The sequence below is a fragment of the Chenopodium album genome, chromosome 4 (genome assembly GCF_948465745.1).
Source record: "Chenopodium album chromosome 4, dcCheAlbu1.1, whole genome shotgun sequence".
Taxonomy (NCBI): Eukaryota; Viridiplantae; Streptophyta; class Magnoliopsida; order Caryophyllales; family Amaranthaceae; genus Chenopodium; species Chenopodium album.
Window position 1 is genome coordinate 43,732,132 of NC_137837.1, and position 72,089 is coordinate 43,804,220.

The following is a 72,089-nucleotide window of genomic DNA, read 5'->3' on the forward strand; positions in this document are numbered from 1 at the left end:
AATTAAATTAGGATTCAAAAGAACCTTCTAAAAGAATCTAGAAGACTATAATAAATTCAAATTGCATTAGGAATGATAAATCAATATTAGGCCCTCCTCTAGATCATTGGGCCGCATATAAAGATCAAATCGGGCCTAGTTTAGTAATTTGGCCATAACTTCCTCATTATTAATCTGAATTGGGCTTATAATATATCGTTGGAAAGCTCTTTTCGAACCCAACCCAACTACACTATTATTGGACCCTTGACATGGATCAAACCAAAATGGATTGTCTATTTTCTTAAAATAGGTTTTCAAAAATAGAGAGAAAGAAATGAAATAAAAACTAACCGCAATACTAGACATTCCACACTTTCACTTCATTCGATTATGATTCTTCGTGAAAGGTACTCATGATTGGGTTTATTTTTTAGGAGACACAAATGGGTTTCTAAAATAATCATATAAGAAAAGGCTTACAACTATACTACAACTTTCAATGCAAGCATAGAAGTGACTACAAGAGCAATAAGTGGCCATCCAAATACACATGCAATTAACCAATTCTTAAACAATGAATCATTAACACAAAATGAACATGCAAGCACAAACATCAATCAACCCATGGCTTTGTTGGGTCTTCACTAACCTCTAGCTAATTAACTACTCACTAATCATGGTGAAGAATATCATACTACGAATTCTAATTTTAACATTAATCTAACATGTTGAGTAAAGTAATAATAACACGGTAGATTGAACATGCAACAACAATTAAACAAGATTAAGGGAGAAATTAGCAACTCAAAGTAAATAAAAAGAGAAAATAAAGAACAAGAGATAGAGGAAAGAGATTACTACTGAAGCTTTAAAGTTGAGGAAAATGTTGAAATCAAGAGAACAAACTTCAATTAATCTACTGCAATGATTGAGTTGAGAGGATCTAAACTAATTAATGAGAGTTCTAAGAGATTAAGGGCCTAGGAAGACTAAAAGGGAAGAAGGTCTAGAAAAATGAAGTCAATGGTTGTAATTTAACACCCTAAAAATTACATTGCAAAATCCATAAAAAATCGAGCTTCAGAATAAGAGGAGCACCCGCTCCATCTATTAGGAGCGCTCGCTCGTTGCCTTTCTTATGCGCCCGCTCCTAACTGTAGGGGATGGCAGAATGTTGGAATTAAGGGAGGAGCGCCCGCTCCTCCTTAGGTGCATGCCCGCTCCTTGTAATGTTGGGGGTAGGCAGTTTATGGACTAGAATTAGGAGCGGCCGCTCCTATCAAGGAGCACGCCCGCTCCTGTTTGGTATGTAAATGCTCCCTCAAGAAGGTCTTCATGTTCATGCTACTTAACCAGCTTCTCATTGAATCTACAAACACGAGAAAACACATAAAAGGAAACGAGAAAGACAAAAGATGTAAAATAGCATAAAAAGAGTTAAAAAAAGGGATTAAAGTATGGGAAACAGTACAAAATCTTGTTTAAAATGACATGATAAGTGGAGAAATAAAACACTTATCCAATTCCCCCAAGCTAGCCAATTGCTTGTCCCTAAGCAATTCACTTGGCGCATAAGAAACCAATAGATTAGTCCGCTCAAAGATAAGCATAAACAAAGATAAAAGAATCCTTAAGCAATAAAACTCGAGCATGAGATATATGCCTAAGATCACCCACGGTCATGACTAGCCAAGGCCTAGCTAACCTTCCCGAATGTACTCAACTTTGATCCATTCAACTTATCTTACCGCGTCCCCGACACAATGTTCAAATTCATTCTCCTCAATGGTAGTGTCTCATGACTCTTCGAAGGAGCCGAAAGAAAAATAGAGAAAAGAAGGCTTTAGAACACTCAACATCTCAATGATAAGTGCCCTCTCCATATGCTTGTGAACAACCTCCCGCCACCGATAATGGCTTCAACTTCTCTACTAACATTATAAGACTCAAGGATTACTGCACAAAGCTAAGTCATAGAGAAAACTAAAAGTGTGTTGTAATTAAAGCCAAGATAAGATGTATATACTAAGAGAAAATCCACATAGGTTTCAAACTTTTACTCTAATTACAAACCATGAATAAACTTGAGACAAAACCGCACCCCCAAGATTATTAAATTGCTAGGGTGGTGGCTATTCATCACTTATTTTTTTTTTCTCTGTTTTTCTTTTCATTTTATTTTAAACTTGGATATTTACATCACAAACTAATAAATATAATAAATTAAAGATTGAACTAAGAAAACAAAATTGGTATGCCTTAACTTTTTGTGAATAAACAATACATGACAACCTTTATCAATACTAAGAGTAGTTTAGGCCGCGATCTTGGGAGTTGAGACTCAAGTTCTCGATCTAGGTACTAAATCAAAGAGGATCCTTTCCACTCATTCAAAATGTAGTGGGCTTGAAAAATATTTAAAACCTCACTTTTGGGAACAATGTGTGATCAAATACTACCTTTCAGGGTTCAAATTCCTTTGATACGGGCGACACCTTCTTCCCACAATCCTAGACTTTAGGTCTCTTACATTCGGTAAGGTTATTCTCACACTAGCCTAAACTAGTCAATTCTATGTTCAACCAAGGGCATCTAAACGATGCTCGAAATTTTATTACCAAAAGAAAGCAAATATCCATCATATGCTATCCAATATCATCATTGATGACTAGTCTAAAAGCAAAAGTTTTTTTTAGGAGATTATAAACAAGAATATAAGGGAAGGAGTTACCATTGACCTTGATGTAGTATCTTTCATATGTACTAGATTATAAAAGAGTAGTGATTAGTAGCAAAGCCAGTATGGTGAATCATGCATATAAGAGTCAAATAATCATTCCATAACTCATTAATAAACCACTACTTTCGAAACTTAGAAAGTTATATCTCATGCATATATGAATTCATTTTACCATCAAAGACACTAATCGAATCAGCAAGTCAAGTGACTATAAGAAAAAATAATATATACAAAGTCTTATCTAATTTTTTTATTTGTTTATTTGTTTATTTATTTATTTATTTTACTCTAGAAGAAAAGTGGGGGGGGGGGGGAAGGAGTCCTAGCTAAAGAATTTGGATTAAGGGGAAAAGAATTAGATAGATGAGATTAGAAGAGGGTAGGAAGAGGGTGGGGGGGGGGGAACTAACCAAAGAATTTGGATTAAGGGCTTTGGATTTTGGATATTAGAGAAGGATAGAAGGCTCATCAGCAAATATCATCATTAATAGGGAAGCACATAAACCAAATAAGGTTCATTAAAATGCAAACATTCAACCATTAAATAACCAACCATGAAAGGCAGAGCATAATAACATTAAGCAAAAAACTAGCATGATCAAATCCCAACTCTATGTAAGGCCTAAATACTCCTCCAAGCTAGACATTTAGTCACCGTTTCAATGAAACAAAATAGGCAATGAAGTAACCTCCCCCAAGCTTGGGATTGGCACCGTCCTCGTTGTCCCAAAAAGTGAAAGGGGCAATGAAACGGTAACTAGAATGTATAGATCATTTAATCATCTAGATAATATCTACATCACTAGAAGCGGCCGAGGCGTCTACATAAGGAGGTAGATCATAGTTGGGGCAAGTGAGGTAGTGACCATAATCCAGCATACCTTGCTCACCCCAACCACCATCCTAGCCGAGTGGAAACCCATAATGCCCCCTTAGGGGGGATCAAGTACCTCCGAATATGAACTAACACCACTAACCTCGAGAACGTAGTAATAGCTAGAATCTCCCCTATAATCACTTCCCCTGAGTTGTGTGTAATCATAAAGGGGATAGGAGCGAAGCTCCTCAATCGAATTACGCGGGCCTTGCCAAAAAAGGTAGGTGGGTTGGCCAATGTGCCAACCCGGGACCGACCCTTGTTGAACAGGACGGTTGGGATAGTTAAGGTAAGGGAGAAAGTCTCCCCTCTCAACTTAATGTTGGTAGCTTCTCTCCGCTACAAAACATTCGTAGTTTGGTACTCATTTTATTCAAGGAATATATGGTTAGTTAGATATAATTGGTTGAAAGAATTTTTTACATCAAAGAGGGAAGAGGACGAAGAATCATCTACCCTAGATCGGGGAAAGGAGGTTGTACTCACACGACAAGGTATAGGGACATTCTCGTCATCGCCGGCCATACTATGTGGGAGTTGATCACGTGGCACTTGCCACGTGCCCCCCACCGAGTTATTAATTGCCGCATTTGGGAGAGTGCAATAATTCTTCCCATTGACCTTCCAACTATAGCGAATATTTTTGCCCGAAATTTCATTAAGGAAGTTCATATCAATAAGTGCCTTAACATCAAGTAAAATTGAACCACGGACCGGGGTTATTTGGTCTAGAAAAGATCCAAACACTTGCTTCCTCGCATTAATTGAAATGATCCCCCTACATCTAATCTCTCCACTTTCCCTCATTTCCTCATATCTTGTAATGAAAATGTATCCCATGCTCACGTACCCTTCCACATTTCCTTTGAACCTTGAAGCTAGAAAGTGGCATTTCATCTCCTCTTTAGTTAGCTTCCCTAAGTCTTGTTAAGAGAAACAATTAAGCATAGCTCATGATTCTCATGAAGATTTGAAGAAGGGGTGGATAATGTGGCTAACATGGATAGACCGGGTTTTGAAATTGGGATACCCCGTAATGGTATTCCCACCAAACATGCTCCTCATAGCTTGAGAAGTAAGTACCATTGGGGTCATAGATTTGGGTAAGGGCGGGCCATTTGAAAATTTCGTTCAATCTCGTTAAGGTAAGGTTCTCTCGTTATTGAACATTCTAAATTTTATCTCACACTCTAATGGCTCACCCTCTAGGTTTATGTGCTTCATAGAGACTGTTGAGAGGAATTCTAGAGTTAGGGATTTATAAGTTTCCTCCTTATTACCCTCCTAATTCCCCCATTGACCCCTATAAGCCGCATTGACTCGTGATGATAAAATTGGGTTGGGATAGTTTTTCGTTGCGAGAGGTCACCGAAAGGCTTTTTATATCATTATTTAAGTTTTAGTGTTGGAGGCGGGTTAGGGTTTTCTTGTTGTGAACGGGATGAGGATGATTTAATTTAGGTTCACTTGTTTTTCTTTTCTTAATCCCTCCATTGATTTTCTTCATTTTTAGCTTAGGGAAGGTTAGTTAGAAATATCACTTAACAACAAACAACTCCACAAACACCCTTAACTTCAAACCCCCTTAAAAATCCAAGTACCTGTTTCACAATAGCAACTTAACCAAAAATATATCCCAACACACAATCTTTTCAAGCACAATGCACTTCACTAATTTCACACAAATCATAATCACAAATTCACAAAGTTTATGCAATTTTCAACCACAATTTAAACTACTCCAAAAATCATTCACAAAATTTTCTAACAATTCTCCTTAAACAACAATATTTGTTAAATTCACCTAATCATGCAATTAATAACATAATCTAAATAAAATGAACAAGAATTAAGAAATTTTAAAGAAGAAAGTTGAGTAGAGAAGTAGATTATACCAAAGAGAATATGAAAATACTCTAAAATCCTCCACAACTATCCAAATTTTGCTCCTCCTTCTTCAAGGTTTCACCTTTTTCTCTTGTTCTTTAATGGAAAATTTAGGGTTTTTCAAATTTTTGACCAATTTTGTAAATTTTTGTGATTTTCGGAAAGAGAATTAGAATGGGAGTAAGAATTTGTGAAGTTTGAGTAAAAAAAAGTAAAGGATTGATGATGAATTTGAAGAGAGAAGGTAAAGAAAATGAATTTTTAAAGTGAGAAAGAGGTGGGTAAAGATGAGAGATAAGATGAATGAGGTGAAATGAGAGGTGAGAAATGAAAGAGGTGAAAAAGAGATAAGGGGAAATCCCGCTTTTTTACCCAGATTGATGAGGAGCAGGCGTGCTCTTGGATTAGAGCGCTCGCTCCCCCCTTTCAAAATGGGTTATTGTTTTGTTTTTGATGATAGGAGCGGGCGTGCAGGGTTAAAAGAGCGCCGCTTCCACCTTTTCTAACTGGTATTGACCTGCTGCTTAGTGAGGATCGGGCGTGCTGTATATTCGGATCGCCCGCTCCTATTCTTTTTTCGACCTTTTGCTTGCTTTCCAAAATTTCACTTTTTTTTTGGAACTGATGATAGGAGGGGCCATGCTGGGGTGAGGAGCTCCAGCTCCTAAGCTGAGATGAACGTGCTAGGAGCGGGCGTGCACTGCTTTAGGAGCGCCCGCTCCTAAGAGGTCTGAAGGTTCTGCCTCCGTTGAAGGTTCTAAGAGCGGGCGTGCACTCCGTTTGGAGCGCTCACTCTTAATTTGGTTTAGAGAATCTGGTTTCTGCTTCAGGTAGGAGCGGGCGCGCAACACTGTAGGAGCGCCCGCTCTTACCTTTATTTGCCAAATCTATCTCCTTTTCTTCACTCTTAAAAAATTACCTACAACTAAAACACAACACCAAACAAACACTCAAATTTTTAAGTGTTTGTTTGTGCTTCATCATCTCCTCCTTTTTTTTTTTTTTTTTTGGTAAAGGAAAAACTACTCAGGTTGCCTCCCAAGAGTGCTTCTTTAACGTCACTAGCTTGACGCAAATTCGAAAATATATTCTCATGGTGGGATAAAGTTCAAAACCAAATTGTCACCATTGTATCCATTGTTACAACTTTCCATCTTGGGCAAAACCAAATTGTTTTCTTGACTAACACCTACAACAACCTCATTCTCAACTTCTTTTGAATCCTTCTTCTTCCTTTTTCTATTTGATTTTCCCTTCCTCTTCTTGGAAGCTTTGATGTCACCCTCTTCATCCTTGTGAGCACTAGACTCACCTTATTCAAGCATTATCTTGAGGCAAGCAAGCATGACAATCACCTCATAGAACCTATTTAAACCTTGCTTTGACTCATGGTCACCAAAACGAGGATTAGTAGCACAAAGCATTCTCAACTCATGCAAATCATTGTCACTAATAGCATTCAATGTCATGAAATCTTTTATGGGGGAAGAACTTCCTCTCTTGGGATCAATAGTAAAACAAAATTTATCATCACCCACATTAAATATTAGTTTTCCTTACCTAACTTCTATAATTGACCACCCATTTCTAAGAAAGGTAGACATAATATGATAGGGGTGAGGGCATCTTCTGTCATTTCAAGCACAATAAAATCAACCGGAATGATGAAATTACCTACCTTAAGAGGGACATCCATCCTCAACCTTACCCTTAGGTAATTTGGTGGATCAATCGGCAAGTTGAAGAGTGACATTAGTGGGTACCAAACCACCTATGCCAAGCTTCTCATAAACCAAAAAAGGCATCAAACTCACACTTGATCCTAGATCACATAGGGAATTTTCAAAATAAATGTTCTTAATAGAGCAAGGAATAGAGAAACTTCCGGGATCTTTTAGTTTAGTGGGCGAGTGGTTCTTGATAATTGCACTACAATTTTCGGTTAAGCTCATCGTGGTGGACTCACTCATGATAACCATCTCATGCTCACTTGACTTAGACACCTCACATTGTTTTTCTTCTTTGAACTCCTCATTCTCACTCTCTTTTTTCAAGCTCATTGGTGGATTTTCATCTATGCAAGTCCCATATCTAGTCATGATTGCATTACAATGTTCTGTAGGATCTATGGCTTGACTATGCAAAGTGATGCTAGAATTGTTACTTTTAAGATAATTAACTAGCTATGTTATTTGAGTTTCTTGCACCTTATTATGGACTTGCATTTGCTTGATACTTTCCTCTAAGTCATTAGTATTCTTGCTTTGAGCTTTAACAAATTTTTCCATTATTATTTCTAGACTTGACTTTGGAGGGGAAGCTTGAATTTGAAGAGGAGGTTAAGGGATAGGAGCAAGGGTAGGTCTATTTCTTCCATTAAAACGGGGTGAGTTATTATTAGAAGAATATTGACCTTTTTTTGGTATTAATTGTCATTTTTATGGTTCACTTGATTATTAGACACATAGTTACCATTGCCTTAGTTCCTATAATTTCCTTGATTATTGTTTTGAACATTTCTTTGGCCACTATATTGACCTTGACCATTTCCTTGGGTTTGGACCCCTTTTCCAACAAAAGTTTGGGTGGTGTTTCCATCCTTCATTGTAAGTGTTGGAATAAGGGTCATACCTAGGGTAAGTTTCACCATTGTTAATTGCATTTACTTGTTCCATGGAAGGGGATGAATCATTTAGCAAATAACACTCTAAAGTCACATGATCATCACTTCCACAAGTATCACAAAATTTGTATTGACATATTATCATTTAATGAACTAGATGCATGTGAATTTTGATGTGGAGAGTGGATAAGGAAGAGGATTGCAAATGATCAAATTTAGAAGACAAAACATCTAATTTTTAATTAATCATGTTGATAGCATTTACCTCATACTTTCCTCCTTTCTTGGAAATGCTTCTCTCATCGGGGCTCCAATCAGTATATTTTTGAACTACATCCTCTATGATCTATAATGCCTCCGTGGGTGGCTTGTTCATGATAGATCCTCTCGATGGTCCGTCAAACAATATTTGGTCCGCTCTCAAAAGACCTCTATTAAACCCATGGAGCAAGAACCAATCCTCTATGTCATGGTGGGGGAATTTTAGTTGGTTGATGAGTGTCATTTATGGCACTCATTTAATACTCTTTGGGGTGAAATTCATGCTATTTTATAGCTCTTTTATTTAGTTTTCCCTTAGTTTTACTCTTTATTTCTTTAGTTTGTATTTTCTTTGTTGATTTTCTAATTTTTATGCATTTCTTGGTTTATTTCGCTATTTTCTCTTTTATTTGTTTATTTTCGTTCATTTTTCAGGTTGTGATCATAATGCGAGGATTCCCGAGTCTCCTTCCTAAGTTTCACATCATTTGAGATGCCTCTTGCCTACCATTTGAAGTTCAAGTTTGAAGGAATGCAAGGTCCAAGTCTTCTAGCTAGTGCATTCAAGCGATGGGGGCACCATTCTTGGTGTTGAACCCACCATGGGGGCTATTTGAAGACCGCCACCTTCCGTGTTCATTGCCATCATCAAGTGGAGCTCACGAGGAAGAGCAAAATCGAGGGTGAAGGAGGCTGCCCTGCTCCCAAGCGCGGGCATGCGACCATGGCAAGAGATATTGCAATATGGAAATTAAGGAAATTTTGACCGGTAAGAGAGATTGCAATATGGTGGAACCGGTGAATTTGGGAGAATTTTGTAGTGCCCTTATCCGTAATGACTTACCCCAAAAGTTGAAAGACCTAGGGAATTTCTCCATCCCTTGCAATATTAAAGGAAGATTGTTCCAAAATGCTCTTTGTGATCTTGCTGCTAGTGTTAGCATCATGCCTTATTCCGTCTTAAAAAGACTTAAGATAGGTGAGTTCCTTCCAACCAACATGAACCTTCTGTTGGCCGACCGTTCTATTGAGTTTCCTAAAGGTACAGTTGAGAATGTCCCCTTCAAGATAGGAGAATTCACTATCCCCGTCGATTTCATTGTGCTAGAGATTGCGGAAGATGACCATATTCCTATCATTTTAGGGAGACCTTTCTTGGCTACCTCGGGAGCATTGATAGATGTTAAGGGAGGTTGTTTTACTTTAAGAGTTGGTAATAATGAGGAAAGTTTTGAGCTTAAACTGATGCATGAGTCCTTGTCCCTTGTAAAAGGAATCATGAGTGTTAATTCCCTTCGTTCATTTAATAATGTGTGTATGATTAATTCTTCAACTAACGATGTTCTTGAGAATTGTGATGATGTGCTTGTGAGTTTTGATTGCATGAAAGTTAGTGAAGAAAAAAATAGGTGCTTTCAAAGGCTATGGACAAAGAGGTAATTGACATTCCGCATTTGTTTGAGCTTCGCCCTCTAGAGGAGGAGGTTGATTCTAAGGATGTGGATAGTGTGAAACCGTCTACAAGAAGGAACAAGGCCAAGAAGAAGGCAAGAGCTTCTAGGAGGAAGAGAATGAGATTGAAGTTGAAGCATGAGAAGGTTGTTTTTTAAGTTCAAGCAAATGAAGTCTCATCAAGCAAGAATGAGAAGATGCTAAAAATTGAAGAGGAATTTGTACCTTTCTCCACTTCGAATAAGGTGGTGTTCTATAACCCTCCATAATTTGGAGGAAGGGTCGAGCTAAGGACCACAAGCAAGCGCTTCCCAGGTGGCAACCCGGAGATTTTCTAACCATTTTTCTTTTTATTTCTATTTTCTTAATATTCTTTATTTTATTTTCCTTTCTTTCACTTGTTTTTCTTTGGATTTATAGGGCGAATTCATGGAATTGGATTAATTCAAGTGAGCATGAGCAATGGAAAGGTGTTTTGCGGTTTTTGATGTGATTATGTTTGATTTATCGAATTTTAAGGTAAAGGGTAAGAAATTTTAGTGAGGTAAGATAGGGAAAATTGTGCTAAAATTTGAAGAAAGTTTGAACTTGGTGGGTTCATTGTGGTGCTATTATTATTTTGGGATGCTGAATCCACTGTCAAATCGTTTTGAAATTGCCGTATTTGGTGGGTTCAATAGCCTCGGGATGATATTGAATGAAGAGCCCATAGGTGAACGCACTAAGGAAGCAAGAAAAGATGAGTGCCAAGCTACACAGGGGCACAGACACGCCAGATATTAGCGCGGGCGCGCTAGGGTGTAGCGCGGGCGCGCTAGGGTGTAGCGCGGGCGTGCACCCCTATGTCGTGACCCCTTTTCTTCTTCTTTCTTCTTTCTTTTCCTCATATCTCCTTCTTCCCTATCATTATTGGAACGCACCCCTTTCTCATCCACACACAAACAGCACAAACCCTAACCTATACTCATCAAATTTCATCATCTCCTCCTCCAAATTTCATAAAAAAACATCAAAATCTTCCTACAATTTCATCATTTTCAACAAAAATTACACTACTTTCATCCATACCAATCTCCAATCTCTCTCCTCCATTGTTAAAGCAATTAGGGGATTTTTGTTCTTGAGGGAATTGGTGGCCAAAAAAATTGTTCAATCTCGCTCCTTGTATGGTATAATCATCTTCTTTTACTCTTAATTTCATTATTATATCATATATTTGCAAGTATTAGATTGTTGATAGTTGTGAATAGTAGTAGTATGAATTTTTGTGATTTTGATGATTGATTTTGAATTTTTAATGATTATTTGTGTTTTTTGTTGATTGATAATAGCTTACATTGTGTTTTTTTGATGTTTTTATAGTATATTTGAGCATATTTATTGTGAATTGGTGAAGTTGGTTTTTGGTAGTTTGGTTGTGATTGAATTTGGTAGGTTGAACCAAGGTGTGATTGGTGGTTTGGATTGTTTAAGAAGTTAAATTTGTGATTTGGTTGTGATTGTTTGGTGAATCATCATGTCCAAATACTTGAAAGTCATCACGTCCAAAACCAAGAAAAGAAAAATAAATTTTTCCATAGAAGAACCATCATCCTCAAACACATCTTCCCTTCAATCACAATACCTTTAACCCCTTCCCATTCCTAAAACTGGTTTCGTTGACAAAGCCAACAAGCCTACTTGGCAAAGCTTCCAAAAGAGAACCTATTGGCCTTCACGGCATTACCATCAATTTAGCATGATAAAGTTGGGGATCGATTATGATTTATAGGTTCTATTTAATAATCTTGGCTTTTGAACGCATGCTACTCAGAGTTACCGGGCTTACCTTGAGCATACTTGGGAGTTCCTGGCACCTTTGAGTGTGACTCTTAATGATGATAAAGAATATGAGATCACCTTTTTGCTTTTCAATGATTTTCATGTCATGTCCTTGGACGAATTCAATGTGGCCTTGGATTTCAATCCGAATGCGGATCTCTTCTTCTCCGAATGCGAACACGACCATTTAGCTGGTTTCTCTCCAAATTCCTTTTGGCATACCATATCTGGTTTTCACCAGTTTGGTGCTCACTTTTCTTTTGCTAGCGACATTTATCAATTGTGTATGAGAGTGCTCCATAGGCTATCGGGGTACTCGGTGTTCCTTAAACAAGATTTGGGAAAGTTGTTGCTCCCCGCGTTGCGAGCTTTGTGGATAGCAACTACGGAAGAGTATAGGGGTTGCGAGATTTGTGCCCTCTAGTAACCGCATCCCCGAGGAGGATGAAGATATGGAAGATATTATCAATAAGAAAAGGCAAGTCCAAGATCATCAACAACAACATTAATAACAACAACAATAACATCAAGAACAACAACACCAATATGCAAGCTTCGACTTGGATGCCCTAAGTGCTCAAATGAAGGGTATGCAAATCCGGTTGAAGGGTATGTATGATCATGATTTTGAGGCCCTCTACAATCAAATGAGAGGTATTTTGGGGATGCAACAAGGTATGTTTCTTAAACAACAACAATTGTATGATGCGGGTGTTAACTGGGAAGATATAACTCCCCCAGTTAACTACCCATACTTTCCACCCCAACATGGTTCTATACCATCTTATGGGGGTGATGGGGTACCTACGTACTCATATTGGCAAGGACCCCCGGGGTCCAACACCGAGACTCGCTCATTCCCTGATGAGCACGATACCTTTGATTACCGTGTTCCTGGTGAGAGCGACTATGGGTGTAATCCTAACTACCCTTACGTGCACCCCTAGCACCCATTACCGCTCGCTTTTCCCAAGCAATTTTCTCCCCTTTCCCCTTGGCAACAAGATAGCTTCAAGGGGCACTACGGTTGGCCACCCGGTTACACCGGGGGATGGGATCCTTATGGTCCCTCATCCGGGTTTTCCTATGATAAGGATGATCAATATGGCGCCAGACCGAGTGGTAGTGGTATCTAGTTCACTCGTTTTTGTGTCGTTTGCCTCCATATGTGTGCTTGCTTTGTATTGATGGGATGTTGAGATGTATTCATGTTTAGCTTGGGGGAGCTTCATTTTTCTTAGGGGTTTGTCTCGGTGGCTAATATTGTTGTTAAGCTTGCCTTGTTTTTCTTTGCCTCTTTGTTTGATAGTCTTATATCTTGATCTCTTTTTGATGGTGTTTGTTTGTTACTTTTATGAGATTTACATGCCTATTCTATCTATCTTATTCTTATTGTTGTTGTGATGATTCTTCTTTGATGATGATGCATGTGTTGCTCCCTCAAATCCAAAGCCCTAATTTCCAAATCCAATTGAATCCAAATTTTGTAGTTTAGTGTTAGTTGTTAGATTAGTGTGTAGTTCCTTTATTTTATTTGCTTTGTGTTTTACTTCTTGATAGTTTATTCTTTCTTATTTCTTGTTAGTTTAGTTTAGCTTGATTTTGCTTTCTTTTATTTTGTTTTGAAGTTACGAACCGTTTTCTTTGCCTATAGTTCCTTTTTTCTACTTTTCTTCTTACATGGCTTTGATGATGATGCTGTTTTCTTTGGAGCTCAATGAATTAAGGTGGTTGATTTTACCGCTTATTTCTTTTAGCATTGCTTGGACGTCGGTGAGATCTTTCTTATTTTCTTTTATCTCTTCCCTTTTCTTGGATGCATAGATAAGGATTATTTTTAGGGGAAGTTGAATGGTTCGTGGATGGATGTATGTAACACCTAGAATGTTTTGGATCATTCCCGATGTTGTCGATTGATCACTTGTTTGTCGATTCGGAATTATGTGTTTTACTTGCATCCTTGTTCCTTTCTTTCTTTTCCTATTCTTCCTTTACCTATGGTTTTCCTTTTCTCTCTTCTTTTCTTTTATTTTCTTTCTTTTTGATTTTGGTTTGTGCATGTTTTGAGGCTTTATTTTTCAATTTTTTTCCTTTCTTGTGAATTGGACTATCTACGACCGTTTTTTGCTTTTAAATGAACATTTTCCTAAGTGGTAATGGTATGCACGGTTTGAGAGTATGCTTGGTTGAATCTAGGATAGGTTTATTCTAAGGTAGCTTTTCTAAGAACTAGGGGGGATCATAAAACCGGATTCTACTTGTTTGTGGCATGTTGGTAGTTGCTTCCTATAGTTGATTTGACACCAAGAGTGAGTTTTATCTACATCCATGTGAAGTTCATTCCTTTTTAATCCTTCAACATACATTTGCATGAGCGGCATAGATCCTTGCCTATTGCAAACCTAATCTTGAATCTTGACTCATAATTCTCAAACACGAGACCGAACCATTTAGGGAGGTCAAAGGCAACTTTTCAGGGTGACATTTTTCTTATTTTGGTTTAATCTTCTTTATTTCTAGTATTAGGTTCACAATTTCCTACTTGCTGACCATTTGAGCCTTTTCCCTTCTTTTCAAGCCGCATCTTTAGAACTTTGAGCCTTTTGTTTCTTTTTGTTCTATGATTGGTTTTTATGAAGCAAATGATCATGTTCTTGGATTTTGTGGTATATGAGTTTGGATATTGGTTCTTTTTGAAAGCAAGCTTGTTTTTTGTGTATCTTTTGTGAATAATGGCATGTAAATGAATGAAAAAGCCGTCCAAAGTTAAAAAAGGCAAGGACATTCATTTGCAAAGTTGTAAAAGTCGTCCATAGTTAGAGGAGGCAAGGACAACGAATAAAGTAAAAAATGAAAAAAGTTCAAAAAAAAATTGAGAAAGAGCAAGGCTAATTCAAAAGGCTTTGGCAAAAAAAAAAGTGAAAAATGAAAAGTTTAGAAACATTTTGATGTAAATATTTCTCCCTATTTAAAGCATTGAGGACAATGCTTTGTTAAAGTTTGGGGGAAGCATTAAGCTTTTTGTATATATGATTGTGGTTATAGCTTCGAATAAGCTTGGGGGTGTAAGTTTGTTTTTGTTTGGTGATTACTTGATTGTGATTCTAAGAAAGACGCCTCTTTGCTTCACTATTTGGGATACCACCAAAAGCCTACCCTCACCCTTTTTTCCCTTACGTTACAACCATTGGGAAAAACCTTTTGACCTAGAGGTTGAGTCACATATCAAGGGAGGGCATTATGAGTTAAAGCGTAAATAGAGGGGATGCAAAGTCAAGACATCGAGTAGCCTAAAATATGTTCTTTTCCGGCTCCTTCGAGGAGCTATCGAGATTCTAACTAGAAGGAGATTTGAGACTATAGGGAGAACGCGGTAAGATCTAATGGGATGAAGGTGAATTGTGATAACTAGTTCTCTACGCTTAGCATATTCTATGTTTAAATCAACCTCGGATATCTTGGAACGTGCATTCCTTTACTCGCTTAAGGAAGTTGTTTATTCATTTGAAGTGTAGTCATTTTGTAATGTCCAATTTGTGAAGGTTTTTATTTTTTTTTTCTTTCTTTTTCTTTTACTTTTTGTGGTTTGCCTCATCTATGTTGGTGGAGAGTTATAGGTTAAGCTCTTAGGAAACCTTTACAAGACCTCATTCGTCCTCATAGGCGACTTTGGGGTTTAAAGGGCTTGTTGTAGCTCAAAACAACCGTGATTCCTACGTTAGTGAGTCTTAGTGTATATTCCCATCTTGTGTCTTTCCTTTTTCTTTTTGAATAAGTCTTTAATCCTTATTATTTCTTGCTTTGTTTTGCTAGAGGACGAGCAAAACTTTAGCTTGGGGGAACTTGGTGAGTGTCATTTGTGGCACTCATTTGATCCTCTTTAGGGTGAAATTCATGCTATTTAATAGCTCTTTTCTTTAGTTTCCCCTTAGTTTTAATCTTTATTTATTTAGTTTGCATTTTCTTGGTGGATTTAATATCTTTATGCATTTCTTGGTTTATTTTTATATTTCTCTTTTATTTGTTTGTTATCATTCATTATTCATGTTATGATCATAATCTGAGGATTCCCGAGTCTCCTTCCCAAGCTTCACATCGTTTTTTATGCCTCTTGCCTACCATTTGAAGTTAAAGTTTAAAGGAATTCAAGGTCCAAGTCTTCTAGCTAGTGCATTCAAGCAGTGGGGGCACCATTCTTGGTGTTGAACCCACTGTTGAGGCTATTTGAAGAATGCCACCATCCGTGTTCATCAACATCTTTAAGTGGAGCGCACGAGGAAGAGCAAAGCCGAGGGTGAAAAAGGCTTCCCTGCTACCAGGCGCGACTGTGCCTCTCTGGGTCTCTGGTCCGTACCCTTTTATGAGCGGCCGTGCGTCATCCTTGGAGAGGGTCGCGCCTTTATGGGTCTTTTTTTATGATCAAACTAATTTTCCCTTAATTAGTTTTACATGATATAGATTTTCCTTCTATTTTTAGAGAGAGAATTGAATGATCATTGATTAGAGAATTGAATTACAGAATTCAATTAGAGAAAATTAGAGATAGTTTTAGGGAGAGAAACTCTAGGTTGTAGAGAGAGAAGTTCATGGTTACTGATTGATGATTCTAAGTACAATTTCTATTGATTTCACAAAAGTTTGTAAGGATTTATTTTACTTTAATGTAATCTTTAGCTTTTGATTTAAATTGTTTTGTTGATTGTTTAAGTTTGATTGATTTATGATTGATTTAGTTTGATTAATGATGATGATGAATTTATTGTTTAGCTTAGTTTTGATCTTCATTTCTATGGATTGTAAGTAGTTTTCTTTCTAGGGGAATGGTGAAGCATATATATGAGTAATGGATTGATGCTAATTGGGGGAAATTGATGGAGTTGATGTTGTGATTAAATTGGTTAATTAATTTTGTGCACGTGTGTGATTATTTGAAGAGTAGCTAACTTTTATTGGTGCACTAGATTGCATTGTAAGTTTACCTTGATACGGACAATTGATATGTGGCTTGCATTTTTCGATTGAGTTGATTTGTGAAGTTCCTAGCTATAGTCTCTCGTAGTTAACGCTAGTTTGACCTCTAGGGGATAGCTTATCATACTCTTTTGATTGCATTATTGATTTCCCTTGCGATAATCGTCTTAGTTAATTCCAATCCTGATTAGTTGTTTTCATTGCAAGTATATGTGGATCCTAAACCCTAGTGTTTGATATATTTGAATTCATATAGTTTGTTTATTTGTCTTGGAGTACACACACCTTTATTTCACCCTTTTCGAAATAACTTAACTATATCAATAGTAACTGTTCCAGGTATGGATCCAAGGGTTCTGCTGGATGAGCTGGGCACCATCGAGAACCTGTACAAGGCAACACACGTGAACTGCCCTCGGGGGTGGCTTGAGGAACCCCCCTCTGATGCCTAAGTTACAGAGTGTTTAGAGAGAGAAAATGTACTTAGAGAGATTTAGAGAGTGTAATAACTTGTGTGTCTAACCTCTTTTTTGTTGTACTTTGCCTTCTATTTATAGGTTTACGATCTCCTTTGTGGAGAGTTCGACCTGGTCAGCTCTGCGGGCTAACTCTATTGGGCTGATGAGCCCCTCATACTTGTTCTCTCGATCATGAATGCGCACCCTAGGGAGCTGGGCGATAGTTCAGCGGGAGCTATCCTATACAATTAGCCACTCAAGAGGTGGTATGAGGTCACTCATGCCGACTCTTCTTTACGTGGCAGAGCCTTCCTATCTGAGCCCAGCTGGAAGGAATAGCTCAACATGAGCTATCCCCTACAACTAGCCCCATAAGAGATGGTATGAGGTCATTCATGCCAGATATTCTAAGCGTGTAGCCTAATCGGACATGGCTCAACGGGCCGTCTGGCTAAATTACCCTGCACACTCCTAGTCCCTCCAGTCTCTGGATTGTTAATGCGATCCGGAGACTTGAGTGGTCTTGTCGCAATCTTGGTGAGGACTTTATCGTATTATTGGGTATTTAAGATGGCTCTGTTTCTGCCTGTTGGGCGCACACTTGGTCATTGGTTGCTAAAACAGCTAGGAGAGATTTTGATCACCCCCGCTGAAGTCTGAGAAATGAAGATCTTACGGAGAGGAATTTCGATCACACCCGCTAAAGTCTAAGAAATGACGATCTTGCTAAGAGGAATTTCGATCACTCCAGCTGAAGTCTGAGAAATGACGATCTGCTAAGAGGAATTTCGATCACTCCCGCTGAAGTCTGGGAAATTAAAATTTGCTGAGAGGAATTTCGATCACACCCGCTGAAGTATGAGAAATGACGATCTGCGAAGAGAAAGTTCGATCACTCCTGCTGAAGTCTGAGAAATGACGATCTACGGAGAGGAATTTCGATCACTCTCGCTGAAGTCTAAGAAATGACGATTTGCTTAGAAGAATTTCGATCACTCCCGCTAAAGTCTTTTTTTGATGAATTATATTTTATTATTTTTATAATTATTTTTATTTATTTAATTTTTTGGCCGGGAACAACATTTGCATGAGTGGGACACGTGTCGATCATCCAATATTGCAGTTTTGATTTTACTAAAGTGACATGGCGGTTTAATTTACTTCATGCCTAACCGCCCATTAACTCCGTATTAAATTCACGGTCCCCTATTTCTTTTTACCTTCCTCATTTTTTCATCTTCTTCGTTTTCTTTCTTTCATTTCAAATTTCTTACTTTCTTGTACCCATTCTCAGACGCGCGTTTCTCCTCCATTGTTGTGGTACGTTTTTGCTTCCTTCATGTTTGCTTTTGCTTCAATTTCCTATCATATTTGCTTTTCTCCTCTTTGTTCATGCTTTCTTACTAATTTGCCTTTCTTACTCTCTTGGTTGTAGTTTTGAACTTCACTTTTGTTCGAGTTCTTGTGTTCTCCATTATTGTTGTACTCTGTTGCTTTCTGCAACTTTTGCTCTAAAGGTACTTACTTTGTACCTTTTGTTGTATTTACTTACCCAATTTTGCTTCTTTTTGCATTTTACTTCACAAAATTGTGTCTTTTGACTCGTTTCAATTATCACTGTCTAAATTTACCCCTTTTTTGTTGTTGTAATTGCGCTCTTGATTCCCCCTTTTTATTTCTTCATTGTTCTTGTCTCCATAAACTGATTTTCAATTTTCGGTGCCTCATTGCCTTCTTCTTTCTTTCTATTGGCCTTTTGTCTTTGTAGATTTCACAATGTCTGACGCTTCTGATAGTCAGAACTTTAGTGAGCCTCAAGTGGCCACTGAGTCGGATTCTCCTTCTCGATCCTCTCCTTCAGGTGAGCGCTCTACGCACACTCCTCCTGTTTCTCTTTCTTCTTAGCCCACTCCTATACAATTGGTTATGCCCCTTGATTTTCCCCCCTGCTGCGAGCAGGACGGGTACTGCTGCGACATCTACTACTGCATTTGGGTCAGGCAGTAGTCGTCCAGCTAAGGGTAGAGCTTTTCACCCTTTTTGCTGGGAACCTCGTCCTGACTTCTTTGATCCTTATTGCGAGCGGGTGCTTGTTAAGGATGGGATTTCTTTGTCCCATCTCACTCGTTTAAGGATGCGCGTAATGCGCCATAAAATGTAAGCTTACGCCGTCAAAGCTAATCCCCCTGATGTGTCTCTTGTTTATCCCAATCCCCATGTTACGCCATTAAATAGTTTTGCTAGGCTTGATGACTAGGCTGATGTGAATCTGTTTGACCATTACGTTGTACGGGGTGGCATTGCTGCGACTTCATCACCATCTCCTTCTCCAGCCGTTAACTCGAGCAGAAAGACTTAGTCTCCAGGTGACCACAGTTTTTATGATTGCCAGCCCACTTACGTTGTGGACCATCTCATATTGCTGTGTTTGCTTCTCAACTGGATTTGGGTCTAAGGTTTCCCCTTGACCCTACTCTGGAGAAGGTGTTTCGTGCCTTCAACATTTGTATATCTTTGCTGCATCCAGCTTCTCTTAACACCTTGATCTGCTTGTTATGGTTCATGTTGTTTTGAAGGTATCCTGAGTCCCTGGACCTATTTAAGTCTTTAATGAGCCTGAGAAGGTCTGCTTCTGGGACTGAGTTTGGGTGGTACTACGTAGCTCCCAAGGATGGCAGAGTTTTGTCCTTCCCAAAGCTTGGTCGCTTCAGGGATTGGACTGGTAAGTTCTTCTAGGTGGAGATTCCCTTTACTTTTGTTGTGCCACGCAATGTCCGGGAGATTCGTATCAACATGGCTGGGGTTACAGTCTCCCCATCGGAGTTTACCCGTAAGACAGAGGCCTTTGACGCTTTGCAGGGAACGGGGACTGGTGACTCGAAATTTCCAAAGATCTGGCTACCCAACTCTATATACATAGTGGGTAACGAGAAGCTCTCTGAGATGCGTTTGTGCTTTACGCATGAGGCTTGTAAGTGTTGCTTTTGTTTCTCTTCCTTCTTCATTTCCCTTTTTGCCTTCGCCCTTATGTTTTTTTGTCTCTTTGTCTCCCATTTTCAAGTTATGACAAACTTGACAGACGCATTCATGGGCTAGCTGATAATTGGAAGGATCCTTTGACTGCTACTCCTGACAATCCCCCGAGCTTTTTGATATCTAGAGGTGTATGCTGGTTCCTTGCAGAATGAGTTGCGTCTAGCTCCAGCTAAACTGCGGGCTATCTTCGGCAATGTGACAGCTGCTGATCGTGCGGGATCCAATCGTGTCGAAGCTGAGCCCCCCTTTTGTACTGTTGAGAGTAGGCGTGAAACTCGTCCTGCCCCTCGAAGAGCGGCTGCAGAGTCTTAGTCGTTAGTGGCGCAGGGTGCTTCTCTTGAGAAGCAGCCTGCTGCGGCTTTCGCCGGGTGGCACCTCAGACCTCTGTTGCCCACATACCACTTGATCAAGCTTCTAATGATCCGAAGAATACCACTGATGATTTTGCGGATAGCGTTCTCAAGATTCCCTCTTATGAGGTTGAGGCTACTACTGTTGTGGGTGTAAAGCCCACTTCTTCAGCTGAGCATGTTCTGCTCTTTTCTAATGATGCCGATACTATTACCGTTGCGAAGGATACTATAGCTCCTTCTACTGAGGCTCCTGATTTTTAGCTTCCTTATGAGACTCTCTTGGAGCTTTCAAAGTTTCAGCCGCGCCTCTCCAGGTTGCGGGGGCGGCTCTGAAAGCCCCTTTTGGAGGATGATCCTGTGACTTCTGCCGATAGTGAGGATGAGCCCGCTACGAAAAAGGCTCACACCTCCTTTGGCCTTGAACTTTTAGCTTCTCACTCTACTAACACTAGGCTTCCTGGTGGGAATGCTTGCAGAAGAGTCGATACTCAGAATTCCTGTGAATTAAATCATTGTGTTCACCAATTCATGAGTGATGTTATTAAGAATCTGCTGTTTGTTGCCTCAATCTCTGCTGGGGGTACCTTTCGCGTTACTAGGCCCATTAAATTTTCTGATGTCCCCATTGATGCCCTCCTTTGTCCCTTGCTATGCTCTGCTTGAGCTGAGAAAGCCCCTTTTCGCCCTGAGATGAACGTGAGGGCTGATGAATCCTTGTTCGTGGATGATCCCTGAAGGGCGGTACCTTAGGGTATCGTCTTACTCAGGGAGTTTGTCTGCCCACTGATTTTACACGCAGGTCGGTCAGTCTTCCTGCGGCTACGTCTTGTCAAGACTTGCAGAAGGTTAGTCCTTGCTTTTAGTCTTTTCTTCTCTGATTCTGGTTTCTTTTTCTTCTTTTGCTTATTTTTTTGTTAACTCCTTGTCTTATTTTTAGCTTTAATTAATTTCTATTCTGGCTTACTCTTTCCTTTCTCTACCTTTATGTAGCTTGTGTTTGGGCCTTATCAATGCCTTGCTTACAGTGGAGAAGTAGTACCAGAATCAAGGCCTAATTCTTTCTCAGAAGAATTTGGAAGTTCAGCAGGCTCGCACTTAGAGGGATGCCATGGTCAGTAAGGTGACTCCTCTAAGGGAGAAGGCGAACGCCCTACAGCTCCAGTTGGGAGAACTTTAGCTCACCCAAACCAAACTGGCTAGCTGCGAGGAGTAGTTGCAGACTTCTCAGGCCAGGGTGCAGACGTTGGAAGCAAAGATTGCCAATCTACGGGCTAGGCATACAACTGAGCTGAAAACTTCTAGGAAGGAGGCACTTAAGGCCTTTACGCTGTCTCCTGCTTTTGCTATGTTATTGGTTGATCACTATGATTGTGGATGGGAGGCTACTTCCCGTTGTGTGAGCAATTTGTACAGTGGAGGTGAGGAGTAGCAGGCTCGGTTCAACACTTTCTAGGCTAAAGTTGAGGCTGCTGGCGACGCTGGCTTATTCTAGCTGCCTGCTGACCATCCTCGTGCTGCTAGCTGCAAGGTTCCTGACCATGCCATGCTGAACTTGGATGTTCCCTTCTACCTTGACATTGTTGCATCTATTGGAGTGGAGTCTTTGGCTGGTGGACAATAAAGATTATGGTGGCTCTCACATTCCTACTTAAGTGGTTCCTCTGAGTTCCCCTTACCTAGATTCGTGATATCTAGGTAGCTTTTTTTTTGCTATCTTTGGGGTTTAATTTGTAGCCACCAAAGATTATATTTTCTTGTGTCTTCTTAGAATACTTTAGCTTTTGTTGCTGGGCCTTTCCAGCGTAACTTAAATTTATGTTTCCTTCACTTATTTTGTTGAGTGTTTCCTCGTCTTGGTGGACAAGGGCTCAGCTTTGTACGTATTGTAACTAACTTGCTGGATATTTACCCTGTCCTGGTGGGCCGGGGTTCAGCTTTGTGTTGTATGTACTTGATGACTTTTCTGCTATTTTGTCCATAGATTGTTTTTATGGTCTGCTTGCTTGTTTGAACCTGCCACTTAGCCAAGGTGTAGTAGTATCTAGACCTTAGCACGCTTATACCTTTGTTGCGCTCGGTGAAGCCTCGTAGGTTGGGCCTCCCTGTTTTCTTGATTTGGCTACTAAGGGATTTCTTGTTTTCTTTTCCTCTTCTATGTTTAGTACGGACTTTGATGATCTTTGCACTTTCTTCCCTGTTTGCGTTGTATGCTTGTGCTTTATGTGCTCTACTTAATTTTGCAGAGACTTGCGTGCATATTGATTAGTTTGTTCAATAATTTCTTGTTTGGCATTATTCTGTCTGCTCTGTTGAGACTTATTCATGTCAACCAGCTTTAGGCTATTCATTTTATGTCATTCAGCTTATTTTGCTGTGACTTGTGTGTGTCGTTCAGTTTTTTTTGTGCTGCGACATATTGATTTGTGCCCCTTACTTCTCTTTGCAAGGGCTTATCATTTGCCTATCACTTCCTCTCCCCCTAAAAGAGGTGAGCTGGGTGGGACTAAGAGGACCTTAGTGTTTCCCGCACATCTCATCCTTCTTCGTTTTTTTTTTTTTCAGACCTTCCCTGCTCAAGTTGAATGTGCCAGGCATCCCCGAGGTGTGCCCTGTTTTACTTTGAGCAGGTAAGGTGAAATTTTTGGGAGGGATTCCCTTTTGTCGTGTAAAGTTGTTTTGTTGCACCATGCTATGGTGCTTTATGTGTTTAGCACTTTTTTTTTCTGCATGTTAGTTCATGATGCTAAAGCATAATATATTTAGGCAAGTTTATGCAATATACTCCTCACGTAGAGGCTCGTATTTCATTGAATTAAAATGGCTTGAATGCCTTAATTGATATAACATGAACTAAACAGGGTTCTTGCAAAATTAAAACAATTGTCCTCAATTTTACTTAACTTTTTGCCTCCTTACCAAAATATTTTTCTTTAGGACATCAGTGTTGAAACTATTCCTTAAGACCTAACCTTCTTGATCTGCGAGGAGGAATGCACTAGGTCCTACTTGCTCATGAATAATGGAGGGGCCTTCCCAATTAGCAAACAGCTTTCCATGCTGGTTTCCTCTTCGCACTACTTATGTCCTTCTGAGAACCAGGTCTCTTGGAAGGAGCTCCTGGTGCTTGACTCTTTTGTTGAAAGCCTTGGAGATCCTGCCCTTCTGGGCTGCCAGCTTGAGAGCTGCTAATCTAGGGCGAGACTATGTCGTTAAAAAATAATCTACCCTCAGTCAAAACACAATTTGTAATCTCTCAACACACCCCTATATATACCAAGCATAGTGTAAGTCGAGGGTCGAACCACTAGGAATGGGAGGTCAATGCTAATGTCAAAGCTAAGCTATTTTGAAGCAATGAGGTGAGATGTGTCTATTCTACCAATCAAACAATCGAAAGGAAAATCAAATTTATCAAGCACTAGTGTATGGATCAACATATACTCGTAATTAATTAAACTAATTGGGATTGGAGATGACTATGTCAAGTGTTGCGAGGGAAAATCGATTAAGCAATCAAGAGAATATGGTAGGCTAATCTCCTAGAGGTCAAACTAGCGCTAACTACGAGACGCTCTAGCTAAGAAACTTGCAAACCTACTCAATCAACAAATGTAAGCCGCAAATCAATTTTCCATATCAATGTGAACCTACAATGCAATATAGTATGAGAAAACTAGGTTGATCACTCCTAAATTAAACACACACATGCAAATACTTAATCAACCAATTTAATCACAACATCCACTCCATCAATTTCCCCCAATTAGCATAAATCAATTACTCATACATGCTTCACCATTTCTCTAGCAAGAAACTACTCACTATTCATGGAAATCATTATCAAAACAAAACTAAACAACAAATTCATCATCATCATATTAATAAAAGAATATACCAATTCAAAAATCAATCAACTTGAACAATAAAAAAAGAAATTGAGATCAAAACTAAGATTGCATTAAAGTAAAGAAATCCTTACAAACTTGCTTCGATTCAATGGAGAAAAACACTTGGAATCATCAATCTCTAATCATCAATCAAGAACTTCTCTCTCTACAAACAAGAGTTTATCGCTTTAAAAATCTAACCTAATTCTATTCTAATTTCTAAAAAATTGAACTCTCTCTAAAAATAGAAGGAAAATCTATATATAGTAAAACTAACTAAGAGAAATTACTTTGATCATCCCTAAATAAACCTGAACAGGCGCGACCAACTATAAGAGAGAGAGCGGCCGCGCATATCTGGGTATGGAACAGAGACCTGAAGAGGCACGCCCGCGCCCGAGAGAAGCGCGCCCACGCCACCAAGCCGCACAGCCGCGCCATAGCCGCGTGCGCCCGTGCCTCGGAACAGGGCATCCTTCTTCCCTATCATTTCGATGCTCCTCGTGCGTTCCGCTTAATGCTCTTAATAAACACGGGACCTTGTAGTTTCTAAACTCCATGTTTCCGGGTTCAACACAAGAAATCATGCCCCACAGCTTGAATGCACAGTTCAAGGACTTTAGAAACTTGCACTTCTCCATGCTTGAGCTTAAAATGGAGAGCACTAGATATCCTAATCAATGCCAAACTTGGGAAGAGGCCTCGGGAAACTTGGATACCGACCTTAACCTGAAAAATAAGGGAAAACAAGCAAATATAAGAGAAAATAACAAAATAAACCAAGAAATATATAAAGAAAGGAATCAAACTACGAAAATGCAAACTAAAAAAAATAAAGAGTAAAATTAAGGAAACGCTAAGTAAAAGAGCTATAGAATAGCATGAAATTCACCCTAAAAAGAACCAAATGAGTGCCATAAATGAAGGTCATCAAATTCCTCCGAGCTAAACTTTTGCTCGTCCTCGAGCAAAACAACGAAAGAAAGAATAAGGATGAAAGACTTATTCAAAAAGATAAAGAAGGACATAAGACGAGAATATACACTAAGATTCACTAACGTAGGAATCACGGTTGTTTTTAGCTACAACAAGTCCTTTAAACCCTAAAGTCGCCTATGAGGACGAGTGAGGTCTCGTAAAGGTTTCCTAAGAGCTTAACCTATAATTCTCCACCAACATACATGATGCAAACCACAAAAAGGAAAGTAAAAGAAAGTAAAACAAAATTGAAACCTTTACGAATTGGACTTTGCAAAATGATCGCATTTCAAATGAATAAACATCTTTCTTAAGCAAATAGGGGTATGCACGTTTCAAGATATCAAAGATTGATTGAAACATAGAGTATGCTAAGAATATAGAACTAGTTATCACAATTCACCTTCATCCCGTTCGATCTTACAGCGTTCTTCCTATAATCTCAAATCTCCCCCTAATGAGCATCTCAATAGCTCCTCGAAGGAGCCGGAAAAGAAACACTTTTGGGGTACTCGATGTCTTGACTATGCATCCCCTCTCTTTAGGCTTCAACTCATAATGCCCTCCCTCGAAATTTGACTCAACCTCTAGGTCGAAAGGTCTTTCCCATGGTTATAACGTAAAGGGAAAAGGTTAGGGGTAGGCTAAAATTTAAAAATTTGGTGGTACACCTAGGTGATGAAGCAAAGATTGGCCAAATTTCAACACCAAACCAAGAAGTCACCAAACAAAATCAAACTAACACCCCCAAGCTTATTCAAAGCTATATCCAATAGCATATATACAAAAAAGCTTAAACTCTTCGACCCCAAGCTAAAAGGAAGCATTGTCCTCAATGCTTGAAGGGGAATGTTGCAAATCAAAATATTTTTGGAATTTCTCATTTTCAAATATTTCTTTCTTTTTTCAAATTTTTTTTTTTATTTTCAAATTTTTCAAAGCATATGTCCATGCCTCTTTAACCTAAGACGGCTTTTACAATTTTGCATTTATTAAGTCCTTGCCTTTTTTACATTTAGGATGACTTTTCCATCAATCGTTTGCCATTATTCACGAAATATTCACAAAACATAAGCTTGCTTACAGAAGGAACCAATATCCATACTTATAAACTACAAACTCCAACAACATGACCATTTGGTTCACAAAAACAAAAAATGGAACAAAAAGAAACAAAAGGTTAAAAATTCTAAAGATGTGGCCTGAAAAGAAGGGAAAAGGCTCAAATGGTTAACAAGAAGGCAAATGGAAACCCAAAGAACTTAAAGAAGAAAATTAAACCTAGAAAAAGAAAAATTACCACCCAGAAAAGATGTCTTTGTCCTCCCTAGATGGTTCGGTGTCGTGTTTGAGAATTATGAGTCAAGATTCAAGATTAGGTTTGCAATAGTCAAGGATCCATGCCGCTCATGCAAAATATGTAGAAGGCTTGAAAAAAGATGAACCTCACATGGATGTAGCAAAAACTCACTATAGGTGTCAAATTGACTATAGAAAGATACTATCAACATGCCACAAACAAGTAGAATCCGGTTTCATGATCCTCCTAGTTCTAGAACATGCTACCTTAGCATACACCTATCCTAGAGATAACCAAACATATTCTTAAACCGTGCATACCCATACCATATAAGAAGATATTCATTCAAAAGCAAAAATCGGTTGTATATAGTCCAATTCAAAAGAAAAACAAAAAGATGATAGATAAAGCCTCAAAACATACAAAAATACAAAAAGAAAGAAAAGTAAAAGATAAGAAAAGAGAAAAAAAAAACCATAGATTAAGGAAAGGAAGGAAAATAAAGGATGGAACGAATATGCAAGTAAAACATGTCATTCCCAATCGACAAACAAGTGATTAAATGACAACATCGCCAATGATCCTAAACACTCAACGTGTTAAAAGCATCCATCCTCAAACCATTCAACTTTCCCTAAAACTAATCCTAAACTATGCATCCAAGAAAATTAAAGAGAAATAAAGAAAAATGAAAAAGAGCTTACCGGGTATTCCAAGCAATGCAAAAGAGTAAGAAAGAAAGCAAACGCAAACCGTCAGGATACTCCAAGAGCAATTGCTAGGATAATAAACCAAGAGAGAAAAATAAAGCTATATACAGATACAAAATTGTTAGTAAATTCCATACAAAATCAAACAGCATCATAGGTGATAGAAATAATCAGAGCAGCAGAGACAGAAAATTAGAGAGCAAAAAGAGAAAAATCAGCCAATAAGAGAACAATCAATCATCAGGAAGACAGAAATCAAGAACTAGATCATCAATATATCATCAACAACAAAAATCAAAAGACAGATAACAAAACCAAGAAGCATTAGGAGAATACTATCACAAGGAACATACATCAGCATAAATCATCAGCAGAGAAAAACACCAGGTGTGAGATAAAGCCAAAGTGAACTATAGAAGCAAAGGGGAGACAAAAGAAGCGAAACAGACATAAGAATATTCCCCCAAGATAAAAATGAGCTACCCCCCCCTAAAGCTGAAACCAAGGTCCAAGCTGGAAAAGAAACAAAAGAAAAGCACACAAGCATAAAAGGGAGGGTAGCTAATAAGGTATCACTCGACACTATTGTAAGGGGTAGAATGTGCACTCCCCTCAGTAACATAACTAGAAACCTTGCTAGAAACATCATCCATGAGCATAGGGCCCTTACCCTTCAACTCCTCGCCTTCTCGGATCTATCCCTAGCAAAGAAGAGGGACCAATCATCAAGGACCGGCTCGCCCGATAACCCCCAACGGCAAAAAGTCTCAAGAGAGGGAAAAGGGTTAGGGTTTGTCGGAATGAACAATAGCCCAGAACTCCTTCTCCGTTGTTATGTAATTCCGTTAAGCTCCATTTAGAGTCTTGGACATATAATAAATCTCATGAGTTTCTTATCAACTCTTTGACCTAAAACTCCTCCAATAGCCGTATCACTTGCATCACACATTAACTCAATTGGAAAATCCCACCTTGGTGCTTGAACAATTAGAGTGGAGATTAGAGCTTTCTTCAACTTATTGAATGCCTCCAAACACTTGTCATCGAATACAAACTCGCATCCTTTTGAAGAAGATCATTGAGGGGCTTTGCAATGAGTGAAAAATCTTTAATTAATCTTCTATAGAACCCGGCATGGCCTAAAAATGATCTCACACCTTTCACATTGACTGGAGGTTGCAACTTTTCGATAACCTCAATCTTCGCCTTGTCAACCTCTATGCCCTTGTGGGAAATTTTGTGCCCAAGGACTATTCCTTCTTCAACCATGAGATGACATTTTTCCCAATTTAACACCAAGTTCACTTTATCACATCTTGCCAAATATTTTTCAAGATTTTCAAGGCATGCTTTAAAGGAAACTTCACATACGGAAAAATCATCCATAAACACCTCCATCTCCTCCTCCAACATATCTTCAAAGATACTCATCATACACCGTTGGAAAGTGGTAGGAGCATTGCAAAGGCCGAATGGCATTCTCCTATAGGCAAAGGTACCATAGGAATAAGTAAAAGTAGTTTTCTCTTTGTCATCGGGGTGAATAGGAATTCGAAAAAATCCCGAGTAACCATCAAGTAAACAATAGTACTTGTGCCTCGTTAGTCTTTCAAGCATTTGATCAATGAAAGGAAGGGGGAAGTGATTTTTCGTAGTGGATGTGTTTAGACGTCTATAGTCTATACACACCAACCAACCGGTGACCGTACTTGTTGGAATAAGCTCACCTTTTTCATTCTTGACGACGGTCATGTCTCCCTTCCTTGGAACGACATGAACGGGTGAGACCCATCTAGAGCTTGAGATGGGGAATATGATTCCCGCATCTAAAATCTTAGTAATCTCTTTCTTCACTACCTCCCCTATTTGGGGATGTAATTTCTGTTGTCGTTCAATAGAAGGAAGGGCACCCTCCTCAAGGGTTATGTGGTGCAAACATATAGCGGGGCTTATACCTTTGAGGTCATCAATGGTATAACCCAAAGCACCTTGGTGCTTTCTCAAAACATCGCATAACGCTTGAGCTTGGCTTTTACTTAAAGATGCACTAACAATCACCGGGTAAGTAGAATTTGGGCCTAATAATTCATACCTTAGGTGTGATGGTAAAGGTTTGAGCTCTACCATAGGAACACCTTTACCTTCCTTGATCGAAGCCGCTTGCAAAGCCTCTTGGCTTGAAATTTTCATGCAAATTTGCTCATCACTTCCCTCAGTGCTTCCATCTAACAAGTTCTCATGCAAAGCCATGTCTTTGCTAGGCGCACCTATCTTTTCATTGTTCAACAAAACACACTCAAGAGGATCATTAGTAGGGAGCAAGTGCTCATGCATTGAGTGTACAAGATTATCTAAGATTTCAACTCTCATGCAATTCTGAAGAGATGAAGAATGATATTTCATACTTTTATTCAAATCAAATTCAACTCCCTCATCTCCAATTTTAAGTGAAGTCTTAGCACTTTTGACATCAATCAAAGCACCCGAAGTAGCAAGAAATGGTCTACCAAGAATAATAGGAATTGTAGAATCCTCAACTATGTCAAGGACCACAAAATCTACTGGAATGATGAACTTTCCTACCCTTAAGGGAACATATTCTACATTGCCCCTTGGGATCCTAATTGATCTATCGGCTAATTGCAAGGTAATGTTGGTAGGTAAAAGTTCTCCCTTCTCTAGTCTTTGATATACCAAGTATGGCATAATGCTAACACTAGCTCCTAAGTCACACAAGGCATTATAAATTTGAATTTTATAAATAGCACAAGGGATAGAAAAGTTTCCGGGATCCTTCAACTTGGGTGGGATTTTGTTCATTATGATTGTTCTACAATTCTCGGTCAAGTTAATCGTTTCCGTCACATCACATGTTCTTTTTCCACTAAAAATCTCTTTTTGGAACTTTGCATAACTTTGCATTTGTTCTATCACATTGGTAAAAGGAAGAGTAAAATGAAGTTGTCTAAGCATCTCTATAAATTTCCCAAATTGCTCGTCTAACTTGTGCCTATTAAACTTTTTTGGGTAATGGAACTTAGGTTTGTAAACTTCTCTTTCTCTCTCTTTCAACTTCTCAACTTGTTCCTTATTGACTTCCTCAACTAAAGTATTCTCATCTCCCTTATTCTCAATTTGGCCATTACAAGAACTATCTCTAGCATCACTCTTCTTAGAGATTTCACTCTTAAGGACCCTACCACTTCTAGTCACAATAAAATTCATAGGGCTCTTAAAATCTAAGCTTGGTGAAGTCAAAGAAGAAAGATTTGTAAATTCCTTAAACTCATTAGCCAATTGAGAAATTTGGGTGTCCAACCCCTTATGGCAAGTTAACATGTCATTAAATTTCTCATTGCTTAGGGTCATGTAGGTGTCCAACAATTTGGCTTGATTATCTATGACACCTTCCAAGAAAAACCTAGAGGAAAATGATTGATCATACAAAATATCATTATGTTATTTGGTATTCGGAATAAATCCAAATGGGGCATCTCTTAGAACATTCTATTGGAAATTTCCCCTACTTTGATTGTTCCAATTACCTCTACATTGATTTTAGCCACTATCGTGATTATGGTTACCATAACCTTGGTTATAGAACCCATATCCTTGGCTATAACTTTGACCATTATAACTATGGTTGTTAAAGCTACCACAATTCCCTTGGATTCCATGGTTTCTATAACCGCCATTTTGGCTATAATTATCATAGTTCATTTGGTTGTGATAATTCCTACTTCCAACATTCCTTTGAGCATTAAATCTAGGTCCAACATTGTTATTTGCAACTAAGTTCACATGTTCATTCTCTCTCCCAACATATCCATTACAAGGAACATTAGAGCAAATACAAGCATCATGGTCATGCATTCCACACAAATCACAAAAACCACATTCTCTAATCATGCAACAAGAAGAAGAAAGAGAGTTAGAGGAAGAAGTACCTCTCCCCTTAATTTGGGAGGAAAGAATTGGAGCTTGTGAGGTCGTTCTCTCGAGCTTATACTTGATGGAAACTACCTCCTTTCCTAAAACCGAAATTTTAGTCGACAAATTGTTGATAGCATTGAGTTGTTCCATTGAGCATCCCATTGTACTACCCTTGTTTATCAACTCCTTCTCACCATCTTACCATTCCATGTAGTTTCTAACTACATCCTCAATGATACCTACGACCTCTTCCTCGGTCTTATTCATGATTTGGCCTCCGGCTCCGGCATCTAGACTTGCTCTCCATTGAGGACTCAAACTGCCATTAAAAATTTGAATGATTAGGTAAGTGGGGATCCCATGGTGAGGACACTCACGTTTGTACTCTTTATATCTTTCCCATGCCTCATAAAGACTTTTACTAGACTTTTTCTTGAAACCATGAATCAAAGCTCTTGCCTCCGCCGTTTTCTTTTGAGAGAAGAAACGGGAAGGAATTCCTTGGTGACTTCATCCCAAGTTCTCAAAGAATTAGGCTTCACTTCCTTATCTATCCATTCTTGAGCTCTTCCAATTAGAGAAAAAGGAAATAGCTTAAGGCTTATAAATTCTTGAGCTACCTCACTCACCTTAATTGTGTTGTAATATTTCTCGAATTCCTTAAGATGATTTTGGGTGCTCTCATGCACTCCTCCACTATATTGCCGCCTTTCAATCAAAGTTATCATCGCCGGCTTGATTTCAAAGTCACTATCCGGGATCAATAATGGAGCAATCCCGCTCTCATACCAGTATGCACCCGGAGTACCCAATTCCTTCAATGTAATACTTTGAGCTTCTCCCATGATCACTTGCACACACAATCACGGCTAAAAATGTAGCCTAAAGAAGAAAATCTTTTTTTTTTGTATTTTTGCAAATAAGTTGAAATAGACTCATCAACAATAGCAATCATCTATGCCATTCCCCGGCAACGGCGCCATTTTTTATCTAGGGCGAGTCTAGGTCGTTGAAAACTAATCTACCCTCGGTCAAAACACAATTTTTAATCTCTCAACACACCCCTATACCAAGCATAATGTAATTCGAGGGTCGAACAACTAGGAATGGGAGGTGAATGCTAATGTCAAAGCTAAGATATTTCAAAGCAATGAGGTGAGGTGTATCTATTCTACCAATCAAATAATTGAAACGAAAATCAAATTTGTCAAGCACTAGGGTATGGATCCACATATACTCGTAATTAATTCAACTAACCAGGATTCGAGATGACTAAGTCAAGTGTTGCGAGGGAAAATCAATTAAGAAATCAAGAGAATATGGTAGGCTAATCTCCTAGAGGTCAAACTAGCGCCAAGTAGGAGAGACTCTAGCTATAAAACTTGCAAACCTACTCAATCGACAAATGTAAGCCACAAATAAATTTTCCATATCAATGTGAACCTACAATGCAATCTAGTATGAAAACTTAGGTTGATCACTCCTAAATTAAACACACACATGCACATAATCAATCAACCAATTTAATCACAACATCAACTCCATCAATTTCCGCCAATTAGCATAAATCAATTACTCATACATGCTTCACCATTTCCCTAGCAAGAAAACTACTCACTATTCATGGAAATCATTATCAAAACTAAACTAAACAACAACTTCATCATCATCATATTAATAAAAAAATATACCAATTTAAAATCAATCAACTTGAACAATTAACAAAGAAATTGAGATAAAAACTAAGATTGCATTAAAGTAAAGAAATCCTTAAAAACTTGCTTCAATTCAATGGAGAAACGCACTTGGAATCATCAATCTCTAATCATCAATCAAGAACTTCTCTCTCTACAAACTAGAGTTCCCCTCTCTAAAAATCTAATCTAATTCTGTTCTAATTTCTGAAAAATTGAACTCTCTCTAAAAATAGAAGGAACATAGAAATTAGTTAGATCAACCCCGAATAAACCCAAACAGGCGCGACCAATTATAAGAGAAAGCGTAGCCGCGCAAATCTTGGTACGGAACAGAGTCCTGAACAGGCGCGCTTGCGCCCGAGAGAAGCGCGCCCATTGCCAACAGGCCGCGCGCCTGCGCCTTGGAACAGGGTAGCCTTCTTCCCTATCATTCAGATGCTCCTTGTGCGTTCCACTTAATGCTCTTGTTAAACACGAGGCCTTGTAGTTTCTAAACTCCATGTTTGCGGGTTCAACACAAGAAGTTAAGGCCCCCACGGCTTGAATGCACAGCTCAAGGACTTTAGGAACTTGCACTTTTCCATGCTTGAGCTTCAAATAAAGGGCACTAGACATCCTAATCAATGCCAAACTTGGGGAGAGGCCTCGGGAAACTAGGAAACCGACCTTAACCTGAAAAATAAAGGAAAACAAGCAAATAAAGAGAAAATATTAAAATAAACCAAGAAATGCATGAATAAAGGAATCAAACTAAGAAAATGCAAACTAAAAGAAATAAAGAGTAAAATTAAGGAAAAGCTAAGTAAAAGAGCTATAGAATAGCATAAAATTCACCCTATAAAGAACCAAATGAGTGTCATAAATGAAAGTCATCAGCTGCTTTTAGCCTTACTTCCGGCAGGAAGTCTAGCTCCTTCAGCATGCGCTTTTGATTTCCCTGTGGCTCATAGTGTTCTATCCTCAGGCTGGGAATTCACACTTCCACTGGGACAACTACGTCAGCCCCACAAGCTAGAGTGAAAGGGATTTTTCCGATAGATTCTTTTTTAGTGGTTCTATTTGCCCATAACACCTCTGGGACAAAATCAGCCCATAAGCCTTTGTGCTCCTCCAGCTTTCCTTGCGGGGCTGTTAAGATCAGCTTGTTTGCCGCTTTGGCTTGGCCATTACTCATCAGTGGACAGACTGAGTCACTTGCATATTTGGTGCCCATGTCCTCCAGGTAATCCTTGATGGTGTCATAGTCGAATTGGCATCCGTTGTCAAAGACTATACACTGCGGCACCCTTAACCTTGTGATGATGTTTCTCCATACGAACATCCTCACTTGGGTTGCCTTTATGTATTTAGTGTGCTCGGCCTCTATCCACTGGGTAAAATAGTCGATTGGCACTATGAGGAACTTCCTACCCGCTAACCTAGTGGTGAAGGGTCCCAATATGTCCATCCCCCACTGAGCTAACGAGATCGGGCTGAGGATTGGGGTCAGATCATTTGCTGGCTTGTTTATTACTAGGGAATATTTTTGGCACTTGTCAGACTTTTTCACATATTCAAGTGCATCTTGCGTCAGAGTTGGCTAGTATGCACCCATTTTGAGAACTTCTACTCCTAGTGTCTATCCACCGATGTGGTTGGCAAATTTTTTAGAGTGTGCCTCTTCCATGATTTTCTCCTGCTCCCACTCTAGGATACACCTTAGCGGTGGTTTTCAAAAGCCCTTCTTGTTGAGCTCCACATTCATCACCACGTACCAGTTAGCGTCTTTCGTCACTTTCTTAGCTTGCACTTCATGGTCCGTTAGTGAGCCATGAACTTTGTTTGCCATTATGTTTGTGAACCAAACTCGTTGCTGCCCAATACAATTCACCTGCTCCTTTTCAGCGATACTGCTTTCCTCCAGGACTTCCATCATCACCGTCCTTGTGAGGCTCTACAAGGTGGAACTCGGTAACTTTGATACCGCGTCAGCTTGGGAGTTTCCCGCTCTAGGGACTAAGTCTATCTGGAAGTGGACTAGCTGAGCTGCCAACTCCTTTCCCTTGGTTAAATACTTCAGCATTGTGGATTCCCTATAATCATAATCCCTCTTAAGTTAACTGGCTACAAGCTGAGAGTAAGTCTACAGATGGACTTTCTTGGCCTCGGCTGCGATACTCATACGCAGGCCTGCCAAAGTTGCCTCGTACTCTACCTCGGTGTTTGATGCCTTGAATTTTAACTTAATGGCATACTCAAATACATTTCCTTCTTAGGATGTCATTATGATCCCTGCTCCGCTCCCACTTTGAGCTGATGATCAATCTACCTCCACCTTCTAGATTCATACATCATCTTCTTTCTCCTCGTACGAGGCTTCCACGATGAAGTCTACTAGGGCTTGCGCTTTGATAGCTGCCCTAGGTTTGACCTTGAACTCATACTCTGAGAGCTCAATGGCCCACTTCAAGAGTCTTCCTTACCCGTCCATATTTAGTAATGCTTTCTCTAGTGGGTGATTTGTGAGCATTTGTATTATGTGCGCGTCAAACTATGGTTTCAACTTCCTTGCTGTAGTTACCACTACAAAAGCCAACTTCTCCACCAATGGGTACCTTTGCTCGGCCTTAGTCAGCACGTGGCTCACAAAGTATATTGGTCTTTATTGCTTTTGTCTTTCTACCGGGAGAACAGTTGCAATTGTTTTAATTGACCCAGAAATGTACAACTGTAATTTTTCATTCAGCTTCGGGCTGATTATTGTTGGGAGCTTAGTTAGATGCTCCTTAATGCCTTAAAAGGCTTCTTTCTTCTGCGGCTCCCTACTTAAATTCCCTGTTCCCTTTCAGCAGCTAGTAGAATGGTAAAGCTTTGTCGCCTGACTTGCTGATGAACCTGGTCAGTACGACTATTCTGGCTGTCAGCCGCATGATGTCCTCAATGCACTTAGGCTCGGGTAAGCTCAGGACTACATAAACCTTCTCCGGATTTGCATCTATCCCTCTCTCGCTGATTAGGAAGTCTATGAATTTTCCCAAGCTTACCCCAAAGACACATTTCTTCGGTTTAAGTTTGATGTTATAATTGTTTATGGTGGCAATTGTTTCCTCCAAATCCATGATATGCCCTGCATGTGTGACGCTCTTAACAATTGAGTCGTCCACGTATACCTCAACATTCTTACCCTTCTGGTGCATGAACACTCTATCCATTGTCTTCTGAAAAGTAGCTCCAGCATTCTTCAACCTCAAGGGCATAGCTATGTAATTATACACTCCCTCCCTGTGGTGTGAAAAATGATTTGATGGTATCATGAGAAGGCATCCATGAAGCTTAACAGGGCAAGCCCGCTGGTTGAATCTACCAGCGGATCGATTTGCGGCAGCGGGTAACAGTCTTTTGGGAATGCTTTGTTCAGATCTGTGAAATCAACACACATCCTCCACTGACCATTTTCCTTCTTCACCATGACCGCGTTGGCTAGAAAATCCGGGTAATCGCAGGGCACAATAAATCCGGCTTCCAGGAGTTTTTCCACTTCTTCCTGGATTGCCTGATTTTTCTTCATGGAGAAGCTTCTTTTCTTCTGCCTTAGTAGCTTAACATCTTCGTTAACACTCAGACTGTGGACTATGACTGCAAGATCAATTCCAGGCTTCTTATATGCTGAAAATGCAATTCTATGAGGTGCACCCCCACTCCAGGATCAATGTCCTTTCCAATTTTTACTGTTATTGAAGGATCACCTTCTGTGAGCTCGACTGTAACATGTTTGGGATGGTTATTGCCTCCTTGTTGAATCTGGTGATAAACTCTAACAAGGGCTCATCTTTCCCCTAACTAGTGACATCAACTCAGTCGTCATCTTAGTTCGATCTACCAAGGTGATAAAATGCTCCATAAACATCCTTTTCCGCTGATTATATGAGTACACGCAACCCTTGGGAATGGCTCTATGCCAATCCGTTGCCAGCCCCTTTAGAGTTGGCGGGAATGCTTTGAACCATACTGAGTCCGTATTGGTGTAGAGCACCATGTTGTTCTCAAAAGTCGAGATATGATTCTTAAGTGTGTGTAGTTCCGTTGTACCAGCAGCTTGGCATCTTTATCTTCCCCATTAGTTCCACCAGAATCTCCCGGCAAAATGGGGAATCATCTAGAATAACCTAGATTCGTGCTTGCATTTCCCTATCCAAGCTCGGTCCCCGCACATAGGCTAGTGACCTGATGTAGGCGACTCGTCTCTCCAGGCTGCCCTTAGCCTGGGTTATTTCTTTCACGCTCCATTCTCGGGTTTAAATTCTTAGCTTCTATCTCCAAAACGTTCTTCTCTAGTTGGATGAGCTCTTTCTACTTGGGAGTGAGAGTTGATGTTGTTGCCTTCTTCAACTCTGGTTATGTAGCTGCTGCTATTGGTGACGAGCTTGCTCCCTTACCAAATTAGCAAGGACTGCTGTCCTCGCGGCCAACTGCTTCTTACTACACTTAGAGAGGTTTTGCAGAATGGTTGACATGTTTACGGGCTGCGGTTTTTGGGCTATGGGTGCTGAAACAATGGGTTCATTATTTGCGCATGTCAATGGCATACCGTATTTGAAAATGGAACTAGATTCTACCTCATCGACTGTGTTCGACGTTGCTTTTTCTGCAACAGAAGTCTATCTAATGGGGTTGGATTTTTATGAGATGGTGGATTTGGATTTCTCAGCGGATCCTTTGAGATCGATGGTTGATGGCACTGTTTTTAATGGTGTTTGGTTGGCGTCATTGACCTTGGGTATGGGTGTTTGCACAACTTCCTTCCCGACCATGGTGGTTTGTAAACTAGTCCCTAACTTAGTTTGTGAACCTTAGGTTAGATGATCCTTCCCCTCCTTCTAGCGCAAATTGTTCAAGGTATGGATCCAAGGGTTCTGCTGGATGACCTGGGCCCCGTCGACAACCTACACATGGCAACACACATAAACTGTTCTCGGGGGTGGCTCGAGGAACCCCCCCTCCAATTCCTAAGTTAGAGAATGTTTAGAGATAGAAAGTGTACTTAGAGAGATATAGAGAGTGTAATAACTTTTGTGTCTAACCTCTTTTCCGTTTTACTTTGCCCTCTATTTATAGGTGTACGATCTCCTTTGTGGAGAGTTTGACCTGGTCAGCTCCACGGGCAGACTCCATCGGCCTGATGAGCCCCTCACAGTTGTTCTCTCGGCTATGAGTGCGCACCCTAGGGAGCTGGGCGATAGTTCAGCGGGAGCTATCCTATACAGTAACAACCTCCCATTCCTAGTGGTTCGACCCTTGACTTAACCTTATACTAGTTATAAGGGTGTGTTGAGTAATATAAATTTTGTTTAGCCTAGGGAATATTAGTCCAACGACCTAGTCTCAACCCGTTGTCAGGGGTCTTTTTGGAAGTTAGAAATCTTTGTCCGCAACCCCGACGTTTTCCCAAGAGGAATGAACCTCCCAATGCAAGGAATGCCGAAGTCACATCGTTCCATGTGTTAAATGAGTTTAGAGGCAACCTATCAATCCAATCACTAGCCTTACCCGTTAAAGAGAATTTCAATATGCTTCAGAGAATGTACTCTAGAGTCACCCCATTTTCCTTCACAATGCTACAATACCGCGTGAATTGCTTAAGATGTGAAATGGTTTCTTTATAATTTGCCTGGAGAATTGATGACCCTTAATCAAGTGATAAGGGCGGGCCATATCTCAAAATTAATAACTTCGATAGCGGGAGTAGTGATCCTACTTGCTTCTTGATAAAGAGGAGGGGCACCAAACTCTCTCAGAGTTTTGTTCGGAAGAGCCATTTTAAATTGGTGTAGAGGTGGAGAAGTTAGAGAATTTATCCTTGGTGACTCTACAGGAGTGGTGTCTCTACTAGGCTTACTAGAACTATAGTGATCAGACTCAAATACCAGTTGTAGCTCGCTTGATGTAGTACCACCAGCTATCGCCCTCTTTTCTCTTCAATTTGCCCTTACCACTTTTTGAAGATCAAGGTTCAATGGCATAAGAGGAAGTTCTCTTTTGCTGCGTTTGGGCATAAAACAAAGAAGACTAGATGGGAGATTAGTAGGTTATTCAAAGAAAAAAAAGAAAAATAAAGCTATACAAATGAACTTGTCTCACATATTTCATAAGTAACTCAATGCCTAACGCCATTCCCCGGCAACGGCGCAATCTTGGTAGAGGGATAATCGGTTGTTTGACAATCACCCTAAAACCATAAAATATTTCTACCCAAACTAACCTAAGACTAGTCTAGGGTATGTAGAGGATCGCATCCACAGGAAATCGGTTAAGAACACCAAGAGTATAAAACGGTTGTAATCTAATTTGGTCACAAATTGGTGGTTTTGATTAAATAACTACTATGGAGACAAATAGTAGGGGGAAATGGGAATTAACACCAACCAAACCAACAGACTAAAACAATAGGCAAGCATGAACTTAAATTAGGTGATAGAAAGGGCACTCAACATTGCCTTCTTTCGAAGCCACAACACTAAACATTCCTAAACCAAACTCAACTAACAAGATAGGCCAACCATGTCTTAATGATGGGGAGTAGATTACTAACTCGCATCTGTCTTTCGATCGGTCCAAGAAAGTATTAAATCACAAGCAATTGGGATTTCTCACCTAATTGTTGCAACTAAGACTACTACATCATCCAAACAAGGAACCATAAGCAAGCGGAATTCAGCATAATCATATAAGAAAAGGCACACAAAAAGACTCCATATCTCAATGCAAGCATAGAATTTACTACATGACCAATAAGTGGCCATCCAATTACACATGCAATTAACCAATTCTTTAACAATCAATCATTAACCCAAAATGAACATGCAAGCACAAACAACAATCAACCCATGGCTTTGTTAGGTCTTCACTTAACCCCTAGCTAATTAACTACTCACTAATAATGGTAAAGAACATCATAACAACGAATTCTAATTCTAACATTAACTTTACAAGTTATGAAAAGTAATAATAACACGGCAGATTGAACATGCAACAACAATTAAACAAGATTAAGGGAGAAATTAGCAATTTAAAGTAAATAAAAACAAAAAATAAAGAACAAGAGATAGAGGAAAGAGATTACTAATGAAGCTTCATAGTTGAGGAAAATGTTGAATTCAAGAGAACAAACTTCAATTAATTTTCTACAATGATTGAGTTAAGAGGATCTAAACTAATTAATGAGAGTTCTAAGAAATTAAGGGCTAAGAAGACTAAAAAAGATTAAGGTTCAGAAAAATGAAACAAAGGGCCATATTTAAACACACCAAAAATTACATCGTAAAATCCGTCAAAAATAAGGCTTCAAAACAGGATGAGCACCCGCTCTATCAATTAGGAGCGTCCGCTCCGTCCCTCTCTTACGCGCCCGCTCATAACTGCAAGGGATGGAAGAATTTTGAAATTAAGGGAGGAGTGCCCGCTCCTCCTTAGGTGCACGCCCGCTCCTTGTAATGCAGGGGGTAGGCAGTTTGTGTGCTGGGATTAGCAGTGGTCGCTCCTATCAAGGAGCACACCCGCTCCTGCCTGGTAAATGCTCTCTAAAGAAGGTCTTCATGTTCATGCAACTAAACCAGCTTCTCATTACATCTACAAACACGATCACACACATAAAAAGAAACGGGAAGGCCAAAAGATGTAAATTAGCATAAAAGAAGTTAGAAAAAGGGAAAAAAGTAGGTGAAAGAGTACAAACTCGTGATTAAAATGCCATGATAACTGGACAAATAAAACACTTATCACCCAAAGGCGCGCCCAGCCGGGCGGGGCTGAAGAGTGTAGGATGCTGTACTTGCGCCTGACCGTGTGCGTGAGAAGACTTGATGAAGAAGAGGCGTGCTCGACCGGGCGGTGTGGCACCAGACCGGGCGGTGTCTTTGGAAGTTAATTAAGCCTTATATTTAGTTCGTTTATGTTTAAGATTTTCGAGTTTAATATAAATCCTTTATTGATAAGTAATTTTATTACCTTTTTCTCTTAGCTTTCTCTCTCTACTTAGTTTTCAGATTAGTTTTCTCTCATTGTTTTTCTCTCTAAAACTCTACAACCTTGTTCTTCATACACTATTTTCCATTTATTTTGGTAACGATTTCTTCTCTATTATTTTTAATAATTTAATTAATTTATTTCATCATGTCTTTGTTTTGATTAGTTTGGATTTAATTATTTGTGAGTAGTTTTCTTTTTAGGGGTTTTGAGGATCCATAAATAATATGAAGGTGTAGACACCTACTTTGGGCCTTTTGTCATGAAAGGAAGTGCGATGATGTAACAAAAATCCGTTCTTCATGTTAGATCAAAATTGAAATGTTTAAGGACTATGAAAATAATTATGAAGTAAGTTCAAATTTGAGACCAATTTATCTTAGAGCCTTGTACGATTACTAATTAGGCCTTAAACATGTTCATACATGTTTAAACTTGATTAATAACATACCCAAATGCGACAAATGCAATGATTGGATTCAATGGAACCTACAACGTTGAAAAACATAGTCAAACAGATGAATTAAACATCTAATTCCCATGCAAGGCCTATACATATGGATAACCCCTTCAAAGAAATTTTTAACGATATATTATAAGCCCAATTCCAAGCCAAAACGAAGATGTTATGATCAAAACACTAAATTGGGCCCTAAAACCGACACCCTTTCACTCAAACCGCCATAACTTTTGATCCATAACATATTTAACTCAATTTTAACGGCATTTGAAACTGGACATTCAGAGCTTTCCAATGATATCTCACACACCTTAATCCGACTATGCAATCAAAAGTAATGGAAGTTTTTAAAACGCGTTTTCATATAAGGCAAACCGTAAACTAGCGCAAATCAATAAGTTGCGCGCACCTGGTGCACGCAACTCATTTAGATCCGCGCGGCACCCAGTGCAACTCAGAGAGTTGCGCGTGCCACCTGACGTCGCGGCTCTAAAACCCTAAACCTAGATCCCTACGCTCATAAATAGGGGTCTTCGTTCAGCATTACGGGGACTGGAAATTCAGAATAAAAAACCCTAGTATTCTCAAAACCCTAATCTCTCTACTTCTCTTACTATCATACTACTTTTTCTTCTATTTTCCAAAATACTTTCCCACACTAATTGAATCCATTGAAATTGTTGGAGGTACGAAAAAGAAAGAAAGTTCATAAACACATTAAACGGAGATTTAACATAAAAGATGAACGGTTAGTTTCCTGAGCACTTAGATAAATAAGTTTTCCTTTATTGTTTAAATAACTTTAACTGAATAAATAGTGTTGTTTGATCACCTTAAACAAACTTTTAATTAATTATTTCACATAGTATTATTTTGTTAATCAAGACTAGAATTTGAATACTTAATTGTTGTTTTCTCACTTAAGACAAGGCGAATATTGTTTATTTATTGTTCTTTAACGAATATTGATTAAATAACAATAACGACTTTTGCAATGTAATTACTACATAATTAATGCGTTTAAATAAAATCAACTAATTTAATTTAAGGTATCACGTTGCATACATTGTTTGGTGCTGAAATTGCGAAAAAGGAAGAGCTAGTAGAGGCCGCACTAGGGCTAGAATAGTGATTCCTCCCTAAAAGGAGCGTTATTTTAGTATCCTCGCTCCCGAACTCATTTCTGGTTTATGTAGACCAATTTAGGCATGGGTAAACTTACGATTCTTGTTAATTATCCCATGAACACAACATGGGAGAAAACCATGAACGAGGTTCATGAGTTTTACTAAAACCCATTGGCGACTCCCTACTTGTTTCTTATAAAAAAAGCGTGATGACAAGATCAATTCTAATTCAAGGTCACCCAAGCAGTCAGGAATTCAAATCCTACTTTACCTTAACAAGTGTAAAGTCCTAGGCTTTTAAAGGGCTAATGGGAATCTAAGGAAGGATCCTCTTACGATGGGAACACCCTCTTTACAGTGGCGACTCCACTGGGGACTTAGAGGTTACAAGATTAGTTCGTAGTTTTGATTCAAGGTTTCCAACACTAGGATGCCTATGGATTGTAACGAGAACTAACTTGGATAATCTCTAGTTAGAGAGCGAGACTCGAACGCATAATATCTTCCTTTTTTACAAAAGTAAAATTCAAACAAGCAACATTGCATCATGCATAATCACAACATAGTTTAACCATTGGGGATTCCCTCATTGACTAGGGGTTATCAACACTAGGCTTCTATCCCAAAATCAATAGCAATCATCCCACCCATATTGCCAACAAAATGTTGGGAGGGCTATTTCGTGGGTCAACACGTTGAGTGATTGATTCGTGCATCGTCCTATGGTACCTTTGGACACCCAAGCCTTGACCTTAGAATTACATTGTATGGTTTGACGGTTCCTTTTATGTGAATGTCCCCCTACTAATAATAGGGAACATGTTTTATTGTTTACAAGGACTCTCGGAGAGCGAGATTGTGAAAATGCATGACCGTACTAAGATGTATTTTAGAAATCATTTGCTTATTGCAGTCAAACTCAGATTTTGAGAAACCCTTTTGGACGTAACAGGGATGACGAACAATGTTACCCTATAGTTCATGAAGATACATGAAGAGACATAGGAAAGGGGCTATACACTAAATGCTAACTTGTTCGGAAGGACAAGCGGGAGATTGAAAGGAATGGTGTCCTTCGAACAAGTGTAATATTATGATAGTGGGTTCAGAATTGTTAGAAAGCTAATATATTCAGTAAGTTCAAGTGATCGGAATTCCTTGGTTGAGGCTGCTTTCGATTAGTTTTTTAATGTATAATTAATATTACAGCTTAATCTTGACTGAACCTGTCGGGTCACACCCAAGCAATTAACAAATCAACTTAACAATGACAGCAAAATTAATAAAAAATCAACAATGACTAAAATACCCCGAGCATCGGAACCCCGAGTGCTAGTGGATTAAGCAAGCTAGCAGCCCGCACCATGTGCGAGGCTTGCTAGCAAGCAACGTCTAGCAGCCCGCACATAATGCGTGGCTTTCTGGCACGCTGCAGCTAGCAGCCCGCACATGTGTGAGGCGTGCTAGCAGCAGGCTTCGCCAATAGCAGCCCGCACATGTGTACGTGTGCGTGCTGGTGACAAGGGGAAGACTAGGTCGTTATCTAATCATTCCTCGGTCAAACTAAATTTATAAACAATTAACAAACCTAATACGAGAATAGAGGCAAGTCAAGGGTCGAACCCAAAGGAACTGTAATGTTCAAGCACTTTTAATTATGCCCTTAAGCTAGGTCGAAGACGAAGGTAAGGGAGAATACTAACAACTAACAAAACAAGTAACCAAAGAAATAAAACACTAGGAACGGGGATCAACAAGTAATCATGTCAATTGCAACAACTTGGGAAGAGCATGCCAATCAAAGGTTGTGAGGACTAATGATAAGAGCAATCAATAGGAATCAAACAGCTATCTCCTAATTGTTAAGCTAGGTTTCACTATGAATAACAAACTAAGAGAATCATAATCAAAACCAATCGATAATTGCAATTCCTAAATCAATTGTTCATGTCATTAGCAATTACAATGCAATCTAGCATAATTCTCAAGGCCTAATTGAATTACACACATGAAAACCTTCATTAATCACTTTAATCTCAACAATCAATCAACACAATTTCCAAATTAATCACAATTAATCAATCATACAAGTTTCACCCAATTCCTAGCCAAACAACTACTCAAGAATTATCATCTATCAACTAACAACTATGGAAATCAAGAATAAACAAAATATCAAGAACAATTACACTAATCAAGCATCAAACATCAAAATCAATCCAAACAAACATGAAATTAAACAAAGCAATAAGGTGAGATAGAGTTAAGAATGCTCATTGATAATAGAGAAGATCTTGAACACAATAGTCACCCTTGTATCTTCAATTTCTCAATCACCATTGAAATCCTTCACTTTCTCTCTCTAAAACTACTCCTAATCTAGCCAAATCTAGAGAGAGAATCTCTCAACCTAAAAGAGAAAAATATTCTAAGACTAAGAATTATGTGAACGAATGATAATAAAAACCCCCAAAAACAATATATAAACAAAAGGAGAAAAGAAACTTAAAATCGTACAAGACCCAGAACTCCGCGCCCTTGGAGAAATTGGCTGCGCCCGCGGACACCCTAAAAGCCGCGCCCGCAAGGCCAAGGCCTGCGCCAGCGGGGAGCCCGCGGCCAGCCCGCAGAGAGTTACTACCCAAAATGGCATAAATGGGTTACGGCAGATTTGCAGGGCCAACTTTGGAAGGCTGTAACTCACGATCTAGGAATTTTATGAAGGCGTGAAACCTATCATTGGAAAGCTCTTCAAGTCTAGTTTCCAACCCAACTTGAATAACCCAACAATGCACAAAGGTCCTTTTTGACACTTTGTAAGCCTTCATTTTCCTTTGTTTTTTTGGATTGGCTTGACTTGCGTGGTTGGCTTCCCTAACTTGGCACCGTTAAATTCCTTGAATGCACTTGAGCTCCCTCCTTGATGATTAAATCCCGGGAAGCTCGACACACCTACAAAACAAGTCAAACAAACAGAGAAGCGAGGGAAAAAGCCAAGAAATGAATAAAAGAATAAGAAAACCACTTAAAGCACACATTTCTTTAAACTAACACACAAACACGCCAATCAAGCATTATTCCTTAAATACACGACATAAACGACTAAAAACAAGCATAGAAATATAAAGAAAACATAGCCTAAAGGTGCCATAAATGACACAGATCAGCTGGCTGAAATGGCTGACAGCAAGCAGCCCGTGTGTGCGGGGCTTGGCTGGGCCGAGTAGCTAGGGCCGTGTGATTGGGGAAGCATGTGAGGGAGGGTTCAAGTTTGAAGGAAAAGTGGGACAAGGAGACGAAGGAGTGGGGAGCAAGTATGGTCCCATCCTCTCCAAGTGGTCCTCACTTCCCTTTGCATGTATTAATGACACTTATAGATTTATCATTAGTTTGCTTATTTATTTTATTTTAGCTTTAAAATAAATTATGGAATTTCATGCACCCACATTGATGGGATATAAATTCCCACTCTCACTCTTCCCTATAAATACCTACCTTGTGTTTTTTGTTAGAGTGCTTGAGTAGGAGTTCAATAGAGCATTGCATTTGCCAAAACTCTTAAACTCATATAATACTCGGGTTTTGTTCGGACCTCGCTAACCTCGAGGTAACGAACCTAAAAGTTTGTAGTTGTTTATGCGGGTGGATCTCCGTCGGAGGCTCTTTTATTTTCAAGGCTAAGCTTCTCAAGTAAGAGCCCAATTTATAGGGCAAAGGACACGACAAAGGTAAATTTCCTATTCTGCCCTTTTCTTTTTATTTATGCATTAGTGATATTATTTATTGCGAGCGTGATCCTTGGCTCGGGTTTTTTCCAAGGTGTGTGGGACTCACTAACAACAACAGCGGTATCGGAGCCCCGCTCGTTTATTTTTAATTATCATATTTTTCAAAGGTATTTTTATGACTTAATTTTTCTAGTTTTAAGTTACTAATTAGATTAGTAGCTCGTACTATCCATTTAACCTCGTATTAGAGCTGACTTCATCTCCCAAACCCAGATTTCGCCCTAAAAATAGTGAATTTTTGGTGCAAAAGGCGTTCAGGAAATGGTTTTACCCTTTTAAGACTTGATTTTTGCCAAAAAACGACTAGAAATGCATTTTTCGAGGGGTTTTTCGTTTTTACGAAAACTTTTAGGTCTTTCTAACCTTGAAAATTAATTGCATATTTTTGGTGGTTATGTAATTGGTTCAATACATATTTTATATGCACTTTTAAACCTCTTTAGGCATGATTACTTGGTGGTAATTTGTGTTTAAAAGCTTGATTTTATTTTTTCACATAATTGCAAATTAATTGCATTAAGTGTGAAATTTTTGTTTTTGAGGCTTCTAAAGTGCTAAAGATTCAATATTTAATTGTGCTAAGTGATTGAAACTTTAAAAGCTACGAAATTCCATGATGTTTATGATGAACTTTGTTGTTTTAATCATTTTTGGTTGATTGGAAACATAAAGTTTCAAACTTTGTGATAGAAATTTGTTTATCTTCATATTGGAAGATATAATTTTCAAGGATTCACAAGTGTTAGTAGTTGGATTTTTTCATTTGAACATTAAAGTTCATATTTTTACAACTCCCTCTTACTTTGTCAAAATCTCAAGATTAATTTAAATTGATTAAATTAATAATGAAAAATTGCTTTATTTATTTTGTTGCACCAAGTTAAACCAATTTAATTAAAGAATAGTTCTTGGGAATTATTTTGCTTAAATGCACCTTGATAAATTTTATTTTATGTTGGACTTGTTAAAATTTTTAATTTTTTCTCATTGAATTAGTTCTAAAATTAATTTATAATTAATTACTACCTCCGCTTCGAGTTACTCGCAACACTTTTCAAAAATGGATGCTTCACATTACTCGCAACAAAATTTTTTCTTTCCTATTTTAGTAAGTTTTACCCTACAAATTGACATATTTACCCTTACTTTATTTTTTTAAAACCAACTTATTACTACTAATCTGTTTTATTTACAATTAAACTTAGATTAATTTATTTAACCATTCCCACCATATTTACCCAATTTATTTAAAACTTTACAAATTCCCAACTACTTCCTTCAATGAATTAGCATTCAATTGAAGTTGGGTGTGGTTGAACGAATTGAATTCTGGAATTGAATGTTCCAGAAATCAAACCCCACCCTAGTTCTTCATATACCCATCTCTCTCTCTCTATCTCTATCTTTCTCTCTCTCTCCCAACGCTCTGTCTCTCTCTAATTCTACTCTGTTTTCTCCTTTCTCTCTCCTCAATTCTTCGTATTCTTCCCTGTCTGTCTCTTTTTCTCTGTAAAAATGGCTTCCTCTGACGAAGAGAACCCAGATCTGATGGGCTACGAGTCCCTTTCTGCTGCTACTAAAAGATCCAACCCTCGTCCTTCTTTTGCTACCACCTACATCCCCCGTCGGGGATCTGGTGTGATGAAACCCCTTCGCCGCGCTTCTGTTATTGCTCGGCGAAAAATCAGGGGTGCTAAATTGGCCGAGTTATCAAGCGACGAGGAGGAGAAAGTAAAGCTTGCTTCTGGATCTAAAAGGCCCGCTCCAACTACCACTGTTGTTGATCTGGACCCTGTACCTATCTCCGTGGTTCTTCTTGTAGAAAAACCTGCCGGAGATGCTGTCTCCGTCGCCGTTGTACCTACTGCTGGGGTTCCAAACACCGGATCTGAGACTGGGGAGTCTGAACCCGTTGAATTAACTGCTGAGGAGGTTCTCCGCCCACCTTAGTCTCACCCCATGTTGGCTGTGGTGGAAGATGCCCCTACTTCTGGTGCTAAGCGCATACGGTCTGGGCTACCTGCTGGTTTGGAGCCTGATGATGTCTACTTGACTTATCACCAGATCTACTATCCCCAGTTCTCCAACCCCCATAACTAAATGGGCAGTGTAATCTCTTAAACCCTAAAGTTTAATTTTTTTTGGCAATTAATTTAATTGTTTTAGTTAATTGCATCAACTTGTGGGTGGTAATTGGTTATGTATGTTGTTTGAGTCCTTTTTTGTGATATGATAGTTGGTTGGACTTCAATTGTTATACTCTTGTTTTACTTGGTTGTAATGCAATATTTGGTTTGGATTGTTGATTAATTTGGCTGTGTTGGTTAATTTGGAATGTTGGCTGTGTTGCTTAATTTGGATTGTTGGCTGTGTTGGTTAATTTGGATATTTGGCTTTGTTAGTTAATTTGGATTGTTGGCTATGTTGGTTAATTTGGATATTTGGCTTTGTTGGTTGATTTGGATTGTTGGTTGTGTTGGTTGATTTGGATTGTTGGCTGTGTTGGTTAACTTGGATTGTTGGCTGTGTTGGTTAATCAACTTGTTGGCTGTGTTGGTTAATTTGGATTGTTAGCTGTGTTGGCTCTTGGGGTAGTTGGATGTGTTGGTTCATTGGGGGTTGTTAACTGTGTTGGATCATTAGAGTAGTTGTCTCTGTTGGTTATTCACTTACTTGCCTGTGTTGGCTTTGTTGGTTGAATCTCTACTTGGATGTGCTATAGTTGTTGATGCCTTATTTGTATATGTATGTGTATTGGCATATCAGTCCCCCTCTAGGCCCCTTAGATGCAATGAGTCCCAAATTGTGTATTGCATCAGTGACACTTAGTTCTCCAAATGATGAAGGGACTCAACTAATAGCTCATTGTTCAGTGTGGAGGCTCTAGTGACTTCATTTGAGGTTGCTGTTGAGGTGCCCACTGTCAAGATTGCTTTGAGTGAAAAACACCCTATCTGATGGAATTCTTTTGCATTTTCATTCAGTCAAAAACATGTGAAGCTTACAAAAGTTGGTTGAATCTAGATTTTTAGGGAAAGACTAATACTGAATGGATTGTATTACCCTAAACAGACCTAAATCCAACACATTTAAGTCTGGACTTTGTGCGGGTTGGTAAACAAACTCAATGTTGAACCCATTTGCATGACATGCTTCTGTGAATTCTGTATCCTTAGGGACTTGGTGAGGCCTAGCATTATCCCACTGTATAAGGATATCCTTTGGTAGCTGGGGGGGCCATTTCTCATGTATAGCTGGAATGACATGGTTGAGTAGCATGTCTCTTATAGCATCCTTGTTTACAGACTGGACAACCTTAGTTTCCAAAGTTCCCTTGGCTCTGTTCTTGCTTGTCTTCTTTGCTATGTCATACTTGACAAAAGGAAACAACCCAAACTTTCCATCATGCAAAAGATTTTTGTTTTCATCATATAGTGGCTTTCCAACCATGCCCATGAACATAGCCTTCAATTTAAACCTCCTAGACTGTTGAACTCTGTATGGGTTGTCTTCATTTGATAGCAAATAAAATGTTCTTGTTTCTAGGTTCAAGTAGAACCACTTTTCATCAATATGAATTGTGTGCTTCATATCTCTGAAAGTTGGGTTCCCAACAGCTGGAACAGGGTGAACATAGCTTAACACCCACTTTGGTCTTGCTATTTTGTGATTGTCTGTCAGTGCTGGGTGATAGCTTGATGTGTGTGTTCTAAGTCTGCATTGTTTCTTTAATCTGTGTAACACTGAGGAAGAAACATGAAGGGCAGCAGCATAGCTTCTTTCAGTGGTCCTCTTATACAGAGGAACAGACACTAACCACTCATCATAATATTGTTTGGGTTTAAGCCTAGTCTGTCCTAATTTTTTGGTCCTCACATCAATTGTAGTCCCCTCCCCTAAATGTTTTTTAATTACCTGGAACCATCTAGTTGTTGTTTATATGTGAACATTGTGTTTTCTGGCCATTTTAGATAAAAATCCAAAAGGTAATGAGTCTCCTTCCATGTTCACAAAAATTTCATCAACTAGTTGTCTCTTTTCTTCCAAAGTGAGTTCTCTGTTTGGCCTTCTGGCATGACCTTCTTGAGTTGGAGTCCCTTCTGTCTCTGTTTGTGTCTCATCAACATCTGCATCATACCCACCATCTGCTTGTTCATCATTCTATTGCTCTTGTTCCATTTCTGATTCATATTGCCCTGAGTCATGAAGTCCCATGCTGTAGTAGTCCCATTGCTGATGTTCATCTTCATACATTTGATGCATGCAAAAGAAAATCAGATTCAAAGAATTTTATGAGTCCCCTTGGTTTATTTTCAGAGCAAGTGAAGGTGATGAAGTGGTGGTTGTGGGTTTTTTTTGCGGTCTTCAGTGGAGCCTAATTTAGTAAATATGGATGCTGCATCAACTAACTCAGCACTTAGAATTAGGATTTTTAACAACTAATGTTAGTTCAAATGTAATTTATCTAGGGCTGCCTGTATTTTGTGAACTTGATTACTTTTGGTTTCTGTGGTTTTTGTCAAACTGAATTTATCACCCCCCCCCCACCCAAATAAACCCCTCTGAAATGAATGTGAAAAAAGATGGGTTTATTAGGAGGGGTGACCTCTTTATAAAGAGGTCCTTTTGATTGAAAAAATTGAAAAATTTGAATTTGGGTGACCATTTAAATTTTCGTGCAAAATTTGGGAGGGAAAAACTAAAATCCCAAAAGTAGTGGGAAACTACTTAGCAATTCAGACATAAAATGGGGGTGGGGGGGGGGGAAACCCCACTAAAAAGATTCCCCCCACATGCTAAGAAAAAGTTAATAAGGGACCACTTCCTTTCCCTCCAATTTATCTCTCCTAATACTACCCCCACCCCTTAATTAAACACACTCCAATCTTTTACCTCGGCCTCCGCAAACTTGTACTTTGTTGCAAGTAACTCGAAGCGGAGGTAGTATATGTCACACAAAATTAGGATCGAAAATCCCAAGGCTTTGGCACGCAAAACGAGGCAAAGCCCCCCATTGGCCAGCCGGGCTGCATAGCAGCTTGCATGTGGCTGCCAAAGGGGTTGCTCAACGGTGCGTGCAGCTATGGGCATGGCTAAAGCACCCAACAATAGCAGCACAGCAGCAGCATATAGTTGTGTGTGTGCGTGCATGTGTGCGTGCACAGCAGCAGCACATAGTTGTGTGCGTGCGTGCCTGTGTGTGTGCACAGCAGCAGCACATAGCTGTGTGCGTAGCGTAACACATAGCTTCTATGGTGTAGCTATGGTGCGGCTATGGTGGAGCAGTGGTGCACGAGCATTTGGTGCTTGGTGCGATGAGGCAAGCAGCCTTAGTGCGTGTGCCTCGCACCAGGCAACCCGTAGCAACATTACTAGGTTAAGCCTAGCTAGTGCTACAGAGGGTGGTCGAGGCACATGCACTAAGCTGCATTATCCGAGTTACTAGATGACTTTGGAATTATATGGCATGCGCCACTTGAGTGTGGTTGGCTTTGTGCTTGCTTGTTTGCCGTTTTATTTATTTTAATTAATCTTGTTTATTTTAAATATAATTTTTGAGGCTAGGCCTCGGTTTTAAGCGGCATTGGAAAAATTTATTTTGACAAATTTTGGGTTCTACCGGCTTAATTAATTGGATTAATAAAGATGGATGCGGAATTTAGTTGGAGCTTCGATTATTAATTATGTCAATTTCATAGTCGGTTAAACAACTTTGACTAGTTTTAATTAGGCTTGTTAATCGGATTAACCACCTAGATTAGTTACTAGTGCACGCGCGTGTTTAATGCATTATTACTTGTTTATTGTTGTAAAATGCATGGGCCATTCACATATAGTGAATGGATGAATGGAATGTATATTCTCTCACAGGTTTATAAAAATGGCAACTAGTGGGACCCGATTAGGATAGAAAATACGGATTGCGTGCCGTGATGTATTTTTGTAAATCTTAATACGGTCTGCGTACCGTCGAGTATTTTTGTACCTTAATATTTAGATTAGTCCTAATCGTAGTTACTAGTATTGCATAATTATGGTCAAGTCTTGAAGATGGAGGTTCTTGGAAGACAAAGCAATGAAGTTGCAAAAAAAGACATTTTGAAGACTTGAAGAATTCAAGGGGTCATGCTAGTTGCCAATATGCATCAAAATGCTTTTGCTTTACATATTCAAGGGATTTCAAATGTTGTGATGAGTAATTAAGTTCACTTAAATCAACCAACATAGAAACCCTAGGTCCCTAAATATTGAGTAAAATTGCCATTCCAAAACAACACTTATCGACCTATTGAGAGTAATGATGGGCTACGCCAAAGCGAGGCATCAGTACCACTCCCTAGACTCATAAGGCATACCGGGTATGCAAGTTGGTTTTGGTTGTACTCAACGATATGAGTGATGGAGTCCTAACATGTCATGGCAAAGTGAATAAATTGTTGAGAGGGAATTAGATGCGACGATTTATTCAACCAAGAGTGGCTTAAAGCCATTAGCAAAGTGTTGCTTACCTTGGGAGATTGAGTGCTAAGACAAGCCAAAGCATGCTTAGCCACTCATTGTTTCCTTGGATATTGGAATCGCCTTATTTTCACAAAATGGGGACAATTTTATGTGTAAATAAGAGGATAAATATGTATTGAAATATGCATGAATTAAATTCAAGCTTATTTAAATTATTTTCAATGGTTTTTCATTTAAAATTCTTTCAATTGTAGAATAATGTCTTCAACTATAGACAATAATCTAATATTCCCAGAACTTCCCAAGAAGTTATCATTTAGCTTGAATTTATTAAACTTCAAGGAATGGGAAGGGGAACTCCGTTTGACCCTCCGCAATTGCTACCTAGAGCATATCTTGGATACCCCCATCCCGAGTTTCTACTCAAAAGGGATTTTGAGCGATGAGGCTCATGAGGAGTGGAGTTATGATTGAAAGAGAGTCTCTCGACTCATGGAAAACTCCATTCCGAAACAGTGGAAGAAGAAATTTTCCAACTACCTTCCGGATGTACTTCTCAAGTCTGTAGAAGATAAGGTCAATCTGAGGGTAACAAAGAGAGATAAGAGCAACTATGATGGACTTGTGGAAGAAGTGACTAGGTCATTGTCTAACATGAGGATCAAGCCACCGCAAGATGGGTGTCTCAAGAAAGAGAGACAAGAAGTATGGGCTAGGGTCTATAGTGCAAGACTTAGACCTGGGATGCCACTTCAAGCCCATGTGCAAAAGATGACAAGGTTATTCAACCATCTTGAACTGATTGGTAAACCGATGGAGGATGAGCAAGCGGCTCATATGCTTTTAAGCTCACTCCACTCGGGGTACGTTGCAATTAAGATGCAACTTACCAACAATTGGAACAAACTATCCTATAAATAAGTTGTCCAAGAGCTCCAAAAAACCTATTCTTGCAAGGCGGCTAAGTTTGCTCTAAGGCTCAAGAAGAAGGAGTTAAAAAACAAGGCGGAGATGCGCTGCTTCTATTGTAGTAAGCAAGGCCACTACAAAAGAGAATGTAGCGAGTATCTGGAAGACGAGGCAAGAGGAAAGAAAGCGTCAATATCAGGTATCATCTTGACACTTGAAAATAAGCAATTTATAAGGTATTAGATACCGGAAAATTGAATCACTTTATGCTCCTATTTCATGAACAAAATGAGCGGTGCTTTTCAAGTGGTCATGAGTACACAAGTGGAAGATGAAGATAATATATCCAAAGAAAGCTTGTAATATCTTGTATTTTGTCCAAATTCTAAAACTTGCTATGTTTTATCTACCATGCTTTGATCTTACGACGTTGGACGTCATTTTAATCTTGATCACAAGACCTTTTGTTTCATGTCTTGTTTATATTTATGGAAATGACACTTTTTGTGTGTTTAGAAAAAAATTTGTATGATGATACTAAAAGAGCTAAGACCATGGAGTCAAATAAAACTTAGTTGTGGCATTGTCGTCTTGGCCACATTAACATTAAACGCATCAAGAAACTTCTTCAAGAAGGGGTTCTTGACTCTTTCGATTTAGAATCTTTTGAGAATTGCGAAGGATGTTTATTAGGCAAGATGATAAAGCACCCATTCTCCAAGTTGGGAGAAAGAGCAGGTGACTTATTAGGTCTAATACATACCGATGTATGTGGACCAATGAGCTCCGCCACAAGAAATAGACATTGATATATCATCAGCATCACAGACAACTATAGTAGATATTGCTATGTCTACATAATGTCGCACAAATCTGAATCGTTTGACAAGTTCAAAGAATTTCAGAGTGAGGTGGAAAATCAGCTTGGCAAGAAAATCAAAGCCCTTCAATCAGATTGAGGAGGTGAATACTTGAGCCAAGAATTCAATGACCATCTGAAAGATCATGGTATACTTTCAGAACTGACAACTCTAGGAATCCCACAATGGAATGGAGTATCCGAAGGGAGAAATCGAACCTTGTTAGACATGGTACGATCAACTATGGGTCTTAGTGATCTTAGCTTCCAATCTCTTTCTGGGGACATGCACTTTTAACTGCAGCACTAACGTTGAACCGTGCTCAATCGAAAGCTGTAGAAAAGACTTCATACGAATTGTGGACGAACAAACCTCCTAGGTTGACTTTTATAATGATATGGGGATGCAAAGCATATGTCAAGAAATTGATTTCTAACAGGCTTCATCCAAAATCAGATAAGATTTACTTTGTGGGTTACCCAAAAGAAACCAAAGGGTATTACTTCTACAACAAATCAGAGAACAAAGTGTTTGTTGCTCGCGATGGGGTCTTTTGGAGAAGGAGCACCTTTCTAAAATGACAAGTTGGAGGAAAATCGAACTCGACGAAGTTCGTGAGGATGAGCAACGAAATAAAAATGACAGTTAAAGTGCTCAAGTAGCATCTGTTGACGAAGGTCAAAATATGCAAAGTTGAATCAACAATGCAAAGGTTCAGTCCATTACCCTACGTTGGTCTCTGAGGCCGAGATCTCAACCTGATAGATATCTCAAATTGTTTTTCATCGAGAATTAGAACATCCTAATAATGGATGGAGATGAATCGGCAACATACAAGCAATCGATGGCAAGCACCGACTCTGCTAAATAGCAAGAGGCAATGAGATTTGAAATGGATTCCATGTTTAAAAATCAAGTCTGGGACTTGGTTGACTTACCCGAAGGCTACATACCTATCGGATGTAAGTGGATTTTCAAGTTGAAAACTGACAAAGATGCAAATGTATTCATTTAAAAATCTATATTGGTAGCAAAAGGTTACAGACAAGTTCATGGTATTGATTACGATGAAACCTTTTCTCCAGTCACAATGCTTAAATCCGTTCGGATCCTTCTAGCGATTGCTGCATATTACAATTACAAAATATGGCAGATGGACGTCAAAACCGCCTTACTCAATGGAATTTTTGAAGAAACTGTGTACATGACACAGCCAGAAGGTTTTGTCGACCAAAATAATGCTAGAAAGGTATGCAAGCTTAAGAAGTTCTTTTATGGATTAAAGTAAGCAAGTAGAAGTTGGAATCTGCTATTTGATGAAGCCATTAGTAAGTTTAGTTTTATCAAGAATCCATATGAGTGTTGTGTTTACAAGAAGGTCAGTGGGAGTGACATCGCCTTCCTAGTGTTATATGTCGATGACATTATGCTCATTGGAAACAACATTCCATTGTTAGATTCTATCAAGGCTTGGCTTAGAAAATGTTTTCCAATGAAAGAGTTGGGAGAGGCTTAGTTCATATTAGGCATCAAGGTCTATAGGGATAGATTAAAGAGGATGATAGGATTGAGTCAAAGTACTTATATTGATAAGGTACTAGCTCGATTCAACATGGAAGGATCCAAGAGAGGCCACCTACCCATGTCACATGGCATAACCCTTAGCAAGAAGCAGTGTCCAAAGACAGTACACCTGATGAGCGGTAAAGGATGAATTAGATTCCATATGCTTCGCTTATTAGATCGATCATGTATGCCATGATATGTACTAGGCTAGATGTATCGTATGCCAATCATGCCTTGAGTGCTACTAGGCTAGATGTATCATATACCAATCATACCTAGGAGAGCCGCAGTGGACTGCGACCAAGAATATCCTAAAGTACTTGAAAAGGAACAAGGATAAATTCCTGGTCTATGGTGGCTGAGATGAATTGGTTGTTGAGGGATACACCGACACAAGCTTTCAGGCAGATAGAGACGACTTCAACTCACAGTCTGGGTACATATTTGGTCTCAATGGAGGATCGTTTAGTTGGAAGAATGCTAATCAAAGCACAATTGCTGATTCTACAACTGAAGCCGAATACTTGGCAGCATTTAAGGCAGCTAAGGAGGTAGTTTGGATTCGTAAGTTCATTGGTGAACTTAATGTTGTACCCTCCATTAAGGGTCCAATAGATCTCTATTGTGACAACACTAGGGCTATTGCTCAAGCCAGAGAGCCACGAGAACATTAGAAGGTCAAATATGTCAAGAGGCGATTTCACATGATTAAAGAATGGAAATCAAAAGGTGGAATCAGAATTTGAAAAGTTAGAACGGATGATAATGTAGCCGATCCACTTACTGAACCTTTGTCTCAAGTGAAGCACAACAAACACGTTTAGACAATGGGAATCAAGCACATTGGAAACTGGCTTTTATTTCCTTATTTTAGTGTTTTAATAAATTTTGGACAATGTTGATGTAAAACACTATGATAAACCATTCAATTTTTGAGTAATTAAATTTTCATGCAATTTAAATCACTCTGTTTCTATTTAATTGTTGTTTAGAATTAAATAATTAGTCCATTCGATTTATAGAATATTCAAACTAGGGTATCAAGACCAGTCTTGATAAGGAAACACCTATTAAGTGAACTTTGAATATTATAATCGAAAATTATCCCTAATCGAGGTCATTTAAACAATAGACGATTAATAACCAGTTGAGATTAGTGTGGAGTTTGATTTATAGCACCGTTTCATGTGCTGCAAGTACATGATTGTCATGAATCATTTGCACAGGTATTGGTTTAGAACCATACTGGATCGACCTATGAGAATACTTTAAGAGATTACAAATCGTCATAAGTATATTTCTCATTATTGCTATCAGAACTTTTTTCGTTGACCATGAGTTTTGTGAGGTCTCTTGTTTGAATACTGCTCCGTTTTTTATGTCGATCAAACGTCTGCCGTAACTTGGGATTATAACGACGGCTATCAGGCGGCTAGGTCCTCTTAGTAAGAGAAGCTACATTACAAGACTGGGAATGTCCCCCTACTAATAATAGGGAACATGTCTTGTTGTTTACAAGGCCTCTTGAAGAGCGAGACTACGAAAATGCATGGCCGTGCTCATATGGATTTTAGAAATCATCTGCTTATTGACACTCAAACTCGAATTTTGAGAAACACTTCAGGACGTAACAGGGATGACAAGTAAACTTACCCTGTAGTTCATGAAGAGACATAAAGAGACATAGGAAGGGGGCTATACACTAAATGCTCAGTTGTCCGGACGGACAAGTGGGAGACTGAAAGGAGTGGTGTCCTTCAAACAAGTGTATTATTCTGATAGTGGGTTCAAAATTATTAGAAAGCTAATATATTTAGTAAGGTCAAGTGATCAGAATGCCTAGGTGGTGGCCGCTTCCGATTATTAATATTAATGTATAATTAATATTACAGCTTAATCTTGACTGAACCCTTCGGGTCACACCCAAGCAATTCACAAACCAACTCGACGAATTAATTCGGAAGAAATTAATGAGTCGCCAGAGTATTATATATTTAGATGTTTGAAATTCGAGCTTAGAGTGTCGACATTGAGCGTCGGAAGTCGAGTCAAAAATTGTAAAAGTCGAGACGACTAAATTAATAATAAATCAACAATGACTTAAATACCCCTAGCATCGGAACCCCGAGTGCTAGTGGATTAAGCAAGCTAGTAGCCCGCACCATGTGCGAGGCAAGTAGCCCGCACCATGTGCGAGGCAAGTAGCCCGCACAGAATGCGTGGCTTGCTAGCGCGCTGCAGCTAAGCAGCCCGCACATGTGCGAGGCGTGCTAGCAACAGCCTTCGACAACAACAGCCCGCACATGTGTGCGTAGGCGTGCTAGCCGAAATGGCGGGCAGCAAGCAAACCGCGTGTGCGGGGCTTGGCTGGGCCGGGTAGCTAGGGTCGTGTCATTGTGGAAGCATATGAGGGAGGGTTCAAGTGTGAGGGACAAGTGGCACAAGGAGAGGATGGAGTGGGGAGCAAGTATGGTCCCCTCCATTCCAAGTGGTCCTCACTTCCCTTTGCATGTATTAATGACACTTGTAGATTTATTATTAGTTTGCTTATTTATTTTATTTTAGCTTTAAAAAAAATTTTGGAATTTCATGCTCCCACGTTGATGGGATAGAAATACCCACTCTTACTCTTCCCTATAAATACCCGTCTTGGGTTGTTGGGAAGAGTGCTTTAGTAGGAGTTCAATAGAGCATTGCATTAGCAAAATATCTTAAACTCATATAATACTCGGATTTTGATCGGAACTCGCTAACCTTGAGGTAACGGACCTAAAAGTTGGTAGTTGTTTTTGCGGGTGGATCTCTATCCGAGGCTCTCTTATTTTCGGGACTAAGGTTCTCAAGTAAGAGCCCAATTTGTTGGTTGAAGCACGCGAAAAAGGTAAGTTTCCTATTTTGCCCTTTTGTGTTTATTTATGCATTAGTGGTATTTTTTATTGCGAGCTTGATCCTTGGCTCGGGTTTTTTCCACGGTGAGTCGGACTCACCAAAACCCAACATTATGTGCTTATGTGACTACATGAATATGTGCTTCGTGTCTAATCTAACTAATTCAAACATAATACCTAGAGATATAATAAAAAAAACTTTCGCAAAAATTATGGTTCGACAAAAAAAAAAAAAAAAAAAAAGTTTTTTTATCGTTCTTTCTGCGTTTTTGCAAAAATAAAATAAAAAATTAAACAAAACATTGTCGAACCTACCAGGTGGCACACACAAATGTCAAAGTTGCGCACGCCCTCCTAGCGCAAGTTCAGAAGTTGCGCACGGCACCTCCGTGCAACACTGTGTCTTGCGCGCGCCTATTGTTCAACGGTGACTTTGACTCGTTATGAGCAATATCATACGGAGAAAACGATATTACCGCTTCAAGGTTAATTGATAAGTAGGTGCTAAAAATATCTCTTTGGCTAACAACGTTGTCTAACTTTTACTATGATAGCCTTTTTTTTTTCGAAAAATCCAAAAACATGTTTTTTATCGTTGTATTTGCGTTTTCGCAAAAAAAATTATAAATAAAAAAAAATTAAAAAATGTTTTTTATTGTTCTTTTTGCATTTTCTTTTAAAAAATAAAATAAAATAATAATTAAAAAAAAGCATGAGGTAGATGCTACTCTTGAAGATGCACTTTCCACCTTAGCGCAAGACGGAAAATTGCGCGCGATACTTTTTTGATTATAATAAGTCGTTTACGTACTTTATAATCGAACTAATGACATTATTTCCTATGAGGTTCGTCATTATAAGTTCGCATCCCTTAATAGGACGTCATTTTTTCTTAAATGTGCCTATTTCGTGTTCATCATGTTTTAGTTGTAATTGATCAACCTTGATTTAAGAGTATAATTTATTTACATCTTCTATGGTTTAAAAATAAAATCCCGAGAACCTTACTTGGGATATTTGCCTTACAAACAAAAAATAAAATAAAATAAAATGATTTGATGAATGATAAAACCGAGAAAATGATTTAATTATTTCTTGGATTTTACATTCGGAGGCCGTCATTCTATTAAAGCATATAGTGAAATATTATCCTGTAAAGATTAGTAATATGAGAATCATAATTGAAAAAAATGATATGGATATCTATTGCAATCTAAGTGATCTACAAATACCATAGTATATTTGATCATTTTAAGGAGTGTGTTCGGGTCGATTAATATTTCTAAAAATTTGATGACCATTTTTAATCCAACTTTCTTGTCTCTCTCTTCTACATTTTTCAAAACAATTCATTTAAAGTAAAATCCATAGATGATTACCTTTTTGAAATTAATACAAATCATGACATTCCATTAATGATAGTTCGTGTATTGACATTCTTCATCAACAAACTTGCGTAAAATGAATTCGTATTTGTAGACACCCATTTGTGTCTCCCCAAAACCAAACCCAGTGATGAGTACCTTTCACGTCGAATCATAATCGAATGAAACGAAAGTGTGGAAAGGTCTAGTGTTGCGGAAAGTTGTACTTCTTTTCTCTTCTCCCTGTTTTTAAAAATTTATTTTAAAGAAAAGAGCCAATCCAGTTTGGTTGGTCCATGATATGGGTCCAATAGTGGTGTAGTTGGATGGGGTTTGCAAAGACCTTTCCAACGATATATTATAAGCCCAATTCCAATGAATATTGAGGAAATTATGGCCAATTTACTAAACTGGGCCCGGTTTGAGTTTTAAGTACGGCCCAATGATCTAGGGGAGGGCCTAATATGATTTATCATTCCTAATGCAATTAGGAATGTTTTTGGTCTTCTAGAACATTGTAGAAGGTTTTATCATTCTTAATTCAGTTAGGACTCTTCAGAGTTTTAATTAGATCAAATAGCATTTTCGACTGAAATTATATTATTTTATCTTCCAGTATGGGAAAATTATCAGAATTTCGAAAACGCGTTGAAATCCGAACTGGCGTCCAACCCCAGGCCTTGGCGGCTGGAACCGAGATTGGCGCCAGACGCCACCATTGGCGCCTGGCGCTAGCCACTAGTCCTGGCGCCAAGTTAGTTTTGTGGTCTTCAGACTCTGTTTTGATAAATTATCTTTTTTGGATGATTTTCTCTATAACTATCGTATCAAAAACTCCGTTTTCATGGACGGATTATCAATATTCATTCACCAAGAATCTTCAATTCTCTTCTAAAAATCATTCATTCTTTCTTTTCTAAAACTTTGTTTTCTCGAATATAAAATTCCGCATTCACAAGATCTTGAAACACCTAGCCATATTCGAAGTTGCCTTCGCCCTAGACGTGAAAGGTTTTAATTTCTGAGGGTTTGGTTCCAAATCTCTCTTTCAATTATTTAATTTGATTGTTTTGATTATTATTTTCCTTAAAGTTACTAACGCGTGTATTTTGTTATTAGAAAGAGGTACGAGGCATCCAAGTAAGTGCTTTAATGGTTTAATTGATTTTATGATGTAGATATCATGCTTAGATTGTTATTATGATTCCTAGTATCATGTCTAGGGTAATTTTAATATCAAGTATGATTGCTACGATGCTTCCTATATTCTTCCTAATATTTGAATATCAAGTATGATTGCTACGATTGTTAGTATCATGTTAGGGTTAAATATTTGATTTTTATTGCTTAGTGACATGCTAGGGTTTGTTATTAATCTTGTTAGTATCATGCCTAGGATCTTGCTATGTTGATTATGCTTTAATATTAACATGAACGTGGTTATGATTATAATTGTTATAATTTATGATGATTATGAATATTATTATTATTATTATTATTATTATTATTTCGATGATGATTATTTTATTTTTATGATTGTCATGATTATTGTGATTATGATTATTTATGATTATTATTGTTATGATTATAATTATTCTTCATGATATTGATTATTATTATGTTGTTTGATACATTATTTATTGTTATTGCTTGATCACCTTTATTGCATGTTAAAGGGAATTGGTATTTGCAACCACGCTTAATAAGATAATTAATAATCTTGTTAGGGTTAATTGTGATTATAATTCAAGTGATCGCCAATAATAGATTTGTTTGTGCATTAAATTCAACCAACATAGATTATACAGGTTTAGGGTTAATCCTATTGATTGTATGTTAGTCAGAAAGCGCACATGAATACGAGCAGAATAAAGTAGAGGCCTATTATTAGGGCAGGTTCAATCTCTTTTAGGTTGGATTTGTACCATCATCCCCGAACCCTTATTTGGTTCGTGACCTTATGGAGTTGACGATCTCTTGGTGCGTTAAGGGGTGTAACCTTCACCTCGTGAACGGTTTACAAGTTCCTTAAAAACTTTTTGGCGACTCTTTTGCTCTATCTTCTTCCCTTTTGGACGCCACCGTACTTTAGTGTATGATCACAGTGGGGTTCAAGCTAGTGGGATTTTTAAAGGCTTGAAATTATTCCCTACAGTTTTTGGCGACTCCACTGGGGAGGATTTCTATTTTAATTCCTGAATTTGTTTCGACAATGATTTAGAATGAGTGGATGAGACTCGAAAAGTTCTAAGTATTTCATGTGTGTAATTTTGATTAACATTGTGACATATGCATAATAAGGTTCTCATTTGAAAGACCATCCGTAATGAGTCAAAAACATAGGATTTTACACGTAGGAAATTTGAGAATTGTCTTTCACAACTAGGACTGAAATAACACCGCGCGAAACTGGATGATTTTATTGAGCACAGAAAGCTGCTGAGGCATGTGGGGAGTAGCGTCAGGGGCCAGAGCTTGGCGCCAAACTTTTAGCCGTAGCGCCAGACGCCAGTATTGGCGCCAGGCGCTACAGTTAAAAGTTGGCGCCAGTCTCTGTTTGCTGGCGCCAATTTCCCCTAATACCGAGCCAGAAATATGCGTTCTAATTTCGACCGGTTTTCGTATTGTTTGCTCGATCCTACTTCCTGATTGAATTTTTTCTCATTTTTCTAAAACCCATATGTGTTCTACATATGGACATAACCCTCTGGGAATTCATGCTCTATCTACGCGATTGAACACTCCTGGCAACAAAGGGTACATTTGAGAGGTTAAATTAACCAAACCATGGAAGCGAGTTTTTTTCTAAAAACTCGCGGTGTTCTATCCACACGCGTTAACCCTTCACGGTTAGGCTTCTACGCAGTGCATCTAGACAATTAACCATGGACCCTATTTGACTAAACCATATCCCGAACTTTAGAGAACTAGAGCCATGGTTAGGTTGCGAACTCATTGCATCATATTGTGCTTACTTGACTAATTGTGCATTATTTGTTGTGCATATATATCCTATGCTCCTCTTAACTGTTTGTTGATTTGTGTTGAAATTATAATTAATGACTTAAAGAACTTTGCCTAATTAATTAATTAATTAATTAATTTGAGTCAATAAAGTTTTTTCTTCTTTCAATCGGAATTGACCTAGTACGACTTTAGGCATACCCCACTTGACTAATAATACTGAAACAGTCCCAGACCGAGGCTCTAATATTGGTGCCAAAATCTGAGCTGTAGCGCCACTGTATGGTGTGTAGCGCTAGACATTTACTAAAAAGTCTGGCGCCAACCACCATACTGTGACTCCAGTTCTGTCGCTTGGCCGACAGTTCGGATTATTTGTCGAGTCATCACCTAATGTCTAATTAACGAGTTTACTAATTAATTCGGTTAATTTTCGCTGTCAATAACACCTTGTCAATTCATTAATCGAGTCTTGGTCACATAGTCTAGCCACATGGTCATGACACGAGTCTTAACGCACCATCTACACTCACTAGTCTTAGCACACACTTTGAGTATACATCACCATGGCCATGTCTTAGGTTCATGCATGAGTCTGTCTCTTCCGTCATTTGAGTTGAGGGGGTACATTCTACTCCTAATTCTTCATATCCCTCCGTCTAAATCTTCTTCACATTCTTCCATCTTTCTTCACCTCCTCCATCCATGGCATGTTGAATAAAGTTTGAGTCAAATAATTAACAATAAGTATCCCCAAATTCCTTTCCCACAGTACTTGGTCGAGGAGAGAAGGGCGATTAATCAAGGACAACCTCTTTATTCAAGTCTCGCTTTTTGATAAACCGATTCGTCAAAAGAGGAAGGCTAATAAGATAATGGCAACTCAAGAAGAAGTCAATGAGCTTAGGAATCAATTGGTTACCATGACCGAAACACTGAAGCTACTCACCCTCAAGGTTGATGATCCCGTGAAGCAACAACAGATAGACCTCATGCAAGAGAGCCTAAGCAAGTTGTCTAGCGATTACAAGTTTCAAGAGCTTACATCACAAGGGGTCTCGGTGGACAAAGATCTTCTTCCGCATAAGTTCAATGCCAACGACATCCCAAAATTCAAGGCAACAGATAATCCTTACTTCCATCTAAGAGCTTTTGAAACTATAATGACCATTAAGGGTATCGATAAGAAGGTGTTCCCCTCTCTGTTCCCACTATCTCTTGAAACCGTTTGCCAACAATGGTTCTTCTCCCTTGACAAGGAGAAAACCTCTACCTAGGAATCGATAGCAAACGCTTTCGTTGATAGGTACAAGTGCAATATCCAAGTTGAAACCGATCATAGACAACTTGAGATGCTAAGACAAAAAGAAAATGAAGGCTTTACATCTTTCTTTAATAAATGGAGGGAAACTTCCTCTAAGATGATTGAGGTCCCCACCGAAAAGGAGTCTGTGAGGATGTTTATCAAGAATCTCCAAGAAAACTATTCGAAGCACCTTAAATATCAACACAATTTGAATACTTTCAAGGCCGTTTATGACATCGGAATTGAAATCGAAGATGACCTTGCAAAGCAAAAAGCTACTAACAATAGTAACCACGGTGGCTGGAAAGGAAAGAAGAACGACAATCCTTCTCCTTCCGAAAACGCCTACTCTAGTAACAATGTTAGTACCTTTGATCTCAGTGAAGTTTTAGCCATAGATAACCAACGATCTAAGAAGCAACTAAGGAAAGACTTCACCCCCATTGGGATAAGCTACGATACTGCCTTTGATCGATTCCATGCCAAAGGACTCATTACTCCCATTGGACCTATTCAAGATCCCGCACCTGAAAAGAGATTGCCTAGTTGGAATCCAGACGAACACTGCAAGTATCATTAAGGTAGGGGTCATACTACTGAGAGCTGTTGGAAGCTAAAGGAGGCTATACAACATTTGATTGATAAGAACAAGCTTCCCATGCCTCCAGTTAATAAGAAGAGCGAGTAATGATAAAGGAAACAACACAAGACAAGAGGCGAGCTCCAACGAAAAGATTTCATGACCTCTTTTTTCTATTTCTTTTTCATTTTTACTCTTCCCCCAATAAGTCTAGCATAGGCATCCTTTCTTTTCCCTTAGATTAACTTTGTAGATTCTTTATTTTCCTTTAATAAAATGAGCATCTATGTCCTTGCACATGATCATCACATTACATTGCAAAAAAAAAAAAAAAAAAAAAAAAAAAAAAAAAAAAAAACAAAACAAAAAACAAAAAACAAAAAAAAAACCATGTCGAATTAAGCACAAGGTATACTAATGATTTGAGGCACCCCTTGTAGCCACATCATATATCCTTTCGCCTTTCTAATTTACAAATCCTTTCTTCATAAACCACTTTGAGCCTCGTCTAACGATAGACCCTTCTTTTTTCAACCTACATCTACCTAACCTTGGGATGGGATGGTGTGCAACTTATGCAATTCTAAAGAAAGCTTGAACAAATTCAAAAGAAAGAAATAGCACAAAATAATCAATGATAAAAAACGAAAACAAGTATACAAAAGGGCAAGTGTTCCAATGTCTTTGATATGAAAATATCTTTGATATGAGCACGTCTCAGATTGCGTCTCTTATCGAGTGCTCGGTACCGTGCCTGAGAAACATGAATGCCAAGTGAGTGATAGACCGCATGAGCGGGATTGTACACACTTATAGATGCTAAAGCAAAAGATAAAAGAGAGCTAAAAAAAAAAGAGTAGAAAACCTCAAGCATAAAAATACAAATATTCAAAAGCAAGGTTGCATACCTTGGGGGCTTATCTAGGGTCTTGAGCCTTTATCCCCTTCTTCTTTAAACCTTTAGCCTAACCACGCTACAATCCTTAAAAAGACCTTTTTGAGGTATACACACTTGTGCGAGGTTTGGCTAGAGCTACGTTCGGTCTGATTCCTAACGGATACGTAGGCAACCTCACATCGAGGTGCGGCCGTAATAAACATGCATTCATATTCACATTCATACACTTACACCATGATCATATCAAGGGATCTCCAATGCTCATCCCTTTTCATTTAGAGCTAGACTTGGGGGCTTGATCCCTATATTATTAGCTTACCTAGCCTAAGAGTCACCACCATTTGACTCTTTTCAATAATATCTTTTCACACATTTAGCTCTTGCAGCCTAGCTTTAGTATCACTTTCACACACTGCACAGATATATACATGACCAAATATATTTCCCTTAGGAACCCTTTGTCATGAAATCTTAACATAACGATGAAGCATGCCTTGTCACATCACTCATCAACCATAATTGTCATTACATAGAAGTATGAAGTGCTTAGCCTCCGTGCCTAAGTTACCCAAATACTTTCATCATGGAGTCAACCATTGAGATAGCCTATGATGAATTAATCCTTGAACCTTGAGAGATAGTATCAAACAACATTTGACTAAGCTCATTCAACATGCATCTTCAAACTTTTGATTTTCTTTTTCGCGTCTTTCTTTTTCGGGAGAAAGTCGGTACCCTCCACAAAAATGACGGAAAATTCTTTGCATTTTTGAGTCGCATAATCAACACTATGCACACACGGGTCATGATTCTAACACATGTGTCATTACACTTTGAGTCGAGTCAACCTCGAGTCAGTCAACATATCGAGTCAAGTTTATGCCTTGAGTCGTGTCAAGTCGATGAGTCAAACAACGTTAAGCCTTAGGTCAACCCTAAGATGATTAAAAAGATTGGCAAAGTTCTATAGTAAAAAATAAACACAGGTGCAGCAGAACAGGGAAGACCCTACCACAGCATTCGGCGACAGAGTCAATTCTTGGCTCCAGAAATATTTCAGCAACGACAGAGCTCGAAGCCTCCCAGAAAGGTGATTTCGACTTCATACAGCAATTTCGGGTTCCTTGGTACGCCAGTTAGCCCCTCTAAGCAATTTGACATAATCGGCTTGATTACATAAAGTGATCGACCTGATAAAAAGATCGTCTCACTTAGCTTAAAGCGCCTAAGCATTGGCTCATTAGTAAAAGGCACCGACATATTGGTTCATTAGCAAAAGGCACCGACATACAGGTTCAAGAGCATAGGGCACCGACGTATAGGTTCAAGAGCAAAAGAGCGCCGACGTACAGGCATAGCAAAAGCAAAGTTCAGGCGAACTTTTAAAGATCGACAGGCGTGGATCTTCGGTATTTTCCTTTGGGAAAATTATCGCATCCAATGAGGATGACCTCAAGTAAAGTTATTTTCGACAGCGTTCGCTAAAATTGTGGAGGTTGTCACCAAAGATTTGAGAAGATAGCACGAGATGGGCAGTCTTCGACGGCATTCGCTAAGATTGTGGAGGTTGTCACCCAAAGATTTGAGAATATAGCACGAGATGGGCGGTCTTCGACGGCATTCGCTAAGATTGTGGAAGTTGTCACCCAAGAATTGAGAAGATAGCACGAGATGGGTAGTCTTCGACGACTTTTGCTATGATTGGAAAGGTTGTCACTATGATTCAAGAAAAAGCTCAAGATGTAGCAACATTGATCGACGGTGTTCCCTAGGTTGCGGAAGATCGTCAAAGTAAACAGCAAGGTGGCATTCCCTAGATTGTGGAGAGTTGTCACAAACAACTGAGGATTGTTTCAAGTGAAGCAATCTTCGATGGTATTCCCTTGGACGTGGAATATTATCACAGCGGAGGAGGTAGTTTCAGGCGAAGCAATCTTCTAATTGGAAGCAGTTACAAGGCGTAGCGGTTTTCAAGCGGGATGACATTCTCTAGATTGCAGGAGGTCATCAAAGCAAATCGGTTACTTTCAGAGACGTGTGCTCGACGGTGCAAGATACGCGTTTCTTAACTCTTTTATCTGTTTAACTAACGCTAGTTTGCAGGTATCGGCGTTACAAGATTGATTTAAGATCGCAGAACGTTCTGAATCATTCTCCGTCCCTATCGTTACTTTGACTTTTGTTTTCGAAACATGCGTTTCTCCAAACTCAATCAAAGTGGGGGCTTTTGTAGACACCCATTTGTGTCTCCCCAAAACCAAACCCAGTGATGAGTACCTTTCACGTCGAATCATAATCGAATGAAACGAAAGTGTGGAAAGGTCTAGTGTTGCGGAAAGTTTTACTTCTTTTCTCTTCTCCCTGTTTTTGAAAACTTTATTTTAAAGAAAACAGCCAATCCAGTTTGGTTGGTCCATGATATGGGTCCAATAGTGGTGTAGTTGGATGGGGTTTGCAAAGACCTTTCCAACGATATATTATAAGCCCAATTCCGATGAATATTAAGGAAATTATGGCCAATTTACTAAACTGGGCCCGGTTTGAGTTTTAAGAAAACAGCCAATCGATGAATATTATGCTTTAACATGATTTTTTTAATTATTATGATTATTATTATGATGATTATAATTTTATGATGATTGTTATTATTATTTTTATTATTATGTTTCTTGATTTATTGTTATTGCTTGATCACACCTTTTATGCTTGTTAAAGGAAATTGGTACTTGTAATCACGCTTATTAAGATAATTAATAATCTTGTTTAGGGATAATTTTGATTATAATTCAAGTGATCGCCAATAATAGATTTATTTGTACATTAATATTCAACCAACATAGATAAACAGGTTTAGGGTTAATCCTATTGATTGCATGTTAGTCAAAAAAGCGCACATGAATACGATCAGAATAAAGTAGAGGCCTACTATTAGGGCAGGTTCAATCTCTTTTAGGTTGGATTTGTACCTTCATCCCCAAAAAACCAGTCATGGTTCCAGACCTATTGGTGTGACGATCTCTTGGATCGTTAAGGGGTGTAACCTTCACCCTGTGAACGGTTTACAAGTTCCTAAAACTTGCGGGCAAGGGTGTGAAGGTGAGGCGACTCTTTTGCTCAATCTTCTTTCCCTTTGGACGCCACCGTACTTTAGTGTATGATCACAGCGGGGTTCAAGCTAGGAATAACGCTTTAAATATTCCCTATAGTTTTTGGTGACTCCATTGGGGAGGATTTCTACTTTAATTCCTAAAATTTATTTTGGTAATGATTTAGAATGAGTGGATGAGACTAGAAAAGTACTAAGTATTTCATGTGCGTAATTTGATTAACATTATTGTCATGCATAAAAAAAGATCTCATTCGAAAGACCATCCGTAATAAGTTAAAATATAGGATTTTTTACACGTAGGAAATTTGAGAAATATCTTTCACAACTAGGATCGAAATAATGCTGCGCGAAACTGAAAAATTTTATCGAGCACAGAAAGCTGCTAAGGCATGTAGGAACTAGCGTCAGCAAACAAAGATTAGCGCCAACGTTTTGACTTTAGCGCCCGACGACAGCCTCTGTCGCCAGGCGCTAAAGCCAAAAAGTGGCGCTGGCCTCTGTTTGCTGGCGCCAAGTTCTTCCAATACCGAGCAAGAAATAAGCGTTCTAATTTTGACTAGTTTTTAGCACTGTTTGCTCGATCCTACTTCCCGGTTGAGTTTTTCTCACTTTTCTGAAACCCATATGTGTTCTACATATGGACATAACCCTCTAGGAATTCATGCTCCATCAACCTGATTGAACGCTCTGAGCAACAAAGGGTAAATCCGAGAATGTTGAATTCACCAAACCATGGAAGCGAGTTTTTCTAAACTCGCGGTGTCCCATCCACTCGCGCCAACCCTTCACGGTTAGGCTTCCGCGCGGTGCATCCGAAAAATTAACCATGGACCCTCTATTGACTAACCCATATCCCGAGCTTTAGAGAACTAGAGCCATGGTTAGGTTTCAAACTCATTGCATCATGATGTGTCTACTTGACTAATTGTGCATTATTGGTTGTGCATTCTCTATGTGTTTTTCCTTACCGTTTGCTTGACTTGTGCTAAGATTAAATAAATAAATTCATGACTAAAAGAACATTGCCTAATTAATTAATTAATTAATTCGAGTAAATAAAGTCTAATTAGTAGAGTTGACTTAGTACGACTTTATGCATACCCTTGTAGAGTAATAATATTGAAAATAGTTTCAGATCGACGATCCAGCAATGGCGCCAAAGTTTGAACTGTAGCGCCACTCTGTGGAGTGTAGCGCCTGACGAAAATCCTGAAGTCTGGCGCTACACTGCAAAGAGAGGCGCCATTCCTATCGTTTTGACGACGGTTCGGTTTATTGCTCGAGTCATCACCTTGTGTCTAATTAAATAGTTTGATAACCAATTCGGTTAATTTTTACTGTTAATAATACCGTGTCAAGTTATTAATCAAGTCTAAGCACTAAGTCCCATGGTATTACACAAAAGTCAAAGCATGTCACTTGCATTCACCATATAAAGCACACACTGATGCACACTTTTGACCATGTCTAAGAGAGTCTTGTATGCGCGTTTTTTCCGTCATATTTTTTAGGGGGTAAGTCGGATATTAATCCTCAAATTAAATCAACTTGTTTAAACCTATACTTATTTGCCAAAAAAATATACCTTAATTTTGCATATATATACCTTATTTTTGCCAAAAATACGCACCTATTTTTTTACATTTCCTCTTTAAAACCGTAAAGTCAAGGTCAATTTGAGTCAAATAATTAAAACAAAAAATGGTTTAATTTACAGCGCGTGGTCAAGAAAGGAAGGGCGTTTAATAAAAGACAATCTTTTTGTACAAGTCCAACTTTTCGACAAACCCATCACTCGTAAGAGGAAATCTAGTACAATAATGGCAACTCAAGAAGAAGTCAATGAGCTCAGGAACCAACTGGTTACCGTGATTGAGGCGTTAAAGGTTCTAACCCTCAAGATTGATGATCCTATGAAACAACAACAGATGGACCTCATGCAAGAGAGTCTGAGCAAACTGTCTAGCGACTACAAGTTTCAAGGGATTATCTCAGAAGGGGTCTCGGTGGATAAGGATCTTCTTCCGCAGAAGTTCAATGCCAACGACATCCCGAAATACAAAGCAACTGATAACTCTTACATTCATTTAAGAGCCTTCAAAACAATAATGAGTATTAAGGATATCGACAAGAAAGTGTTTCCCTCTCTGTTCTCACTATCTCTCGAAACCGTTTGCCAACAATGGTTCTTTTCTCTCGAGAAAGAAAAAACCTCTACTTGGTAGTCTATAGTAAATGCTTTCATTGATAGATACAAATGCAATATTCAAGTTGAGACCGACTATAGGGAACTTGAAATCCTCAAGCACAAGGAAAATGAAGGCTTCACCTCCTTCTTTAACAAATGGAGAGAAACCTCAGCTAAGATAATTGAGGTGCCTAGTGAAAAAGAGTCCCTAAGGTTATTCATAAAAAACCTTTAAGAAAAGTATTCCAAACATCTCAAATATCAGAATAATCTCCATACCTTCAAGGCCGTCTACGACATTGGAATTAATATTGAACACGACCAGGCTAAGTTGAAAGCTGCCAAAAATAACTCCAACAGTGGCTGGAAAGGCAAGAAGAACGCCAATCCTTTTTCTTCTAAAACCACCCACTCAAATAATGTTGGTACCTTTAACTTATGTGAAGTCCTTGCTATGAATAATCAAGGACAAAAGAAACCATTTAAGAGAAACTTTACTTCTATTGGTATTAGTTATGACACCGCATTTGACCGATTAAATGCAACAGGTATTATAACTCCTATTGGACCATTTGGGGACCCACCAGTCGAGAAGAGGACGGCTAACTGGAACCCCAATGCACATTGCAAGTATCACCAAGGTAGGGGCCATA

General features: G+C 38.9%; 2 protein-coding genes and 1 non-coding gene across 3 annotated transcripts; 1 reads left to right on the forward strand and 2 right to left on the reverse strand.

The window, feature by feature from the left end:
• Nucleotides 1-31,624: 31,624 nt before the first annotated feature.
• On the forward strand, nucleotides 31,625-31,730 carry LOC145629659 (small nucleolar RNA R71). The gene has a single exon (XR_014111818.1). It is a non-coding gene; the product is annotated as a small nucleolar RNA R71 (small nucleolar RNA).
• A 2,209-nt stretch (nucleotides 31,731-33,939) lies between these two features.
• LOC145627881 (uncharacterized) lies at nucleotides 33,940-34,878 on the reverse strand. The gene is made up of 2 exons (XM_081680224.1): nucleotides 34,721-34,878; nucleotides 33,940-34,384 (listed from the first exon to the last, which is right to left on the reverse strand). The coding sequence occupies exons 1-2, from the start codon at nucleotides 34,876-34,878 to the stop codon at nucleotides 33,940-33,942; spliced, it is 603 nt and encodes a 200-aa protein (XP_081536350.1).
• Nucleotides 34,879-49,381: 14,503 nt separating this feature from the next.
• On the reverse strand, nucleotides 49,382-50,586 carry LOC145627882 (uncharacterized). The gene is made up of 2 exons (XM_081680226.1): nucleotides 50,422-50,586; nucleotides 49,382-50,257 (listed from the first exon to the last, which is right to left on the reverse strand). Exons 1-2 carry the CDS (start codon nucleotides 50,584-50,586, stop codon nucleotides 49,382-49,384), a joined length of 1,041 nt encoding a protein of 346 aa, XP_081536352.1.
• Nucleotides 50,587-72,089: the final 21,503 nt, after the last annotated feature.

Excerpts from the sequence above, each read along its gene's own strand:
- LOC145627881 (XM_081680224.1), bottom strand. The coding sequence starts at position 34,878 with ATGGAAGTCCTGGAGGAAAGCAGTATCGCTGAAAAGGAGCAGGTGAAT. Across the intron at positions 34,385-34,720 it reads GTGACGAAAGACGCTAACTG|GTTAGCGGGTAGGAAGTTCC; the intron begins GTACGTGGTGAT and ends CTTCACCACTAG.
- LOC145627882 (XM_081680226.1), bottom strand. The coding sequence starts at position 50,586 with ATGAACATCAGCAATGGGACTACTACAGCATGGGACTTCATGACTCAG. Across the intron at positions 50,258-50,421 it reads AGGGACTCCAACTCAAGAAG|GTAATTAAAAAACATTTAGG; the intron begins GTCATGCCAGAA and ends AGATGGTTCCAG.